At 68.2% G+C, this 59,461-nt stretch overlaps 11 protein-coding genes, 1 long non-coding RNA gene and 4 other non-coding genes across 34 annotated transcripts; 14 read left to right on the top strand and 2 right to left on the bottom strand.

Annotated features, from left to right (window-relative positions):
- The first annotated feature begins 1,490 nt into the window (after positions 1 to 1,490).
- On the top strand, positions 1,491 to 5,746 carry LOC136788633 (galactosylgalactosylxylosylprotein 3-beta-glucuronosyltransferase 3-like). Its single transcript, XM_066987220.1, is given in 10 exon segments — positions 1,491 to 1,596; positions 1,685 to 1,823; positions 2,207 to 2,311; positions 2,313 to 2,535; positions 4,040 to 4,083; positions 4,085 to 4,114; positions 4,116 to 4,273; positions 4,276 to 4,325; positions 5,544 to 5,655; positions 5,711 to 5,746. Coding segments are annotated over 9 exon segments (927 nt in total). The 5' UTR covers positions 1,491 to 1,517; the 3' UTR covers positions 5,643 to 5,655; positions 5,711 to 5,746.
- Positions 5,747 to 5,865: 119 nt separating this feature from the next.
- LOC136788544 (zinc finger protein 541-like) lies at positions 5,866 to 7,610 on the bottom strand. The gene is made up of 8 exons (XM_066987103.1): positions 7,588 to 7,610; positions 7,167 to 7,299; positions 6,979 to 7,080; positions 6,806 to 6,881; positions 6,649 to 6,737; positions 6,481 to 6,558; positions 6,312 to 6,361; positions 5,866 to 6,154 (listed from the first exon to the last, which is right to left on the bottom strand). The coding sequence occupies exons 1-8, from the start codon at positions 7,608 to 7,610 to the stop codon at positions 5,893 to 5,895; spliced, it is 813 nt and encodes a 270-aa protein (XP_066843204.1). The 3' UTR covers positions 5,866 to 5,892.
- Positions 7,611 to 7,694: 84 nt separating this feature from the next.
- LOC136788714 (uncharacterized) lies at positions 7,695 to 8,182 on the bottom strand. Its single transcript, XR_010827343.1, has 3 exons — positions 8,088 to 8,182; positions 7,886 to 7,967; positions 7,695 to 7,801 (listed from the first exon to the last, which is right to left on the bottom strand). It is a non-coding gene; the product is annotated as an uncharacterized lncRNA (long non-coding RNA).
- A 1,365-nt stretch (positions 8,183 to 9,547) lies between these two features.
- Positions 9,548 to 17,102, top strand: LOC136788630 (echinoderm microtubule-associated protein-like 3). Its single transcript, XM_066987216.1, is given in 24 exon segments — positions 9,548 to 9,684; positions 10,120 to 10,276; positions 10,470 to 10,745; positions 11,082 to 11,189; positions 11,501 to 11,529; positions 11,621 to 11,647; positions 11,766 to 11,864; positions 11,867 to 11,888; positions 12,486 to 12,635; positions 12,723 to 12,792; positions 12,910 to 13,020; positions 13,557 to 13,652; positions 13,737 to 13,871; positions 13,985 to 14,114; positions 14,207 to 14,361; positions 14,590 to 14,715; positions 14,813 to 14,944; positions 15,032 to 15,099; positions 15,218 to 15,306; positions 15,422 to 15,519; positions 15,618 to 15,705; positions 15,806 to 15,904; positions 15,990 to 16,120; positions 16,830 to 17,102. Coding segments are annotated over 24 exon segments (2,604 nt in total). The 5' UTR covers positions 9,548 to 9,662; the 3' UTR covers positions 17,016 to 17,102.
- A 730-nt stretch (positions 17,103 to 17,832) lies between these two features.
- Positions 17,833 to 24,668, top strand: LOC136788631 (metastasis-associated protein MTA2-like). The gene is given in 21 exon segments (XM_066987218.1): positions 17,833 to 17,860; positions 18,883 to 18,950; positions 19,072 to 19,165; positions 19,670 to 19,787; positions 19,907 to 19,970; positions 20,098 to 20,191; positions 20,194 to 20,214; positions 20,305 to 20,407; positions 20,551 to 20,650; positions 20,764 to 20,835; positions 20,837 to 20,953; positions 21,064 to 21,138; positions 21,233 to 21,291; positions 21,400 to 21,497; positions 21,721 to 21,839; positions 21,841 to 21,861; positions 21,959 to 22,187; positions 22,285 to 22,374; positions 23,528 to 23,673; positions 24,037 to 24,185; positions 24,288 to 24,668. Coding segments are annotated over 21 exon segments (2,034 nt in total). The 3' UTR covers positions 24,457 to 24,668.
- A 140-nt stretch (positions 24,669 to 24,808) lies between these two features.
- On the top strand, positions 24,809 to 28,122 carry LOC125181583 (speckle targeted PIP5K1A-regulated poly(A) polymerase). The gene is made up of 9 exons (XM_066987217.1): positions 24,809 to 25,061; positions 25,144 to 25,334; positions 25,420 to 25,623; positions 25,800 to 25,914; positions 25,996 to 26,341; positions 26,434 to 26,543; positions 26,627 to 26,749; positions 26,817 to 26,909; positions 26,994 to 28,122. Exons 1-9 carry the CDS (start codon positions 24,911 to 24,913, stop codon positions 28,055 to 28,057), a joined length of 2,397 nt encoding a protein of 798 aa, XP_066843318.1. The 5' UTR covers positions 24,809 to 24,910; the 3' UTR covers positions 28,058 to 28,122.
- Positions 28,123 to 28,576: 454 nt separating this feature from the next.
- LOC136788632 (TAF6-like RNA polymerase II p300/CBP-associated factor-associated factor 65 kDa subunit 6L) lies at positions 28,577 to 31,383 on the top strand. Its single transcript, XM_066987219.1, has 10 exons — positions 28,577 to 28,777; positions 28,879 to 28,965; positions 29,074 to 29,224; positions 29,324 to 29,374; positions 29,470 to 29,564; positions 29,660 to 29,734; positions 29,816 to 30,036; positions 30,130 to 30,262; positions 30,351 to 30,479; positions 30,566 to 31,383. Exons 1-10 carry the CDS (start codon positions 28,631 to 28,633, stop codon positions 31,277 to 31,279), a joined length of 1,803 nt encoding a protein of 600 aa, XP_066843320.1. The 5' UTR covers positions 28,577 to 28,630; the 3' UTR covers positions 31,280 to 31,383.
- Positions 31,384 to 31,521: 138 nt separating this feature from the next.
- Positions 31,522 to 36,806, top strand: LOC106029519 (transmembrane protein 179B-like). Of its 13 annotated transcripts, none has more exons than XR_010827286.1 (13): positions 31,634 to 31,782; positions 32,124 to 32,302; positions 32,374 to 32,508; positions 32,625 to 32,708; positions 34,547 to 34,578; positions 34,926 to 34,968; positions 35,341 to 35,379; positions 35,508 to 35,542; positions 35,636 to 35,751; positions 35,986 to 36,026; positions 36,222 to 36,281; positions 36,473 to 36,507; positions 36,686 to 36,806. XR_010827286.1 is itself a non-coding variant. In XM_066987222.1 (13 exons), exons 1-13 carry the CDS (start codon positions 31,687 to 31,689, stop codon positions 36,714 to 36,716), a joined length of 837 nt encoding a protein of 278 aa, XP_066843323.1. In that variant the 5' UTR covers positions 31,634 to 31,686; the 3' UTR covers positions 36,717 to 36,806. The 13 variants fall into 13 exon arrangements, 7 of the variants coding, with proteins under 7 accessions (XP_066843328.1, XP_066843327.1, XP_066843326.1 ...); XR_010827284.1 differs by having other exon boundaries at positions 35,338 to 35,379; XM_066987222.1 differs by having other exon boundaries at positions 35,725 to 35,751.
- On the top strand, positions 34,715 to 34,789 carry LOC125181586 (small nucleolar RNA SNORD26). Its single transcript, XR_007160461.1, has one exon. It is a non-coding gene; the product is annotated as a small nucleolar RNA SNORD26 (small nucleolar RNA).
- Positions 35,796 to 35,920, top strand: LOC125181588 (small nucleolar RNA SNORD22). Its single transcript, XR_007160463.1, has one exon. It is a non-coding gene; the product is annotated as a small nucleolar RNA SNORD22 (small nucleolar RNA).
- Positions 36,071 to 36,140, top strand: LOC125181587 (small nucleolar RNA SNORD30). Its single transcript, XR_007160462.1, has one exon. It is a non-coding gene; the product is annotated as a small nucleolar RNA SNORD30 (small nucleolar RNA).
- LOC136788872 (small nucleolar RNA SNORD31) lies at positions 36,555 to 36,622 on the top strand. Its single transcript, XR_010827415.1, has one exon. It is a non-coding gene; the product is annotated as a small nucleolar RNA SNORD31 (small nucleolar RNA).
- A 294-nt stretch (positions 36,807 to 37,100) lies between the features above and the next one.
- On the top strand, positions 37,101 to 39,948 carry LOC125181584 (WD repeat-containing protein 74-like). The gene is made up of 11 exons (XM_066987494.1): positions 37,101 to 37,256; positions 37,667 to 37,773; positions 37,861 to 37,982; positions 38,072 to 38,135; positions 38,229 to 38,372; positions 38,470 to 38,571; positions 38,647 to 38,747; positions 38,844 to 38,899; positions 39,313 to 39,455; positions 39,530 to 39,586; positions 39,677 to 39,948. The coding sequence occupies exons 1-11, from the start codon at positions 37,196 to 37,198 to the stop codon at positions 39,827 to 39,829; spliced, it is 1,110 nt and encodes a 369-aa protein (XP_066843595.1). The 5' UTR covers positions 37,101 to 37,195; the 3' UTR covers positions 39,830 to 39,948.
- A 581-nt stretch (positions 39,949 to 40,529) lies between these two features.
- LOC136788707 (syntaxin-5-like) lies at positions 40,530 to 44,955 on the top strand. 4 transcript variants are annotated; one of them, XM_066987361.1, is made up of 11 exons: positions 40,530 to 40,679; positions 40,882 to 41,096; positions 42,906 to 42,976; positions 43,096 to 43,151; positions 43,269 to 43,339; positions 43,430 to 43,546; positions 43,654 to 43,710; positions 43,807 to 43,888; positions 43,981 to 44,081; positions 44,190 to 44,311; positions 44,407 to 44,955. In XM_066987361.1, the coding sequence occupies exons 2-11, from the start codon at positions 40,899 to 40,901 to the stop codon at positions 44,564 to 44,566; spliced, it is 1,035 nt and encodes a 344-aa protein (XP_066843462.1). In that variant the 5' UTR covers positions 40,530 to 40,679; positions 40,882 to 40,898; the 3' UTR covers positions 44,567 to 44,955. The 4 variants fall into 4 exon arrangements, with proteins under 4 accessions (XP_066843462.1, XP_066843461.1, XP_066843459.1 ...); XM_066987360.1 differs by having other exon boundaries at positions 42,903 to 42,976; XM_066987358.1 differs by having other exon boundaries at positions 40,882 to 41,129; positions 42,903 to 42,976.
- Positions 44,956 to 45,047: 92 nt separating this feature from the next.
- LOC106029518 (nuclear RNA export factor 1) lies at positions 45,048 to 50,491 on the top strand. Its single transcript, XM_066987357.1, has 21 exons — positions 45,048 to 45,160; positions 45,326 to 45,521; positions 45,607 to 45,751; positions 46,077 to 46,160; positions 46,282 to 46,386; positions 46,497 to 46,577; positions 46,661 to 46,730; positions 46,842 to 46,930; positions 47,006 to 47,113; positions 47,190 to 47,299; positions 48,579 to 48,615; positions 48,738 to 48,806; positions 48,901 to 48,956; positions 49,042 to 49,149; positions 49,240 to 49,298; positions 49,386 to 49,501; positions 49,577 to 49,619; positions 49,703 to 49,775; positions 49,861 to 50,043; positions 50,137 to 50,197; positions 50,333 to 50,491. Exons 1-21 carry the CDS (start codon positions 45,130 to 45,132, stop codon positions 50,369 to 50,371), a joined length of 1,863 nt encoding a protein of 620 aa, XP_066843458.1. The 5' UTR covers positions 45,048 to 45,129; the 3' UTR covers positions 50,372 to 50,491.
- Positions 50,492 to 50,537: 46 nt separating this feature from the next.
- LOC136788708 (transmembrane protein 223-like) lies at positions 50,538 to 54,110 on the top strand. Of its 4 annotated transcripts, XM_066987365.1 has the most exons (5): positions 50,538 to 50,748; positions 50,803 to 50,838; positions 50,893 to 51,000; positions 52,143 to 52,430; positions 52,534 to 54,110. In XM_066987365.1, exons 1-5 carry the CDS (start codon positions 50,550 to 50,552, stop codon positions 52,749 to 52,751), a joined length of 849 nt encoding a protein of 282 aa, XP_066843466.1. In that variant the 5' UTR covers positions 50,538 to 50,549; the 3' UTR covers positions 52,752 to 54,110. The 4 variants fall into 4 exon arrangements, with proteins under 4 accessions (XP_066843466.1, XP_066843464.1, XP_066843463.1 ...); XM_066987363.1 differs by having other exon boundaries at positions 50,538 to 50,838; XM_066987362.1 differs by having other exon boundaries at positions 50,538 to 51,000.
- Positions 54,111 to 59,461: the final 5,351 nt, after the last annotated feature.

Genomic DNA, 59,461 nt, shown 5'->3' with positions numbered 1-59,461 from the left:
GGGGACCAAGACTGTGAGCCCCCCAAACCCCGAGCCCCCCCAGCCCCACAACTCCCCCCCCCCCCAAAATTCCCCCCCGTGCCCCCAGCAACACCTCCTGCCCCCCCCCTTTTCTTTCCTTGTCCCCTCCTCCTTTTTTTGCCCCCCTCCCCCTTTTTCTGCCCCCCCCCCCTTCTGCCTCCCCCTCCCCCCAGTTGCCGTGGGGGGGCAGCAGGGGTTGGGGGAGCCCTCTTCCCCCCCCCCTCCAGTGCTGGGGGGGGGGAGGGACAAAACCGGGCCCCCACCCCCTCTCCTCTTCTTGAGGGGCGGGGGGGGGGCCGGGGGCGCTGCCCCCGCGCGGATTTTGATAAAACACGAATAAAAAACGGAAAAAAAAAAAAAAAAACGGAAAAAAAAAGAAACGGAAAAAGTGGAGCGGGGGAGGGAACCATTGCGCTGCGGGTGGCGGTGCCGCACGGACCCGTTTGAAGGACGGACCGCGGCCGGAAGTAGCGGTCGGAGTGTAACGGCGCTGGCCGGAAGTGCCGGCCCGGCCCGGCCCGGCCCGGCCCGGCGGAGGCTGCGCGGCCCCGGCCCGGTTCCGGTCCCCAAGGCCCCGGTTCCGGGCCCCGCCCCCGCCGCGGTGAGTTCCGGTAGCCCCGGCCCCGTGGGTTGGCCCCCCCCCGGTCTCCATGGCAACGGCGCCACGTCCGCACGGCCCGTGGGCACCGGGACTGGGAGCACTGGGAGGGACCGGGGGGAACTGGGACGGGTTGGAGGGGACAGGGAGGGACTGGGGGGGACCGGGACATGCTGGGGGTACTGGGAGGGACTGGGATGGACTGGGACGGGCTGGTGCTGGTCGCGCTGGGGCTTTCTGTGGGGTACTGGGTTATACTGGGACGTACTGGGGGGGACTGGGACATACTGGGGGAGACTGGCATGGACTGGGAAGGACTGGGGGGGCTGGGATGTACTCAGGGGAACTTGAAAGGGTTGGGGTGGGACTGGGATGTACTGGGGGGACTGGGATGGATTGGGGGGTACTGGGACATACGGGGGGCTGATGTTGGCTGTACTGGGGCTTTCTGGGGGGAACTGGGATGGATTGGGGTGGACTGTGGCCATAATGGGGGGACTGGGCGGGCTGGGGTGTACTGGGGGGGGACTGGGGGGGACTGGAATGGACTGGGGGCACTGGGCCATACAGCGGAGGCTGGTGCTGGCTGCACTGGGGCTTTCTATGATATACTGGGAGGGGGCTGGGGGGAGCTTGGGCCATACTGGGAGGGGCTGGGACATACTGGGGACATAATGGGAGGGACTGGGACGTACTGGGAGGAACTGGGACGTACTGGGAGGGAACTGGTATGGATGGGGGCTGGTGCTGACCCCGGTGGATCTTTCTGCGCAGCTGGGGGGGACTGGGAGGAACTGGGGGCTGCGGGGCCGGACCCCCACCGCCCTCCCCCCAGGTCCCCCCCCTCACCCCCCCCCCACCCCGTTGCCCCCCCAGGCCCCCCCGCCCCCCCCTGGCCATGCTGAGGCTGAGGCACGTCTTCCTCGTCTACTTCGTGGTGTCGCTGCTGGGGCTGCTCTGCGCCCTGCTGCAGCTCGGTGAGGGGCCGGGGGGGGGGGGGGGCACAGAGCTCTGCTGACCTCCCCCCTCATTTAATTCCCCCCCCCGGTTAATTCCCCCCCCCAGGGCAGCCCTGTGACTGCTCCCGGCTGCTGCGGGGCGCTGAGCAGCGCCTGGCCCAGCTCCAGGCCCAGCTGCGGCGGGGGGCACCGAGCCGGGGGGCGCCGCTGCCGACCATCTACGTGGTGACCCCCACCTACGCCAGGTGAGAGCCCGGGGCGTTTATTTGCCCCCCCCCCCCCGGACATTTTATTCCCCCCCCCCGTTACATTTTCTCCCTCCTCTGGGACGTTTTATCCCCTTCCCGTGCTGTTTCCCCCCCTTTTCTATTTATTTCCCCCCACGATCTTTATTCTCCCCCCCATTATATTCCCCCCTCCCATTATATTTTTACCCCCCGTGCTATTTATTCCCCCCCACGACATTTTATTCCCTTCCCGTGCCGTTCCCCCCCCTTCCTACATATCCCCCCCCTACTCTCCCTATCCCCCCCCTATTATTTTTCTCCCTCCCCCCGTTATTTCCCTGACCCCCCCCGCCGTTTCCTTGCCCCCCCCCCCCAAAATTAACCCCCCCCCCCCCCCGCAGGCCGGTGCAGAAGGCGGAGCTGGTCCGCCTGTCCCAGACCCTCCTGCACGTGCGGGCGCTGCACTGGGTGGTGGTGGAGGACGCGGCCGCCCCCACGGCGCTGGTGGGGGCTGCTGGCGGCCAGCGGGGTGCCCTTCACCCACCTGCACGCCCCCACCCCCCCCGAGCGCCGCCGCCGCCCCGGGGACCCCTCCTGGCTGCGGCCCCGCGGGGTCGAGCAGCGCAACCGGGCCCTGCAGTGGCTGCGGGACACGCGGGCGCCCGGCGAGCGCGCCGTCGTCTACTTCGCCGACGACGACAACACCTACAGCCTGCGGCTCTTCGAGGAGGTGCGGACCCCCCCGGACCCCCTGAGGTTTCTTAGCCCCCCCCCCACCCCAAATTCGCCCAGACACCCCCCCCCCCCCCCACCCCCAAGTCCCCTCTCGCTGCTCAGGTCCCTTTGAGCTGCCCCAAAGGGCCTCAGGAGAACCCTGCTGCCCCCCCGGACCCCCCCCCGGACCCCCCCGAGGTTTCTCAGCCCCCCCCCCCCACCCCAAATTCGCCCAGATACCCCCCACCCCCACCCACCCCCAAGTCCCCTCTCGCTGCTCAGGTCCCTCTGAGCTGCCCCAAACGGCCTCAGGGGAACCCTGCTGCCCCCCCGCAGCCCCGTTTCTGCCCCCCCGCAGCCCCGTTTCTGCCCCCCCCCCCCCCAGCCCCACATTTCCTCTACTTCTCTGTTCCCCCCTCAGCCCCCCCACGTTTTCCCCTGAATTCCACCCCAGAGCTCCTTATTCCCCCCATTCCCCCCCATTTCCCTCCCTTTACCCCCTCCAAGCCCCCCACTCCCCCCTTTACCCCCCCAGCCCCCCGTTTCTGCCCCATTCCCCCCTCCAGCCCCCCCTTCCCCCCCCTTTACCCCCCCAGACCTTTATTTCCCCCTTTACTCCCCCCAGCCCCTTGTTTCCCCCTTTATCCCCCCCCCCCATCCCCTGTTTCCCCCCTTTATCCCCCCCCCCCATCCCCCCAAACTCCCCTTCTACCCCCCAAGTCCCCTGTTTCCCCCCCCAGCCCCCTGTTTCCCCCCTTTATCCCCCCAAATCCCCTTCTTCCCCCCCCTAGCCCCTGTTTCCCCCCAGCCCCTTGTTTCCCCCCTTTATCCCCCCTTTTTCCCCCTTTATCCCCCCAAATCCCCTTCTACCCCCCCAGCCCCCTGTTTCCCCCCTTCTACCCCCAAATCCCCTTCTACCCCCCAAATCCCCTTCTACCCCCCCAAGCCCCGTTTCCCCCCCAGCCCTTTGTTTCCCCCCTTTATCCCCCCAAATCCCCTTCTACCCCCCAGCCCCCCATTTCCCCCCTTTATCCCCCCAAATCCCCTTCTACCCCCCAGCCCCGTTTCCCCCCCCCAGCCCCCTGTTTCCCCCCTTTATCCCCCCTTTTTCCCCCCTTTATCCCCCCAAATCCCCTTCTACCCCCCCCCCCAGCCCCCTGTTCCCCCCCAGCCCCGTTTCCCCCTTTATCCCCCCACATCCCCTTCTACCCCCAAATCTCCTTCTACCCCCCGTCCCCTGTTTCCCCCTTTATCCCCCCTTTTTCCCTCCTTTATCCCCCCAAATCCCCTTCTACCCCCCCAGCCCCCCGTTTCCCCCTTCTACCCCCCCAAGTCCCCTTCTACCCCCCCCAGCCCCCCGTTTCCCCCCCCTTTATCCCCCCCAAGTCCCCTTCTACCCCCCCCAGCCCCCCCTTTTCCCCCTTTATCCCCCCACCTCCCCTTCTAACCCCCCCCAGCCCCCTATTTCCCCCTTCCCCTCTTTTATACCCCCCCTAACCCCCCCGTCCCCCCCCCCCCAGATGCGCAGCACCCGCCGCGTGGCCGTCTGGCCGGTGGGGCTGGTGGGGGCTGCGCTTCGAGCGGCCGCTGGTGGCGGGGGCGCGTGGTGGGCTTCCACACGGCCTGGAAGCCCGAGCGCCCCTTCCCGCTGGACATGGCCGGCTTCGCCGTGGCGCTGCCCCTGCTCCTCGCCCGCCCCGGCGCCCGCTTCGACCCCGCCGCCGAGCGGGGGTACCTGGAGAGCAGCCTCCTGGGGGGCTCGTCACCCCCGCCCAGCTCGAGCCCAAGGCCGACAACTGCACCCAGGTGGGGGCTGGGGGGGGGGGGGCCGGGGAGCCCAGGGGGGGACCTGGGGGAGGGGGGTCCTAAAGGGGTGCAGGACAGAGTAGGGTGGGCCAGAGGTCGCGTAGGGGTGGGGGGGGGGGTCCTGAGCCTCCTGGGGGGTCCTGGGGATCCTGAGCCTCCTGGGGGGGTCCTGGGGAGCCTGAAGGACCTGTAGGGGTGGGGGATCCCGGGGGGGTCCCAAAGGGGTGCAGGCCAGGGTGGGCCAGAGGTCACAAGAGGTCACATAGGGGTGGGGGGGGGTCCTGAGCCTCCTGGGGGGGTCCCGAGCTTCTTGGGGGGGTCCTGGGATCCTGAGCCCCCTGGGGGGTCCTGGGTGGGGGTCCCAAAGGGGGTCCCAAAGGGGTGCAGGACAGGGTAGGCCAGAGGTCACATAGGGGTGGGGGGGGGGTCCTGGGCATCCTGAGCCCCCTGGGGGGTCCTGGGGAGCTCTCTGGGGGGTCCTGGGCATCCTGAGCCTCCTGGGGGGGTCCTGAGCCCCCGGGGGGTCCTGGGGAGCCTGAAGGACCCGTAGGGGTGTGGGGTGGGGGGGCCTGGGGAGCCCGGGGGGTCCTGGGCGGGGGGTCCCAAAGGGGTGCAGGCCAGGGTGGGCCAGAGGTCACATAGGGGTGGGGGGGGGTCCTGGGCATCCTGAGCCCCCCTGGGGGGTCCTGGGGAGCTCCCTGGGGGTCCTGGGCATCCTGAGCCTCCTGGGGGGGGGTCCTGAGCCCCCGGAGGGGTCCTGGGGAGCCTGAAGGACCCGTAGGGGTGGGGGTGGGGGGTCTGGGGAGCCTGGGGGTCCTGGGGGGGGTCCTGGGGGGGTCCCGGGGTGGGTCCCAAAGGGGTGCAGGCCAGGGTGGGCCAGAGGTCACATAGGGGTGGGTGGGTGGGTGGGGGGTCCTGGGGATCCTGGGGGGTCCTGGGCATCCTGAGCCTCCTGGGGGTCCTGGGAGCCTGAAGGACCCGCAGGGGAGTGGGGTGGGGGGTCCTGGGGCACCTGAGCCTCCTGGGGGGGGGAGCCTGGGGTCTCGTAGGGCTGGGGGGGTCCGGGGAGCCTGGGGTCTCCAAGCGGATGCGGGTGGGAGGGTCCCAGGGGTCCCGAACCTCCCGGAGGGGGTCCCGGGGTCCCATAGGGGCACGGGGTGGGGGTCCCGAGCCCCCCCCCCCGCTGGCTGACGGGGGTGTTTCTGTGCCCCCCCCCAGGTGCTGGTGTGGCACACGCGCACGGAGAAGCCCAAACTGCGCCAGGAGGAGCAGCTGCAGCGCCAGGGCCGCGGCTCCGACCCCCGCATCGAGGTGTGAGGGACCCCCCCCCCACTTTGGGGACCCCCCTCCAATTTGGGGACCCCCCTCCAATTTGGGGACCCCCCTCCAATCTGGGGACCCCCCTCGGCAGCTGGGGCCCCGCCAGGGATGCGCCAGATGTGGGGACGCCGCCCCCCCCCCCCAAGGGTCCCTACAAGCGGGGGCGCGTTGGATGCGGGGCCACCCGGCTTTTATTTATGGGGGCTTCAAATTGCCCCCCCCCATCACACGGGGTGCCCCCCCCCATTCACATGGGGCCCCCCAGCGCCCCCGCGGCTCCTCTGCAATAAACTCTTCTCCTCCAGCCTTGTCCGTGTCCAGGGGGGCCCGGCGCACCCGGGACCCCCCCCAGGGCGGGGGGCTCGCGGCGGGGTGGGGGGGGGCTGCAGCAAGCGGCCCCCCAGGGCAGGAGCCCAGGGCGGGGGCAGGAAGGGGGGGCCCCCCCCCAGCCCTCCTGCTGCCGGTGGATCTTCATGTGGGCGTTGCGGCTCTTGATTTTGGGGAAGATCCTGGGGGAAACGGGGCCAGTGAGGGAGACGGGGGGGGTCTGCGCACCCCCCAGACCCCTTTTGGGCCCCCCCAGACCCCTTTTGGGCCCCCCCAGACCCCTTTTGGGCCCCCCAGTCCCTTTTCTGCCCCCCCCTCCCTTTTGGGCCCCCCACGTACTTGCCGCAGAGCTTGCAGGGGAAGCGGGCACCGAGGGCTTCGGGTGGCGCCTGGGAAACAGGGAGGCAGGAGGGGGGTCCCGACCCCGCCCCGGTGCTACGGGGGGGTCCCCAGAGCCCCCCCCCCCCCCCCCGTGGTTGGGGGTCCCCAAACCGCCCCCCCCCCGTACCTGCCTGCGCACCCTCCCCAGCCGCGCTTTGTGCAGGTAGTAGAACTCCACGCACTGCGTCGTCCGCTTGGAGGGTACCTGGGGGGGGGGGGGCAGGCATTTTTGGGGCGCCCCCAGGCAATTGCAGGGTTTTTTTTTTGGGGGGGGGGGGGGGGGGCACAGCCTCACCGCCCGCTGGATGCGCGCGAAGTCCTTCCCGTGCCGCGCCAGCGCCTGGGCGAAGAGGCGCCGCTCGCGGGGGCTCCAGGCGTCGCTGCCTGCGGGGGGGCTCGGTGGGGGTGCTGGGGGGCACAAGCCCGGACCCCCCCCCGAAGCCCCCCCTCACCAGCGTAGTGGTACCCGGCCAACGGGTGCGCCTCAGGCCAGGCCGGTGTCCCCAGCAGCAGCAGCTCCAGGGCTCCCTTGGTTTTTTGGGGGGGCGCAGAGAGATTTGGGGCAAGGTTGGGGGTTTTTTTTTTAGGGGGGCCACCCCCCGACCCCCCCCCCTTCCCACCTTACCGTCAGGCTGCCGCGGGCACGGGCCAGGCAGTGCAGGGCCAGCTCGGTGTTGGTGCCCCCCCGGCACGGCGCTGGAGCAGGCCAGGGCCAGCAGCATCTCCACTGGGGGGGGGGCACAATCAGGATGCTGCCCCTCCCCCCCGAAGACCCCCCCCCCCCCCAAATTTTGGGGTGGGGGGGGGCCTCACCTTGCCGCTGGGTCGCGGGGTCCCCCTCCAGCCCGGGCCAGGGGCTCCAGGCCAGCGTTGCCCCCCGGGGGGTCCGGGCGCAGCCCCCGCCTCCGGCACGGCCGCCTGGAAACCGGAGCCCACGTTGATCTGCCTGGGGGGGGGGCACAAAAAGGAGTCACGGTGCCCCCCCCCCCCCAAAATACCCCCCCCCCAAATCCCCCCCCCCCCATTTCCCCCACTCACGGAGCTTTGAGGCGCAGCGGGTCGGGGGAGCCGGGAGGGCTGTCCCCCCCCCCCGGAGCTCAGCCCCCCAAAAGCCCCGGCCCCAAGCGCCCCGGGTCCAGCATGGGGGGGGGCCGGTACCGGGGGGCCCCCCCGAGACCGAGGCGGCTCCGGTAAGGGGGGGGCGGCCCCTTGGGGGGGGGGGCCCTGGGGGGACCTGGGGGGGGAGAGAGGGGTCATGAGGGCGGCCCGTGGCTCCCCCCCCCCCCATTATCCCCCCCCCCCATTGTGCCCCCCCATTGTGTGCCCCCCCCCCCAGCTGCTCTCACCTCCGGGGGCCGTGCCCCCTGCCCAGGGGGGGCCCAGCTCGCAGCCCCCAACGCCGCCCCCGGCCAGGGGGTGAAGGCGGCGAAGGGGTAGCGGTCGGGGTCCTGTTGGGGGGGGGGGCGTGGGTGAGATTTTTGGGGGGGGGGTTCTGTGGGTGCCCCCCCCCCCCCCAAGGGACCCAGCCTCACCTGGGGGCATCGCGCCCCGTCGGGAGCCCAGGCCGGGGGTCCCACGAGGCTGCCAAAGCCGTCGCCCCCAGTCCCTGCAGGGCTGCAAGAATAGGGTCAGGGTCAGCCCCCCCCCCCCCAAAAAAAAATACCCCCCCTTATTAAAAGACCCCCCCCCTTTTAAAAGACCCCCCCCCTTATTAAAACGCGCCCCCGCACTCACCTGGGCCCTGGAAGGATCCGGGGGCGCAGGAGGGGGGCTGCAGGTCCTGGTAGAGACAGGCGGGGGGGCTCCTCGAGGGGGGCCCCCCCGAAGGGCAGGGGCAGGTAGGGAGGGGGGGCCCACCTCCGCCCCCCCCCCCGCGGGGGTCGCGCCCCCAGGCCTCCCCGGCAGCCGCCCCCCGAAAGCTTGGGCAAAGGGGTCCAGGGGGGGCCCAGGGCCCGGCAGGGGGGCTCGGGGGGGCTCCCAGTGGGGCTGCCCCACGGCGGGGCAGGGGAACGGGGGGCGCGTAGGGGCCCGGCTCCATGGGGCTGTGGGGTGCGTGTGGGGTGCCGGGGGGGTGGGGGGACTTTTGGGGTGGGGGTGGGGGGGGGGGGCGATGGGGGGGGGGGGACCCCCGCCCCGCGCCCCGGTTTCCGGCCCCGCTGCGGGCGGGAAGCAGGTGTCAGCCCCCGGCATCCGGGGTGCTGGGGGGGGGGGGCGGGGGGCGGACCCCCCCCGGGGCGGGGCGCCAAGCATCCCCAAATCCCCCTGCTCCACCCCAAAACCCCCCGCGCCACCCTAAAACCCCGCTGCGCCACGCCCCCCCAAACCCCGTTGCGCCCCCCCACAACCCCCCTGCGCCCTCCCCCGTCGCTGTCCCCAAGGGGCACCCTTGGGTCCCCCTGCATCGTGTGGCCCCCCCCCCAAATGTCGTGTCCCCCCCCCCCCAAATGTCGTGTCCCCCCCCCCCAAATGTTGTCCCCCCATTATGGGGACCCTACCTGCAGCCGGGCCCCGTCCCCCTCCCGCTGAGCACGGGCCCTTCCCGGAGGCTCAGCCCCAGCCCCGCTTGTGCTATGACTGTGCAGGATGCGGCCCCCCCCACCCCCCCCCCCCCCACCCTCCGGGGAGGGTAAAAATGGGTCCTGGCCCCCCCCCCCCCAAAAAAAACACCCCCGGGGGTGCAGCCCCCAGGCCCCCAAAACCCCGCGTGGGGGCAACCCCTGGAGGCCGCAGGCTGCGATCCCAAAGCTGGGGGGGGGGGCAGCCCCTGGGTGCTGGGGTCTGGGGGTTCGGGGGGCACTGAGGGGGGTGAGGGGGGGGATCCCAAAAGCGGGGGTTTATCGGGGGGGGGGGGGGCGGCAGCGCCCCGAGGCGGGCCCCGTTTCGCTTTCGGGATGAATCGGGGCCGCCGGTGCCCTTTGTTGTGGGTTCGGGGTGCCGGGACGCGGCCCCCCCCCCCGAATCATCCCGAAACCTAACGGGGGGGGGGGGGCACCCTGTGCTATCACCACCATTCCCCCCCCCCCCAAAAAAAAAAAAAACACCCCAAAAAGATGAGGGGGGGGGGGGGGCACACGGGGGTCTTCAGCCCCGCGTCGGGGCGGCTCCGGGGGATCCGGGTTTTTGGGGCTGGGGGGGGGGGAAAGTGGGTGTGCCCCCCCCCCCGCTGCCGCCCACGAGGTTTTTTTTGGGGGGGGCAGGATCTGGCCCCGGCGGCGGAGGGGAAATGACTCGGCGCCGCCACGGCGCTTCCTGGGCCGGCGGAGGAGCCGCAGGCCGCGGCCGAGGCCTGGCGTGGGCCCGGCGGCCGCCATGGAGCCCGAGCCGGAGCGTGGTGAGGGGGGGCGGTGGGAAAGGGGGGGGGGCACTCTGTGTGGGGGGGGGCACCAGCACAGGGCCCAGGAAAGGTTTCAACCCCCCCCCGCATAAAATGTGTCAGCCGCCCTCGTTAGCGCTGCTGCTAATGAGCCGCGGGGGCTCGGCTGGGCCTGGGGCCCTAAGGGAGGTGGGAGGGGGGGGCTTCTGGGGGGGGGGCACCTGGGGGAGGGGGCACACCTGAGGGGGGGGGCACTATGGGGGGGGGGGCACTATTGGGGGGGGCACATATTTAGGGAGCACCCAGGTACCTGGGGGGGGGGCACGCTGCGCACCTGGGGTGCTGCCACACCTGGGCCCATAGGATACCACGGTGGGGGGGGGGAGGAAGGAAGCCCCCCCCCCCCAAATTTTGGGTGCTGTCTCACCCCGTGTCCCCGTCCCCCCCCCCCAGGTGACCCGGCCCCCCCGGCCCCCCGGCCCCCTGGAGCCCCGGCTGCGGCGGCTCGAGGAGGAGCTGGCGCTGGTGAAGGCGGCGCTGGGGGACGCGCTGCGGCGCCTCGGCCTCTACGAGCAGCACCTGCCCCGCCTGCTGCGGCACCTGCCCCACGGTGAGACCCCCCCGGGACCCCCCGGCACCCGGGACCCCCCGGTACACAGTACACCCCCAGCACTTGGGTATGACCCCCCCCCCCGCCCCCCGCAGCACCCACGTCCCCTCTGGACCCCCTGGGGGTCTGCAGGGGGCTGCGTTGGGGGGGTCCCAAACTCTGACCCCTTTCCCCCCCCTCCTCGACCCCACAGCCAACGGTGCCATCCCAGAGCCCTTCATGCCGCCGGCCGCCGCCGGGCCCCCCCGGCCCCCCCTTGCCGCCCCCATGGCGTCAGCGTGGGGACGCAGACGGATGAGGGGTCCCCCGTGGCGCCTGGAGGCGGCGGGGACCGGGGGGGACCCCAAGAGCCGCCCCCCCCGGGGTCCCCCCTTGCCCCCCGGCGCCGTCCCCGGCCTCCCCGGAGCCACCGGCCCCCGAATCCCCCGGCAGCCCCCAGCCCGGCCCCCCAGGGTGCCCGCAAAGAGCTGTGAGGATGGGGGGCCGGAGGGGGCTGCGGGGAGGGGGGCTCAGGGCTGCGGGGGGGGGGGGAGGAAGGGCTGGGGGCTGGGGGGGGCATCGGGGCTGGAATTCAGGGGTTGGGAGGGGGGATTTGGGGAGGGGGAGGAAATTGGGGGTTCGACCCCTCGCTGATGGTGTGTCCCCCCCTCCCCTTGCCCCCCTCTGTCCTGTGTCCCCCCGCATCCCTGTGTCACCCGACGTCCCCGTTTCCCCCCCCCGTGTCCCCATTTTCCCCCGTGTCGTCCCGTGTCCCCCCCCCCACCCCCCCCCCCACCCCACGTCCCCCCCCCCCCCCGGACCCCAGCCTGCGCAGGCACAGCTCCTCCTCCGGCAGCTCCAGCCCCCGGCGCCGCCTGAGTAGGAAAGCGGCCTCGTCCGCCAACCTCTTGCTGCCCGTGGGGAGCCCCGAGAGGTGGGGGGCCCCCTGCACCCCGACCCCCCCCTCCACCCTCTCACCCCCCCCCCCGCGCCTTCACATCCCTCCCCACACCCCCATTTCCCCCCTGAGCCCCCCTGCACACCCAGAACCCCGCACTGCGCCCCCCCCGCACCCCTAAACCCGTGCACCTCCCACATCCCCTCCTGCAGCTCCCCCCCCATATCCCCAACCCCCCCCCCCCGCACCTCTAAACTCCCCCCGCACCCCCTCCTCCACCCCACACCTCCACGCCCCCCCCCACCCCCAAACCCCCCCCCCCCGTTGACGCTGCCTCTCCCTCGCAGCCGCCCCAAGGAGCCCGTCATGAGCCCAGGTGGGTGCTGAGGGGGGGGGGGAACAGACACAAAATTTGGGGGTTTTGGGGTTTTTATTTTGGGGCCGTAACCCTCTTTCCCCCCCCCCAGGGTCACGCCGTGCGAACTACAACCTGGGTGAGGCCGGGGGGCATCCATCCGTGCCCCCCCCCCTCCTGCCAGCTGTGGGGCAGGGCTGGGGGACGCGGTGGGGGTGGGCTGGGGGGAGGCTGACCCCCGGCGTCCTGCCCCACAGAGGGGGTGTCGGTGAAGATGTTCCTGCGGGGCCGCCCCATCACCATGTACGTGCCCTCGGGGCTGGGCCCCTACGTGGGGCTGCGCGCCGAGCTGCCCCCGAGCGCCTGCAGCTCGACTGGGTGTATCCTACCTGGGGAGGGGCACCCCGCTGGGGGGTCCCCGACCCCACACAGGGGGTCCCCGACCCTATCCGGGGGTCCCCGACCCTACCCGGGGGTCCCTGTCCGCGTCCCTGTCTCCCTCTGCAGGTCTCCGTCCTCCTCCTCCGGGTCCCCGTGCCTGGCTGGAGGTCCCTGACCCCACCTGGGGACCCCCACCCCGTCCCCATTCCTTTCTGGGGGTCCCTGTCCCCACCCTGTCCTTGTCCCCAACCCCTTCTGGTCGTTCCTGTGCCTCCCTGGCCGTCCCCATCCCCACTCTGCCCATCCCCAACCCCACCTCGTTGTCCCCGGGCCCTTTTGGGGGGGGTCCCCATCCTGTCCCCGTCCCCATCCCGTCCCCGTCCCCATCCCATCTCCGTCCCCATCCCATCTCCGTCCCCATCCCGTCCCCGTCCCCATCCCGTCCTTGTCCCCAACCCCTTCTGCTTGTCCCCATCCCCTTTCGGGGTCCTCCATTCCCTCCCCGTCCCCATCCCGTCCCCACCTGAGGGTCCCCCTCTGGGGGCAGTGTGGGGGGGGGGGTCCCATCCCCGTCGCCCCCCTTAACTCGGCTCCAGCTACGGGTACCGGGGCCGGGACAGCCGCTCCAACCTCCACGTGCTGGCGTCGGGCGAGCTGGTTTACTTCATCGCCTGCGTCGTCGTCCTGCTGCACGTCCCCCACCGCCGCCAGCGCCACTACCTGCGCCACAGCGACTGCGTGCGCTGGTGAAGCCCCGGGCGCGGGGGAGGCGGGGGTCCCCATCCCCTTAATCCCCCCCCCCCACCCCCCCTCACCGCCCCGCTTCCCCACAGCCTGGCCGTGCACCCCGACCGCCTCCGCGTCGCCACGGGGCAGGCGGCCGGCGTCGACAAGGACGGCAAGGTAACGGGGCTGGGGCTACGCGTGTCCCCAGCCCCGGGACCCCGTGCCCGTCCCCGTTTCCTTCTCCCCCCCCCCCACCTTTTTATCCCCCCCACAACCGTGCCCCGGTCCCCGCAGCCGCTGCAGCCCGTGGTGCACATCTGGGACTCGGCCACGCTGCTGACGCTGCAGCAGATCGGCCTCGGCAGCTTCGAGCGCGGCGTGGGCTCCCTCGCCTTCTCCACGGCCGTGAGTGCGCAGCCCCCTGGCCCCCCGTCCTTCTGTCCCCGTCCTTCTGTCCCCCTTTCCCCCGTCCTTCTGTCCCCGTCCTTCTGTCCCCCTGTCCCCTCATCCCCCTGTCTTTCTGTCCCTCAATCCCGCTGCCTCCCAGTCCTTGCCCCTTCGGTCCCCGTACTGCCCCCTTGTCCTTCTGTCCCCCCATCCTCGTCCCCCTGTCCCTCCCACCTCCCTGTCCCTCTGTCCTTCCATTCCCCCGTCCCCCTGTCCCCCCGTCCCTCATCCCCCCATCCTCATCCCCCTGTCCCCCCAGCCCTTCAACCCTTGTCCTCGTCCTCCCTGTCCCTCCATTCCCCCATCCCCCTGTCCCCCTGTCCCTCCGTCCCTCTGTCCCTCCATCCCTCCGTCCCTCCGTCCCCCCATCCTGTCCACCCTCCAGTCCCCCCGTCCCTCCGTCCTCCTGTCCCCCCGTCCTTCCACCCCCAGTCCCCCCGTCCCCCCCCCCCCCCCGTCCCCCCGTCCCCCCGACCCCTCGCGTCGCCCCCCAGGACCAGGGCGCCCACCTCTGCGTGGTGGACGACTCCAACGAGCACATGATGTCGGTGTGGGACTGCGCCCGCGGCACCAAGCTGGCAGAAGTCAAGGTGAGGAGGGGGGCCGGGGGGGGGGAGCCGGGTCAGGACGTCGAGGGGCACCCTCACAGCCCCCCCCCCCCCCAAACCCCGCAGAGCACCAACGAGTCGGTGCTGTCGGTGGAGTTCAACCCGCAGGACAGCGGCAGCATCATCACCAGCGGCAAGTCCCACGTCTACTTTTGGACCTGGAGCGGGGCCGCGCTCACCAAGAAGCAGGGCATTTTTGGGGTGAGGGGGGGCACCCGGGGGGGGCTGGGGGGCTGGGGGGGGGGGGGGCAGGCTCGCATCCCCCCCACCGTCTGCTCCCTTTTGTCCCCTTTTTCTGCCCCCCCCCCCCCCAGAAATACAAGAAGCCCAAATTCATCCAGTGCTTCGTCTTCGACGCCGCCGGCGACGTGCTGACCGGCGACTCCGAGGGCAACATCCTGACCTGGACCCGCGCCGCCGGGCCGGCGGGGAAAGGAGGCAAAGGTTTGGGGTCGGGGAGGACACGGGGGGGGCACGGGGGAGCTGTGGGGGGGGGCTCCACGAGGCTGACCCCCCCCCCCCACGCCCCCCCCCAGCAGAGACGTACCAGATCGGGCAGCAGACGCGGGCGCACGAGGGCAGCGTCTTCGCCCTGTGCCGCCGGCGGGACGGGACGGTGCTGAGCGGCGGCGGCAAGGACCGGCGGGTGCTGAGCTGGAGCCCCGCGCTCGCCCTGCTGCAGGAGGCCGAGGTTGGGGGGGGGGGGCTCGGGACCCTCGGGACCCGGAAACCTGCCCCGGGACCCCGCGACGCGCCCCCCCCCCCCCCCAGACACCGGAGCGGTTCGGGACTGGGAAGGGGGGGCTCGGGGTGACGCCCTCACACCCCCTCCCCGTCCCACCCCGTCCCCTCCTGTCCTCCCCATCCCATCCCGGCCCCTCCTGACCTCCCCGCTGTCCCCCCCCCGTCCCCCCCCCAGCTCCCCGAGCGGTTCGGCGCCGTGCGCACCATCGCCGAGGGGCCGGGCGAGGAGCTGCTGGTGGGGACCACGCGCAACGCGCTGCTGCGGGGCACGCTGGCCGACGGCTTCACCCCCATCGTGCAGGTGGGCCCGGGGGGGGGGGGGCAGGAGCCGGGGGGGGGTCTCCCTCCTTCCGGGAGCTCTCACGGTGACCCCCCCCCGCGTTGTTCCCCCCCCCCAGGGGCACACAGACGAGGTTTGGGGCCTCGCCACCCACCCCTCGCGCTGCCTCTTCCTCACCTGCGGCCACGACCGGCAGCTCTGCCTGTGGGACGGGCACGAGCACGCCCTGGCCTGGAGCCTGGCCTTGGAGGTAAATTTTTGGGGCGGGGGGGGGGTTAAATAGGGGCTGGGGGGGGGGCCACAAAGGGCCCTGATGTCCTGTGTCCCCCCCCCCCAGGACACGGGGCTCTGCGCCGACTTCCACCCCGGGGGCCAGGTGGTGGCCGTGGGGCTGCTGACGGGGCGGTGAGTGACGGGGATTTTTTGGGGGGGGGGGGGGGGAACGGGACGAGGCACGGGGAGCCCCCCCCCGACCCCGTGTGTCCCCCCCCCCGCCCGTGGTGTCCCCCCCCCCCCCCCGCAGGTGGCTGGTGCTGGACACGGAGACGCAGCAGCCGCTGGCCGGGGGCTCGGACGGCAACGAGCAGCTCTCGGTGGTGCGCTTCTCCCCCGGTGAGCCCCGGCCCCATCCCTCGGGGGGGGGGGGGGGGTCACCCTGTGTGCCCCCCCCCCCAGCCCTAAACGCCCCCCCCCCAGCCCTAAAAAACCCCCGTTGGGGTCCCCGCAGACGGCTCCTTCCTGGCCATCGGCTCCCACGACAACGTCATCTACATCTACAGCGTCGCCGAGGGCGGCCGCAAGTACACCCGCTTCGGGCGCTGCACGGTGAGGGGGGGGGGCTTTTTTTTTACGTGGGGGGGGTGGGAAACGGATTCCCCCCCCCACTTTGCTGTCCCCAACGCCCCCTCCTGCCCCCCCCCCAGGGGCACTCCAGCTTCATCACCCACTTGGACTGGTCCAAGGACGGCCACTTCGTCATGTCCAACTCGGGGGACTACGAGATCCTCTACTGTAAGCAGGCAACGGGGTGGGGGGGGGGCAAAAAAATTGGAGGGGGGGCACGGGGGGGGGGGGGTCTCGCTCAACCCTATCCCCCCCCCCCCCCCCGCAGGGGACGTCGCCGGGGGCTGCAAACTCCTCCGGAACCGCTTCGAGAGCCGGGACCGCGAGTGGGCGTCCTACACCTGCGTCCTGGGCTTCCACGTCTTCGGTGAGGGGATTTCGGGGGGGGGGGTCGGGGGATTTTGGGGGGGCAGGGGGGGCTCACCTAGCTGTCTCCCCCCCCCCCCCCCAAGGTGTCTGGCCCGACGGCTCGGACGGCACCGACATCAACTCCCTGTGCCGCTCGCACCACGAGCGCGTGGTGGCCGTGGCCGACGACTTCTGCAAGGTGCACCTCTTCCAGTACCCCTGCGCCCGGCCCAAGGTGGGGGGGGGGGGGGGTGTGAGTGCGCGTGCAACGCGTGTGCAAGGGCGGGGGGGGGGGTGTGTGTGTGCACGTGGAGGGGCGGCGGGGGGGCGGGGAAGGGGTGGGTTTGGGGGCAGGGTGGTGCTGGGGGTGTGCTCGAGACGGGGACGCGCGCGTGCGCCCCAGGGAGCGGGCCGGTTGTGTGGCGCGCGCACACGCGTGTGCCGGGCTGTGCACATGCACCCACATGTGTGTGTGTGCACGCACGCTCATAGACACCTACGCGTGCTCATACGTTTGCGCGCACGCGTATGTAGGCATCCCCCTCTGCGTGTGCACGCTCACGCGCATGCACGCGCTCCTCCGTGTGTGTGCACGCTCCTACATCCACGTGCACGCTCCCACATACGTGTGCATGCTCGTGCATGTGCGTGCATGCTCGTACGTCCCTGCACACGCTCCCACACGTGTGTTCGTGCTCCCGCATCTGTGTGCACGCTCCCACACGCGTGTGCATGCTCCCACGCGCGTGTGCACGCTCCTATGCACGTGTGCATGCTCCCACGCGCGTGTGCACGCTCCTATGCGCGTGTGCATGCTCCCACGCGCACGTGCACGCTTCCACACGTTCTCACATGCGTGTGCACGCTCCCACGTGCTCCTACGTGCACGCGCACGCCCCCGCACACGTGTGCACGCTCCCACACGCCCCCCTCCCGGCCCACAGGCACCGAGCCACGTCTACGGGGGCCACGGCAGCCACGTCACCAACGTGCGCTTCACCCACGACGACGGGCACCTGGTGTCGCTGGGGGGCAAGGACACCAGCGTCTTCCAGTGGCGGGTGCTGGGGGGGCCCCCGGTGCCCGCCCGCTGCCCCGAGCCCCCCGGGGGGGCCGCGGAGCCCCGCTGAGCCGGGCCCGGGGCCGCCCCCGTTACCCCCCGACGCGGGACCAGGGGGGGCCCCGCCCCCCCCCCTCAAATAAAGCCTTGGAGCAGGCGCCCGGCTCCCCGCCTGCTTCCTGCCGCCGTTACCGGGCCCCGCTTCCGGTCCATGCCCGGAAGCGGCCGCCCGTTTCCCGGAAGCGGCGGGAGATGGAACGGCTCCGTGCCGGAAGCGCTCGGGGGGCGGGGGGGGGGGGATCGGTTCCGGAAAGGCCCGAAGGCGGCCCGAAGGTGTTCCGGAGATACCCGAACCGCGGTCCGGAAGCGCTCGGGGCTCCGGCGGAACTTACCGAGCCCCTTCCGGAAGAACCCGAAGGCGAGCCGAGACCGCTCCGGAGGCTCCCGAACTCTTCCCGAGCTCCCTCCGAAGATTTCCGAGGCCTCTCCGAAAGCTCCCGAGGCGGCAGCGGAGCCGTTCCGAAAAGAGCCGAGTGTGTCCGGAAACTCCCGAGGCCGTAGCGAGGCCGTGCCGAAAACAGCCGAGCCTTTCCGAAAGCTCCCGAGGCTGTAGCGAAGCGGTTCCGGAAGCAGCCGAGCGTCTCCGGAAGCTCCCGAGGCCGTAGCGAGGCCGTGCCGAAAACAGCCGAGCCTCTCCGCGAGCTCCCGAAGCCTCTCCGGAAGCAGCCGAGCCTCTCCGGAAACCCCCGAAGGCCTTCCGGAAAGAGCCGAGCGGCTCCGGAGGCGCCCGAAGGGCTCGTGCCGGTGCGGAGGCGGCGGGGGAGCGGGAGGCGATGAAGCGCGGCCGGGGCCCGGCCCGGGGGGTAGCGCGGCCGAGCCGAGCGGCCATGGCGGCCAACATGTACCGCGTCGGCGGTGAGCGGCGGGGCCGGGCCGGGGGGGCGGCGGGGGGGGGGGCCGGGGCCGGGGCCGGGGGGCCGGGGGGAGGGGAGGGGAGCGGGGGGGGAGGGGGAGGGGGAGGGGGAGGGGGCTGGGGGGGGTAAAAAGGGGAGGGGGCAACAGCGGGGGGGGGCAGAAAGGGGAGGGGGGGGCTCTGAGAAAGGGGGGGGACACCCCAAAATGGAGGGGGGGGTCCCCGGGAAGGGGTGTCCCCAAAAAGGGGGGGGGGGGTCCTCGGGGAGGGGGGGGCTCCGTGAAAGGGGGGGGGGGGGAAAACGAGAGGGGGAGGTCCCCAAGAAGGGGGGGGGGGCACGAAGGGGGGGGGACCCGAAAAGGAGAAGGGGGGTCCCTAAGAAGGAGGGGGGGGTCCCAAAAAGGAGGGGGGGGTCCTCAGGGAGGGGAGATCCCCAAAAAGGGGGGCCCCTTATGGGGGGGGGGGGCAAGAGGGAGGGGGGGTCCCAAAAAAGGAGGGGGGGGCAAAAGGGGGGAGCCCCTAAGAAGGAGAGGGGTCCTGGAAAAGGGGGGGGGGCTTAAGAAGGGGAAGAGGGGTCCCCAGGAAGGGGAGGAGGGGTCCCCAAAATGGGGGGGGGTCCCCAAAAACGGATGGGGTCCCAAAAAGGGAGGGAAGGGGGGGGTGGGGGTCCCCCAAAACTGGGGGGGCCTCAAGAAGGGAAAGGGGGGGCCCTAAAAAAGGGGGGGGGTCCCAAAAAGGGGTCGGGGGGGGCCCTGTTTTTTTTTGAGGGGGGGCAAAGGGGATTTGGGGGGGGGGGTGTCCTGGGGGAGGGCACGGCTGGGGGGGGGCACCCAGGAGCTCCCCCCCCCCGTGCCCCCGAGCAGCGAAGGGGCTGCAAAGGGACCCCCCCCCCCCCCCCCTTGTGTGCGAGGGGGGAAAAAAAAAGGGGGGGTGCTTAAAAGGTGGGGGGGGGGTCACTTAGAACAAAGAGGGGGGGGCTCCTCGCGCCCCCCCCCTCACTGCCCCCCCCGTCCCCCCCCCCCAGACTACGTCTACTTCGAGAACTCCTCCAGCAACCCCTACCTCGTCCGCCGCATCGAGGAGCTCAACAAGGCGAGCAGCAGCCCCCCCCCCAGCGCCCCCCCCCCCCCCGTACTTCTTTTTTCGGGGTGGGGGGGGGGTCCCTAAATTAATTTTGTGCGCCCCCCCCCCCCCCTTTTTTCCCCCCCCCCAGACTGCCAACGGCAATGTGGAGGCCAAGGTGGTGTGCCTCTTCCGCCGCCGCGACATCTCCAGCAGCCTCAACAGCTTGGCCGACAGCAACGCCCGTGAGTTTTTTTTTGGGGGGGGGGGGGGTCACGGGGGGGGGGGGGGGAGGCCGTGGTTCTGCCCCCCCCCCCTTTTTTTTTTTTTGCCCCCCCCCTGGGGGCTGGGGGGCGGCGGGGGCAGAGCCCGCCTCGCTGCTCCCCCTGGGGGCTGCTCTTGGCTCCCCGTCCCAGAGCCCTGATGGTGGGGGGGGGGGTGGGGGGGAAATAAAGGGGGGGGGCAGGCGGGGGGGGGTCTCCAACCCTCCTGGGGGGGCTGCCGGGGGATCTGTGTCCCCCCCCCGGGGGTTTTGCTGCGTGAAACGAGCTGGGCTGTGCCCCCCCCCCCCCCCCCCTTTTTTTTTATTCCCCCTCCGGGACCCGGAGGCTGCCAAAATCCGAGGGAGGGGGCACCGGGAGAACAATGCTTTGCCTGGGGGGGGGGGCGGGTTGGTTCTTGGGGGGGGGATTGGGCGTGGGGGGGGGGGGCTCTGACCTCCCCCGTCCCTTTTTTCCCCCCCCCCCGAGGCGAGTTCGAGGAGGAGTCGAAGCAGCCCCCCATGACGGAGCAGCAGCGGCACCAGCTGAAGCACCGCGAGCTCTTCCTCTCCCGCCAGTTCGAGTCGCTGCCGGCCACCCACATACGGTGCGGGGCTGCCGGGGGGGGCTCCCGGGGTGGGGGGGGGCCCTTTGCTCTGCCTGGGGGGTCGTGCCCCCCCCCCACCTTTTTAACTCCTCCTTCTTTTTGTGCCGCTCCCCCCCCAGGGGGAAGTGCAGCGTGACGCTGCTCAACGAGACCGACATCCTGGGCCAGTACCTGGAGAAGGAGGTGAGCCCTTCGCGGTCCCCGGGGCGGGGAGAGGGGGGGGATTAAAACCGTGCCCCCAGCACGCAGCTGAGCTCCCTGCCTTTTTTTTCACCCCCCTCCGCCCCCCCCCACGCCCCCCCCCCCCCAGGACTGTTTTTTCTACTCGCTGGTTTTCGACCCCGTCCAGAAAACCCTCCTGGCCGACCAGGGCGAGATCCGGGTGGGCTGCAAGTACCAAGCGGAGATCCCGACCGGCTGGCCGAAGGTGGGGGGGCTCCACGCCCTGGGGGGGGGCTTCTCTGCCCGCCCGGCCCCCCCCCCAAAAAAAAAACACACCTTCCCGCCCTTCCCCAAGGCGAGTCGGACAACAGGAACCAGCAGAAGATGGAGATGAAGGTGTGGGACCCCGACAACCCCCTGACGGACCGGCAGATCGACCAGTTCCTGGTGGTGGCGCGGTGAGCGGGGCCCCGACGGGGGAAAGGGGGGGGGGCACAGGGAGATGGGGGGGGCACAGGGAGATGGGGGGGGGCACAGGGAGATGGGGGGGCACGGGGGGGGTCCCCGCTGACCCCCCCCCATTTCCCCCACCCCCTTCCAGGGCCGTCGGGACCTTCGCCCGTGCCCTGGACTGCAGCAGCTCCATCCGGCAGCCCAGCCTGCACATGAGCGCGGCCGCGGCCTCGCGGGACATCACGCTGGTGAGGCGCGGGGAGGGGGGGGTCCCACGTTCCCCCCCCCCCCCGGCTCCGGGGGATCCCCTTAAGATTTTGGGGGGCTCCCCGGTGATTTCTCGTGCCCCTTCCCCCCCCAGTTCCACGCCATGGACACGCTGCAGCGCAACGGCTACGACCTGGCCAAGGCCATGTCGACGCTGGTGCCGCAGGGGGGGGCCGGTGCTGTGCCGCGACGAGATGGAGGAGTGGTCGGCCTCCGAGGCCATGCTCTTCGAGGAGGCGCTCGAGAAGTACGGCAAGGACTTCAACGACATCCGGCAGGACTTCGTGAGCCGCGGGAGGGCCCCCCGGGGCGGTTTGGGGGGGCGGATTTAGGGCCGGGAGCTTCCCCCCGCCCCGCTCAGGCACGAAACCCCGCTCCGTTCCTCTCCCCGCAGCTGCCGTGGAAATCCTTGGCCAGCATCGTGCAGTTCTACTACATGTGGAAGACCACCGACCGCTACATCCAGCAGGTGAGGACGTGCCCCCCCCCGCCAGCCTCTGGGGTTTTGGGGGGGCGACTGCACGTCCCCCCCCCCGCGTTTTTAATTCTTTATCTGTTCACAGAAGAGGCTGAAGGCGGCGGAGGCGGACAGCAAACTGAAGCAAGTGTACATCCCCACCTAGTGAGTTGGGGGGGGGGCGGCAGGGGCCTTTCTGAAGGCATGAGGAAGAGGAGAGGCCCCCCCGGCACCCCCTGACCCCCCCCCTTTTCACCTCCCGCCCCCCCCCAGCACGAAGCCGAACCCCAACCAGATCATCTCGGTGGGCTCCAAACCCGGCATGAACGGGGCCGGCTTCCAGAAGGGGCTGACCTGCGAGAGCTGCCACAGTCAGTTTGGGCCTGGGGGGGGGGGGGGATTTCGGGGGGGTCGGAAGGGTTCGGAGGGGGGATTGGAGCGGGTGTTGGGGCTGGGGGGGGCAGCAGGGGGGCTGTGGGGCAGGGCTTGGGGGGCTGGGGGTGGTTTGGGGCCAGCAGCAGAGCTTGAGGGGGGGGGTCCTGCTGCCCGAGGGGGTTTCTTCATGCTTTTTCCCCCCCCCTCCGCCCCCCCCAGCCACCCAGTCGGCCCAGTGGTACGCCTGGGGCCCCCCCAACATGCAGTGCCGCCTCTGCGCCTCGTGCTGGATCTACTGGAAGAAGTACGGGGGGCTGAAGACCCCGACGCAGCTGGAGGGGGGCGGCGCGCAGCGCTTCGGTGAGCCCCGGCGGGGGGTACCCGGTGCTGCGGGGGGATTCCCGCCGCCCCCCCCAACCCCGTTTGACCCCCGTTTGTCGTCCCCCCCCCCCCCCAGGAGCCTCACTCCCGCGGGCACCTGTCTCGCCCCGAGGCGCAGAGCCTCTCGCCCTACACCACGAGCGCCAGCCGGGCCAAGCTGCTGGCCAAGAACCGGCAGACATTCCTGCTGCAGACCACCCGCCTCACCCGCCTGGCGCGCCGCCTCTGCCGCGACGTCCTGCAGCCGCGCCGCGCCGCCCGCCGCCCCTACGCCCCCATCAACGCCAACGCCATCAAGGCCGAGTGTAGGCTTCGGGGGGGGTTGTGGGGTTGTTTTGGGGGCGGGGGGGGGGGGGCCGCCCCGTCTTTGGGGTTCACGCCCCTCCCCGTGCCTCCCCCCAGGCTCCATCCGGCTCCCCAAGGCCGCCAAGGCGCCCCTCAAGATCCACCCGCTGGCGCGGCTGCCCCTCGCCGCCATCGTCAAGGAGCTGGGTGAGCGGCTGGGGGGGGCGTGGGGGCCCCTTTCTGTGCCCCGAGGGGGGTTTGGGGCCCCCTTCTGTGCCCCGAGGGGGGTTTGGGGGTCCCCTTCTGTCCCCCGAGGGATTTTTGGGGGCCCCTTCTGTCCCCTGAGGGGGGTTTGGGGGTCCCCTTCTGTGTCCCGAGGGATTTTTGGGGGCCCCTTCTGTGTCCCGAGGGGGGTTTGGGGGCCCCCTTCTGTCCCCCGAGGGATTTTTGGGGGCCCCTTCTGTCCCCCGAGGGGGGTTTGGGGGCCCCCTTCTGTGTCCCGAGGGATTTTTGGGGGCCCCCTTCTGTGTCCCGAGGGATTTTTGGGGCCCCCTTCTGTGTCCCGAGGGGGGTTTGGGGGCCCCCTTCTGTGTCCCGAGGGGGGTTTGGGGGCCCCCTTCTGTGTCCCGAGGGATTTTTGGGGGCCCCCTTCTGTGTCCCGAGGGGGTTGGGGGGCCCCCTTCTGTGTCCCGAGGGGGGTTTGGGGGTCCCCTTCTGTGCCCTGAGGGATTTTTGGGGCCCCCTTCTGTGCCCCGAGGGGGGTTTGGGGGCCCCCTTCTGTGTCCCGAGGAGGGTTTGGGGGCCCCTTCTGTCCCCCGAGGGGGGTTTGGGGGTCCCCTTCGGTGTCCTGAGGGGTTGGAGGGGTTTGGGGTCCCCTTTCTGTGCCGCAAGGGGGGTTTTTGGGGCCCCCTTCTGTCCCCTGAGGGGTTTGGAGAGGGTTTGGGGCCCTCTTCCGTGTCCTGAGAGATTTTTGGGGGCCCCCTTCTGTGCCCCAAGGAGGCTGGGGGGGCCCCCTTCTGCCCCCCATGGGATTTTTGGGGCCCTCTTCTGCGCTTTTAGGGGGTTAGAGGAGTTTTGGGGCCCCCTTCTGTGCCCCGAGGGGGGGCTTGGGGGGTCCCCTTCTACGCCCCATGGGGTTTGGAGGGGGTTTGGGGGCCCCCTTTTGTGCCCCGAGCGGGATTTGGGGGCCCCCTTTTGTGCCCCGAGGGATTAGGGGCTTGGCCCGGAGGCCCTGGGGACTTACAGAAGGATTTGGGGGGGGCTGTAGGGCAGGGGGCTGGCTGCGTCCTGCGGGGCTGGGACCTTGGGGGGGGTCCGTACCCCCTGACCCCCCCCACCCCCCCTTCCCTTCTCCCCCCAGCGGCGCAGGCCCCCCTGAAGCCGAAGACGCCGCGGGGCACCAAGACCCCCATCAACCGCAACCAGCTGAGCCAGAGCCGGGGGCTGGCGGGGCTCGTGGGCAAGCGGGGCTACGAGGGGGCCGCCGAGGGCCACCGCCCCCCCCGGGTAGGACGAGGGGGGCGGGGCCTGAGGGGGGGCTGAGGGGGGGGCCTGAGGGGGGCGGGGCCTGGGCGTGATTGACAGGGGTGGGGCTACGGGAACCGGGCTGGGGGGCGGGGCTTGGGGTAATTGGCAGGGGGTGGGGCCTGTGGGAAGGGGGTGGGGCATGATGGGGGGTGCTCGGGAGTAGGCGTGGCCTGCGGGTGATTGACACGTGGGGGTGATTGACAGGTCCTGGAGTTGATTGATGTTCTGCAGGTGGGCAGGCCGGGAGAGGGAGGGCGGCTCGCGATTGGCTGAGGCCAAAGCGGGTGGGCGGGGCCTGATGGGAGCTCCCCCCCCCCCCCCCCCCCCCCCCCCTCCCCGCAGGTAGGGGCCTCGGGGGTCCCCTTCTCGGCCAATGGGCGGCCCCTGGCGGGGGGGCTGCGGGCTGGGCCCCCCCCCGCCAGCAAGCGCCAGAAGCTGAACCCCGCCGACGCCCCGAACCCCGTCGTCTTCGTGGCCACCAAGGACACCAGGTAGGGCCGGGGGGGGGTGCGGAGGAGCATGGGGGGGCTCCCCCCCCCCCCAAGACACAAAAACACACTTTCTCACCCCATTTCCCCCCCCCCCGCCCCCAGGGCCCTGCGGAAGGCGCTGACCCACCTGGAGCTGCGCCGTGCCGCCCGCCGCCCCAACCTGCCCCTCAAGGTGAAGCTGGGGCTGCCCCTGCGGCCCGGGGGGGCCCTGGCGCCTCCCGCGCCCCCCCACCCCGCCAGCACCTCGGAGCCGATCGTCCTCGAGGACTGACCCCCCCCCTCCTCCCTCGCCGCGTCCCTTTTGTATTTTTTTTATTTCCATAGAAACCGCGCGGTTTTGGGGCGGGGGGGGGGAACGCTGCCCTCCCCCCCCCTCCTCCTCCCCGCGGGACCCTTTTGTACGTGGAGCGACGCCCCCGGTTTTGTATCTCGGGCTGTCCCGGTTCTGTAGCGACAGGAAATAAACCGACGGCTTTTCTTCAATGCGCCTGCCCCCCCCTTCCCCCCCCCCCCCGTCCCCCCTCACCGTCCTCCCTCGCCGCCGGTACCGGGAGGGGCAGAACCTCCGGGGCGGAACCTTTGTGCTGGGGGGGGAGGGGTCTGGTTTCCGGGGGAGCTGAAGGCGGACGGACCGCTGCAGGGGGGATTCCGGCGGTGCGGACCGGAAGTGCCCTGGAAACCGACCGGAAGTGCCTTTGGGGGAAGCCGCGGGCTGTCTCTCCGCCATGGACGGGGACAGCGGCCCGGGCCCGGAGCCGGTAACGGCGGCGGGGCCCAGCCCGGCCCCGGAGCTGCCCCCGGAGGCGGACCCGGACGTGGAGCCGCTGCCGCGGGGCGGGTTCCGCTGCCGCTTGTGCCAGGTGGCGGCGGCCAACCGTGAGTGAGGGGGCACCGGGGCGGGGGGGGGGGAGGGGCAGCGGACGTACGGGGCCGCACCGGGTTAACGGCACCACGCCAGGGCCGAGCCTGGCCGAGCACCTCCGGGGGAAGAAGCACCAGCGGCTGCGGAGCCTCCGGGCCGAGCGGCGGGCGCAGGAGCAGCGGAGCCTCTTCGTCAGCGGCTTCGCCCGGGGCACGGCGGCCGAGGAGCTCGCCACCTACTTCGGGGCCTTTGGGGAGGTGGCAGCCGTGGTGATGGACAAGGAGAAGGTACCGGGAACCGGAGGGGACACCGGGAACCGGGAGGGAGCCCCGGGGGGGGCTGACGCTTCTCCCCCCCCCCCCCCCCGTGCAGGGCGCCTACGCCATCGTGGAGCTGCGGGAGGCGGCGAGCCGGGAGCGGGCGTTGGCGCAGCCCCAGCACGCCTTGGCCGGTCGGAGCCTCCGCGTCCGGCCCCGGGAGCAAAAAGATTTCGCCCGCCCTTCGCCGGGACGCGGCGCCCGCCGGGAGCCCCTCGGTGCTGGGCAGCTGGAGCAGGCATTGTGCCAGGCCGCAGATGTGAGCGGGGCCGGGGGCGCTCGGGATCCTTCGTGGGAGGTCCCCGCAGGGGATTTGGGGTCCCTCAAGGAGCGAGGGGGGTCCCTTGGGGAACGGGGAGGGATGTCCGAGGGCCAGCGGGGTTTTTTGGGGCGTGCGGGGTCTCTGCGGGCTGGTGACGAGGCTTTTCCCCGCAGGTGGATGCCCAGATGGAGCAGCTGGTGGGGCTGCTGGAGCTGAGCGAGGGCGAGCGTCGCCTGCGGCACCTCCTGGTCACGCTCTTCCAGGAGGTTTTCTCCGAATTCTTCCCCGGTGAGTCCCCGTTTCCTGCCCGGCGTGCGAGCGCGTGGTGCGGCCGTCGTGCGACCACAGGCACCGTCTCCTCCTGCCCAGGCTGCGCCGTGCTGCCCTTCGGCTCCTCCGTCAACGGCTTCGACGCCCACGGCTGCGACCTGGACCTGCTCCTCGACTTGGAGCCCACCAAATCCCTCCAGACGTCAGCGCGGGGAGCCCCCGGGGCCGGATCCTCCGGCGATCCCGGGGCAGAGGAATCCATCCTGAGCGACATCGACCTGGCGTCGGCCTCGCCGCCGGAGGTGCTGGAGCTGGTGGCGGCCGTGCTGCGCCGCTGCGTGCCAGGCGTGCGCCGCGTCCGGGCCGTCCCCACCGCCCGCCGCCCCGTCGTTAAGTTCAGCCACAAGCAGTCGGGTTTGGCGGGTGACATCTCCATCGACAACAGGTTTTGGGGGCGCGCGGGGGTGGCGGAGGCTCCGTCGTTCCCCTCCCGGGGACGCGCCTGGCCCCCATTTTGTGACACCCCCGTCCCCACAGGCTGGCGCTGCACAACACGCAGTTCCTGCGGCTCTGTGGCGAGGCGGACAAGCGCGTGCGGCCGCTGGTCTACGCGGTGCGGCTGTGGGCCAAGCAGCAGGGCCTGGCGGGTGAGCGTGGCCGGGGGCTCAGCAGGGACTTTGGCAGGCGGGGGGCGCGCGTGGGGCCGCTCTGACGCTGTCCCCCCCCTCAGGAAACCCTGCCGGGGGCGGCCCCCTCCTCACCAACTACGCGCTGACGCTGCTGGTGCTGTTCTTCCTGCAGACGCGCAGCCCCCTGGTGCTGCCCACGGTCGCTCGGCTGCGTGAGCTGGCAGGTAAGGCTCTCCATCTGTCCGTCTGTCCGTCCGGCAGGGCTGTTTTTTTAGGACTGCTTTGATTTAGGGGACGAGGACCGCGTCGTGGTGGCCGGCTGGGACTGCAGCTTCCCCCGGGATGCGGCGTTGCTGGAACCCAGCGCCAACAGCGAGAGCCCCAGTGAGCTTTCGGGAACGGGGCCGGGGGAAGGCGGTGGGGCTGAGGACCCAGGCGCTGCCCTCACTGCTTGCCTCCCTCCCCCAGGCTCGCTGCTGGCCGAATTCTTCCGCGTCTTCGGGGACTTCGACTTCTCAGGGCAAGTGGTGTCGCTGCGGGAGGGCCGGGCGCTGCCCCTGCCGGAGGCTGGTGAGCCCTTCAAGCTGGGGTCCCTCAACCTGCAGGACCCTTTCGAGCTGAGCCACAACGTGGCGGCCAACGTCAACGAGAAGACGGCGTCGCGCTTGGGGCGCTGCTGCCGCGCCGCCGCCAAGTACTGCCGCAGCCTGCAGTACTGCCGCAAGTCCACCAAGGGCCGGGGCTGGGGCCTGGCGCGGCTCTTCCAGCCGGGCGCCGTGGAGCCGGGGGCAGGCGCCGGTTCTTTCCTCATCTCCATCCCTCTGGCTGCCACCCGTCCCCCCGAGCAGCTCTGCGAGGAGCCCGGCGGCTGCGGGTTCAAGGAGATCTGCGCCGCCATCGCCTTCGTGCTGCGCGACGTTCTCCAGTGCGGCTGCGCCCCGGGGAAGCCGCAGAAGCAGGTGGGAGGCTCTGGAGCCGAGCAAAGCCTCCCCGAGGACCCCGCGCTGGGTGAGGAGCCACCCGGCGATGCCGCGGGACTGGAGGAGGAACCCCTGCAGCCACCGGTGGGCTCCAAGCGGCCCCAGCCTGAGGGGACGGACAGCGCTGCGCTGCCCGGCGCCAAGAGGCCGCGGGTGAACGGCCCTGAGGAGGAGGAGGAGGTGGCGGTGAGCTGGAGCTGCACAGTCTGGCACCGCGTGTGGACGGGCCGCCGCCGGCTGCGCCGGCAGCTGCTGCACGGGGCCAGCCCCGAGGAGCCCGACGGGGACCCGCTGGAGCTGGAGCAGAAGGTGTCGGAGGCCATCGTGCAGCACGAGGGAGCCGCGCGGCCGCCCGAGCCGCTGCTCCGCTTCGAGGCCAGCGCCCGGCTGGCGGGAGGGACGCAGCGGGAGCCGCGGGTGCTGCTTCGCCTGGCCCCGAGCCCGGCCCCGGGGCCGCTCTTCAGGGACTTCTTCCATTTCCTGCAGGCCTTCCTGCCCTCTGCCCTGCGGCGGCACCTGGGCTGGGGGCCGGGCGCAGCCCCCCAGAGTTGAGGGGCGCGGATTTCTTAGGTTGTTTTTTTTACGCTTTGTACAATAAAGGCCCGCTTTGGAGCAGCGCTGGTGGTGAAGCGAGAGCGTGTGAGGGGGATCTGGGCAGCTCCGGTAATATTTTAATGACGTCACCAGCACCGAAGCGAGCCCCCAGTAACAGCAGGGACACCGGGAGGGCTTATATTTCCCCGGCACGGGCTCATCGCGTACCCCCACTGCTGCACTCACGACGAGGCCGCCCGGCCTGTCCAGCCCATGCCTTCCCCGTGTTCTCCGCCGCTTGCACCGTGTCCCAACGCCTCCGTTTCCCGGTCTCCCTCCGTTCCCGCCCCGCCGAGCCCCGTTTCCCTGGCGGCGGGGCTCCCGGCAGCCCCTTTCGAGAAGGGCGCGCGTCCTTAATTAACATAACCCCGCCCCCTTTCCCCCGGCCGCCGCCGTCTATTTGCATATCCCGCCCCATTGGCTCGCCCGCCTCCGGACGCCCCCGCCCCCTTGGGGGCCCGCCCGCGGCTCTCATTTGCATAGCCCCGCCCCGCGGTGGGCGGGGCCAGGCGGGGCGGGCGCGCCGGCGCCATGGCGGAGCGGGAGGAGCGGCGCTTCGTGGAGCTGCCCCGGGAGTCGGTGCGGCTGATGGCGGAGAGCGCCGGCGTGGAGCTCAGCGACGAGGTGGCGGCGCTGCTGGCCGAGGACGTCTGCTACCGGCTGCGGGAGGCCACGCAGGTACGGCCGGGCCCTTCCCCTGCCGCTGGAACCGGTGTCGGTGCTGGCACCGTTACCGGAGCCGGTACCGGGCGCGCTGACAGATCGCCCCCCCCCTGCAGAACAGCTCGCAGTTCATGAAGCACACGAGGCGGCGCAAGCTCACCGTGGAGGATTTCAACCGGGCGCTGCGCTGGAGCAACGTGGAGGTGTGGGTGCTGCGGGTCCCGCTCGGCCTCCCGGGGGGGGGGGGTCCCGTTACCGGGCCCGTTACCGGAGGGGGGATCTCGTTGCCCCACCACCGCCTGTCCCCGCAGGCCGTGTGTGGCTACGGCTCCCAGGACGCGCTGCCTTTCCGGGCCATCAAGGAGGGCGAGCTGTACTTCCAGGAGGACCGGGAGGTCAACCTGGTGGAGCTGGCCCTGGCCACCAACATCCCCAAGGGCTGCGCCGAGACGGCTGTGCGAGGTGAGGGCCCCCCCCCCCGGTGCCCCTCCCGGTGCTCCCCCTGGCTCCGCTGCCTGGCGTGGGCTGAGCGCTCGGGGCCGCCGCCACGCTCCTTTGCAGTGCACGTGTCCTACCTGGATGGCAAAGGCAACCTGGAGCCGCAGGGAGCCGGTAAGGAGCAGGGGGGAGGCGGGGGGGCTCGTGGCCCCCCACGGCACCGGGGGGCGGATGGGCCCCCCCCCCCCCGTGACGCCGTTCCCCGGCAGTGCCCAGCGCCGTCTCCACGCTGACCGACGACTTGCTCAAGTACTACCAGCACGTCACACGGGCTGTGCTGGGGGATGACCCCCAGCTAATGAAGGTGAGCTTTGAGGGGGGGGGGGGGGGGGATAGGGGGTCTCCAGAGGGTGCCCCCCACCCGCCGGGAGCAGGGCTGACCCCTCGGCTTCCTTGCAGGTGGCCCTGCAGGACCTCCAGAGCAACTCCAAGATCGCTGCCCTTCTGCCCTACTTTGTCTACGTGGTCAGCGGGGTGAGCGCGTCGGGACAGGATTCTTATTTAGGGGGGGGTGCAGCTGCACGCTGAGCCCCCCCCGCCCCCCCCATCCCCCAGGTGAAGTCGGTGAGCCACGACCTGGAGCAGCTGAACCGGCTGCTGCACATCGCCCGCAGCCTGATCCAGAACCCCTACCTCTGCCTGGGCTCCTACGTCCGCAGCCTCATCAGCAGCGTCATGTACTGCACCCTGGAGCCCCTGGCCGCCTCCATCAACCCCCTCAACGACCACTGGACGCTGCGCGACTACGCCGCCATGCTGCTCAGCCGCATTTTCTGGTGAGGGGGGTGCCCTCGCCGGGTCCCCCAGGGGGCTGGCGCCGTCCCCAGGGGCGACTGGGGACTGGAGCGGGTCCGCCCTGTCACCCGCAGGACCCACGGCGATCTGGTGAGCGGCCTCTACCACCAGATTCTCCTCTCCCTCCAGAAAGTGCTGGCCGACCCCGTGCGCCCTCTCTGCTCCCACTACGGCGCCGTGGTGGGGCTGCACGCCCTGGGCTGGAAGGTGAGCGGGGTCCGGGGGGGGGCGCGGCACTGCCCCTCCATGGCCCCTGCCCCTCGAACGCACCCCCCGACTGCCCCTGTCCCTGCAGGCAGTGGAGCGTGTCCTCTACCCGCACCTCTCCACCTACTGGGCCAACCTGCAGGCCGTGCTGGATGATTACTCGGTCTCCAACGCCCAGGTGAAGGCGGACGGGCACAAAGTTTACGGTGCCATCTTGGTGAGTGGCCCGGGGGCACTCGGGAACCGCCCTTCGGTGACAGGGGGGTTCCCCCCTCGTGCACGCGGCGCTGCTTCCCTCCCCAGGTGGCTGTCGAGCGGCTGCTGAAGATGAAGGCCCAGCAGGCGGCCGGCCAGCAGCCGGAGGGCTCCCCGCGGCACAGCCCCAGGCCGGACCCCCCGGCCGAGGCGGGTTTGGGCCTGGGCCGGCCCCTGCTGCAGCTGGGGGGCGGCGGTGGCCCCTCGGCGGCCCTCACGCCGCCAGCCCTCTCTTTGCACGACATGTACCGCGAGCTCTACGACTTCTTCGGCGACAGCCTGGCTGCCCGCTTCGGCACGGGGCTGCGGCCCCCCGCCCCACTGCCACCGCCCCCCGGCACCCCCGAGAAGGAGCCGCTGGCGTTTGGGGGCGAGGGGGCGGCCCGAAAGATGCCGCAGCTGACGGCCAGCGCCGCCGCCAGCCCGCCTGAGGAGGAGAGCCCCCGGCCGGCGCTGCACCGCTCCACCAGCCTGCCCCGTGCCCGCGGCGCGGCACGGCAGCCCGGCCACCGGCCAGGGGCCCGCGACGTCTTCCAGAAATGCCGTTTCGCCCCCCGCGGTGCCCCCCGCTTCAGCTTCGTCATTGCGGGGCGCCAGGCGGGTCGGCGCTGCCGGGGCCGCCTCTTCCAGACCAGCTTCCCCCAGCACCACGGGCCGGGCCACGTCTCCCGCTACGCCCAGAAGCTGCCCATGATCGGCCGCACCGCCCGGCCAGCGCGGCGCTGGGCTCGCGCCGAGTACTCCCTCCATCTCCTCCTCTGAGACGAGCCCGCGGTGGGTGCCCTGGGCGCTGCGGGGATGCTGCAGGACGCGGCCGGTCGCTGTGGTGCCAGCCGGGCAGTTAATAAAGCAGCGGGTGCTCTTCAGCGTGGAGGGTTTGTGGCCTTGGTGGGGTGATGGGGTGCTGCCGCCCCCTGTCCCGGTGAAATCGGTCGCTCTTTGGTGTCCCGTGGCCGGACGCTGCTCCGTCGCCCACCCCACGTGTGCATTTACCCCATCGCTGCGCTGCGGACGGGCGGGTGGGTGTTCTGCCTTCACCCCTGGGCGAAGTCCCGCAAACAGGCTGGGAGCTGCCGGAGCCCCGCGGCACTGGGGAGCCGCCAAAGCCCGGCCCCGTGCCGGCAGAGCAGGGGTGGGGCGGAGGAGGCAGGGCTGAGCGGGCTGGGAAGATGGCGGTGTCTGTCCCGTGGCTGCTGGGGCTGGCCCTCCATGGGGCCGTGTTCCTCTGCGGCATCGTCTGCGCTTCGGCTCTCACCGTGGCGCAGGTACCGGGGGGGGGTGGGACGGGGCTCAATGCCCCCTGGGGAGCCGTGGGGCTGCCGTGGGGGGGGCTCTGTCCCTGCCCCGTCTCAGCCGGGTCCCGTAGGGAGCTGTTTGTGGTTGCAGTGCAGGGGCGTGGGGGGAAGCTGGGACGTGTGGGGATGCTGAGCACCCCCAGCCCTTCCTGTTCCTTCCATATGTCACACAAGTATGAGACCGAACGGGCGGTTTGGGCTTCCTTCCTTCCTCCCCCTCCTCCTCCTCCTCGCTGCTCTGTGCCGCTGGGTCCCCGCAGCCCCCAGGGTCACCGCGAGGCACCCCCCCCCCAACGCCCTCCCATCCGCAGGGAGAGTTCGGGGGCCAGTGCCTACTCTACGGCGCCGTGAGCTGGAACGGGACTGCGCTGGTGCCCAGGTCCTTCAGCCGCGTCTCCCTCTGCTACTTCGTCTCGGCTGTCTCCGTCGTGGTAGCCCTGTGCTGCTTCGCGGTGCTCCTCTACAGCTGCTGCGCAGATGAGCCTCATCGGTGAGCGGGGCGTGGGGCTGGGGCACCCCACAGTGTCCCTGCCCCGCTGACGCTGCTCCCCCCTCCTGCAGGAGCCGTGCGTGCCGCACCTTCACCCTGGTCGTGGCTACTGTCATCCTCCTCTTCCTCCTCGTCTCAGCCTGCATCCTCCGCGCAGGAATGGACGTTCTCTGTGCCTCCATCGTGCACACCAAGCAGCTGGCCAGGTAGGGGCAGCTCTGCCCGGGGAAACCCCTGCAGGATCGGGCTGGGGGTGGTGTTGCAGCTCCCCCTGTGCGTCCCCCCCCCCCCCCTTTCTCATGCCTGCTCTCGATTCCTGCAGCTGTCAGGAGGCTGAGCACAAGCCATGGGTGTCCTACAGCCCAAGCCGCTTCTACAGCAACCTCTACAGTGCGCAGGTGAGCAGGTACGATGGGGTGGGCAGCCACCGAAGCCCTCCCTGCCGCGGGAAGCCAAGGAGTCAGTGTGGGGGGGGCATGTTGCGCATCTCCCCCCCCGTGCCTCATCCCACAGGCATCAGCCTGGGTCAACGTGTTCCTCTGGTGCCTGCTGACGGCCTGGCTGGTCATCCAGCAGCGGAGGGAAGCCCCCATCCCGCTGCTGCGCCGCCAGGACCCCGAGTGGAGTGCTGAGACAGAAGCCATCCTAGGGGGGCATCCGAGATGGAGCTGAAGGAAGGGTCAGCGCGCCTGGCGCACGACGAGCAGGGTGGGAGGAGGCACGGGTGGCGTCGGCCCAGACACCTCATTAGCCCTGCAGGCGGCCATGAGGCCGGCGGTACAAAAGGACGCAGCCTTCCGCCCCGTGCTGGCGTAGGGGCGTTGTGTGGCACGAAGCCCACAGCCCTCAGTCACGGGGCTCTTTTGGGCACCGAGCTTCGTTATTAAAGACGAAGGTTTTCAGCGGAGGAGCGTGTGCGTGCGTGCAGCAGGGCGGTTGTGCGCCGCGGGGGCGGCGGTGCCGTCACAGGCCGGAGCACTGCGGCTGCTGCCGCACGGGGCTGCTCCGCGGGGCAGGGACGGAGGGTCTGGTTTGGGCGGCGAGCAGGGGCAATTGTAACAACCAGAAAAGGGGAAAATGAGGCAGGAGCCCTCTCACCACGCATGGCTGAACAGACCGACCACAAAAGAACCACCGGGTCCCCCCCCTCCGCACGCCGTATGACGTAACTACGTCACTACTATCCTTTAACCAGCCCCTGTTAAAAGGAGCAAACCCCTCTACTTTTTCCCAGCAGAACGCCATCACGACCCCCACACATCGACATCACGGTGGAATTTCACTATCCCCTTTATCTCTCTCTCCTCTTTTTTCCCACCGCATCGCTCCACTTTTTTGAGTTTTTAGTGCGTTTTCCAGACAAAGTTTCGAAATCTTAGCAGCGAAGCTCTCCCGGCAGCCCATTCGGCTGAGTACGCTCTTCATTAGCATATCCCCGCCCCTCCCCCCTCCCCACCGCTGCCCCGCCCCGCTTCCCATGAGCCTCCTGTCCATCTCTGCGCGCTGATTGGATTTCTTCCTCCTGCTATTTGCATGAGCACCGCCCCCTTGCCTCTCCGCCCCTCCCACCGGCCTGATTTACATACACCATGGCAACGCCCACCTCATTGGTCAGAGTCCCGCCCAGGCGGCCCCTCCCACCGCCTCTCCCCCTCAGCGCTGTGCGCATGCGCTGTCCCTTTCCCGCCCTTTTCCCAGGGCCGGGGGGCCGCAGTGCGCAGGCTCGATCTCTTGGCGCGCGCTCCCAGCATGACCCGCGGCCTATTTAAGCGCGCGAGGGGGGTCACGACGGCCATTTTGTTGGCGGCGGCGGCGGAGCGGGAGGGGGTTGAGGTGGGCGCTCCGATTTTATTTCCGCCGGGGTGGCTCGGGGCATTTTCTTCAGGAGCTGGACGGTTTCTGATACCGCGTCCTTAATTTACGTACCCGTGGGCAGCTTCTGGCTCGCTGGGCAGCGAGAGCTCCGCCCGGGGGCCGCCATTTCGTGGCGCCGCGCGGGCAGGCCCCGTTACCGGCGGCGGGCACGAGGCAGGGCCGCGGCGCGGGGCCCGCTCTGTGATGAACTCGTTCACAGACCTGAGCTGACCGCGGTGTGAAGGCTTAGAGCACCTCTGAGGAGAGCGGGCGCGCCCTGCCCTGGCTCCTTACCCTGGGGGGAGGCCGTGGTATTCCCCGCTCTTTGCTAAAAGCCTTTTGTTTGTCTTCATTGTTCCTAATACCGCGTTTTTTTCTCTTTTTTTAAAGGTTCAGCCGTCCATATGGCTTTGCTGAAAGAGGTGAGTTTGTCTGCCTTTAACGCTGAGCCTGAATGCTTTGTTCTGTTAAAAAGACCGCGAATTAAACGTGTGCTCGCTGCTCAGCGGCGCTGTGTTAGAGCACGGCTGTGCTCCGCTTTGTGGTGGGGGCGAAGTGCTGCAAAGATGAGATTCCTGAACTCTCTCTTTCTGATGGTGAAGTGGAGAAGCTTTTCACAAGGTTCTGAGTGGCACTGGTGTGTCCCGGCGCGTGTCTTTGTTGCACCGTGGACGTGAAACGTTCTTCATGTGCCCTTGGATGGGGGCGTTTGATGTCTTACTCCTGTTGTGCATGCAGTACGGCTTAGTGTCCCTTTTATTTTTTTAAGGTGTGGAATTCATCAGCCATGTGCGCACGTGGTCCCGTTTCAGGTGAGCTATGTTTGCTTTGTTTTTTTTTTTTTAAGAGATTTTTCAAGGGTAGGGGTGTGGAATTTTTCCCTTGGGAGGGCAGAGGCAGTGTAGCTTCAGCCCGAGGCAGAGGAGCAGATCCAGCCTGCTCTGGGGGAGTTTTCTCTGCCCCTTTGTTGGGCCACGTGGGTGCCCCTGGGGTCTGGGTGCTGGTGGGCAGCCAGGGATCGCTGCTCCTGCCCTGTTCGGTGACGAACCACAGGACAAGCATATGGCTGAGTGTCCCTGATGCCAGATCAGTGCTGAGAACTGTGGGGCAGGAGGGGCCCTGTGGGGAAGGGGCTGCGTGGGGCTGTGCAGAACTGTTGCTAATTAATTTACCTATTCCAGCAGCACCTCTCGTGCCTCCAGAAGCGGGATCTCCTCCTGCAGGTGCGTACAGGCGATAGGCTGTGCCTCACCTCAGGCATTTGAATTGTCAGGAATTCAGTGGAATTCCAGTTCCAGCGGTGGCAGCATCCCTCCTGCCGGCTGCCTCACGGCTGCTTTCCTTCCCGCAGGCTGAGCTCTCGGGAGCGGGGACGCCCCGGCCCAGGTAAGCGTGTGCCTCCCCTGCTGCGCGCGGGCCTGGCTGGTGCCAGTCCGAAGGGATGACACGCTGAGCTGGACGACACGAGTCTCATGGCAGATCCGAGTTACCAAAGCCCTGATCGGACGGCAGCGGGCAGCCCGGGCTGCGCTGCTGCCTTCAGCGCTGACCCCTCCTTCCCTCCACAGCCGCCTGGCCCGGACTGAGGGCCAATGGTGAGTTTCCAGCTCTTTTTTTATGATCAAATTCTGCTCTTTGTCCCCGATGAGGAAAACCTCACGCGTCTTACTGCCCGTCTGGCGCCAGAACCTGCAAAGGTTGAACCCACTGGTGCCGGCGGCCGGAGAGGAGGACGGCTCGTTCTGTGGGAACGGTCTGAGGGGATGCGGGGCTGGGGTGCTGGGGGTGGCCGTGGTGTGGTGCTGAGCTAACGGGGGCGTTTCTTCCAGGATTGGAGCTGAGCTGGACCTGCCCTGGTGCTGCTGTGCAGGTGAGGGGCCGGGGGGGTGCAGGGACCCCGCAGCCCGTCCCTGCTGCCGTGATGAATTCCTCAGGAATCTCGTTCGGCTGAACGCTGCTGTTGAGGACTCGGACTCTGATCCCTGCTGGGACGGGCACCGGGGGGGGGAGCGCTGGGTGTCTGGGCCAGGGGGTGACCCCGACTCGTCCCTTTTTGTGCCCGCAGGGTGACAGCAGGGGGCTGAGGAGCCCCCAGATGCGGTGCGGGGGGAGCTCGGGGGTTGAGGTGAGTGTTTGGGGGGTGCTGCTGTGGGGCTGGGATTGCTCCCCACGGTTTTAATGATGAGCCCACCTAGCTCACTTTGAACCCCCCCCTGAAAAAAATCCTACAAATACCTGAAAAACTGCGGGGCTGTCACAGCCCCGGGGGTCCTGCGGGGCTGGTGAGACCCTGACCCCCCCCCCCTGCTTTTCCAGGCCCCCCACCCGAGGATCTCCAAGGCTGTGTCCTGGTGAGTGGGGTTCTAGGGGGGACACAGGATGCTTGGGGGTGGGTCCTGCTGCCGAGGATGAGACGATACCGCCCCAGGCTGATCCCCCTGATTGAGTGGTTCCCCCTGAGGCAGTTTTGGGGGGATTTTGGGGAATTCTGGGTGTGCTTCCACGCTGCTCACTGCATCCTCCCCCCAGCTCCAGGACATGGCCACCCCTCAGCCTGTGAAGAAGACGACGGCGCCCTGAAGCTTGCTTGGTGCTGATGGTTTCTGAAATAATCAATAAAGACAAATAACTTTTGAGCAAAAACCCCGAATCTGTTGAATTTTGAGTCTGTTTAAATTCATGGTGGGGGGTGGGGGGTGTTGCTGGCCCCACCCGCGGCCCTGCTTGGAATCTGGGGGATTTCGTCCCCTTGTGGTGGCCACGGGGAGGGGGGGTTGGGGTGGGCAGGGGCATGGGAGGGGGGGGACACCGGGGGTGGGGGGCACCGGTGCTACGGGGACCCGCTGTGGGCCCGCCCGAGGGGCGGAACGTTTGTGCGCGGCTCGGGGGGGGAGGGGGAGCGCGTTCAGTGCTGCGCTTCCTGCTGGTGCGCAGCGCTCAGGGGTCCGGTGCTGGGGGCGGAACCTTAACGTCCCCGGAACCAAAGAGCGCGGGCGGCGGTTCCGCGGGGCAGCGGAGCCGGGGACGGACCGCGGCAGGATGGCGGCCCCCGCGCGGTGGAGCCACGTGTGGGTGGGGGCCGAGACCGGAGCGCTTAAAGGTGGTGGGGGGGGGAACCGGGGGGGGCTCCGGGGTTGGGGTGAGGAGATGGAGGGGGGGGGGAGTCCCCCAGTACCGGGGGGGGCTCCACGGGGGCGTCCCCGGGACCGGAGGGGCTCCGGGATGGGGGAGAGGAGCAGGGGGGCCCTGGGGGGAGTCCCCAGTACCGGGGGGGCTCCGGGATGGGGGTGAGGAACAGGGGGGTCGTGGGGGGAGTCCCCAGTACCGGGGGGGCGTCCCCAGTACCGGGGGGGCTCCATGGGGGCGTCCCCGGGACCGGAGGGGCTCCGGGATGGGGGAGAGGAACAGGGGGGTCGTGGGGGGAGTCCCCGGGACCGGGGGACGCTCCGGGAAGGGGTCCCCGGTACCGGGGGGCCCCTTTAACACCGCCCCCCCCCGCTCCCCCCCCAGGCGTGAACCTGCAGAAGAAGCAGGCCACCAACTACACCGGCGGCGGGGCGCTGAGCCGCGGGGAGGGCGTCTGCGCCCTTTGCTGGGGGGACGCCGCCGAGACCGAGGTGAGCGGGGGGGTGTCCCGGAGGGGTCCCGGGGGGGGTCGGGTGGGGTCGGCGGCACTCCCACGGCCCTGCGGTTCCCTCTCCCAGGTCCTGGTGGGGTGCCTGGACCGCTCGGTGAAGCTGTTCAGCACTGAGAAGGGGAAGTTCACCGAGACCCGGCTGTGCCCCGGCGGGGACGGCGCCTTCTGTGGCCTGGCGGTTCATGGCAGGTAGGGGGTCACGGTGAGGGGGGGGGGGGGGGTGTCCCAAAGCCCCCCCCCCCCCTCGAACCCCCTTTGTGATAACAGCACTTCCTCAGCACCCTGATCACCTGCGTCGAGTCGGGGCTCCTCAAGGTGTGGCGTGACGACGCGGCCGAGAATGTGAGTGTTTCGGGGCGCGAGGGCGGGGAGCGCCGTGCTCGGGGTGTGTCCCCCCCCCCCCCCCCCCCCATGGTGACCCCCCCCCCGTGCCAGCTGGAGCTGCAGGCGGGCGCGGGGCTGTGCCGCATGCGCCAGGATCCGGCCCGGCCTCACCGCGTGGGCACCGGCGGGAAGGAGAACGCCCTCAAAGTCTGGGACCTGCATCGCCCGGAGGAGCCCGTCTTCCGTGCCAAGAACGTGGGTGGCCCCCCACGCGACCCCCCCCCCCCCACCCCGCCGTGTCCCTTCTGCGCCCTGTTTTGTCTCACCCCCCCGCCCCGTTTCCCCGCCGCAGGTCAGGAACGACTGGCTCGACCTCCGCGTCCCCGTCTGGGACCGCGACCTCCAATTCCTGCCAGGATCCGACAAGGTGGTTACGTGCACTGCGCACCGCCAGGTGGGACCCTGGGGCTTTGAGGGGGGGGGGACACGGGGGGGCACTGGCTGTGCCATCACCGCCTGGCGTCCCCAGGTGCGGCTCTACGACCCCAGCACCCCACAGCGGCGTCCGGTGCTGGAGACCACCTTCAGCGAGTCCCCGCTTACCGCGCTCTCCCTCGCACCTGGAGCCACGTGAGTGTGGCCTGGGGCTGGGGGGGGGGGCTGGGGGCGCTTGGGGTGTCCCCGGGGTGAAGGAGCCGAATTCTTCCTTCCTTTTACTCCCCCCAGCTCCGTCGTGGTGGGCAGCGCTCGTGGGGAGGTGGCTGTCATTGATCTGCGCCAAGGTGAGCTTCAGGCATTTCGGGGGGGAAGGCAGTGGAGCTGCCCCCCCCCCCCCCGGCCGCTCCTTTTAAGAAAAAAATGTGTGTTTTTGGAGCAAAATGGGGTTTTGCAGCAGAAAATTTTACTTGCATATTTGAAAGTGATCGTGCGGGCAGAGCAGCGGGGAGGATGTTAAGCAGATAAGGGGATGGTCCTCCTGTCCCAAAATAAGGAGGATAGCTGAGAAAAATGGGATGAAATCAGTAAAAACAAAAATTACAGGTCCTGTAGTCATGAGAGAAATAAAAAAAAAGAAGGAAAAGGGGAAATTAATGGTTGGTCAAATAAAATTGGACATAAATGGTACAGTAATAACTACGAGTTTGTGACCCTCGATGATTTTCTCAGCTCCCCCTCAGCTGTTTTTGTCCCCCAGGGCGGGTGCTGAAGTGCCTGAAGGGCTTCGCGGGCAGCGTGCGGGGGCTGCAGTGCCACCCGTCCCTCCCCCTCGTGGCCTCCTGCGGCCTCGACCGTTTCCTTCGCGTCCATGACCTGGACGACAAGCAGCTGCGCCACAAGGTGAGGTGGGGGCTCCCCGGGACCCCGCTGTCCAACCCCCCCCGGCCCCCTTCCGAGCCGTGTCGTCCCTCCAGGTCTATCTGAAATCCCGCCTGAACTGCCTGCTGCTGAGCAGCCACCAGGACTGGGAGGTGAGAGCCTTTGGGGCTGCTTTTGGGGTGCGGGTTTGCTTTTTTCCTGCTCATACAATTCCTGTTCCCCCCCCCCCGACCCCCTGGCAGGCCCAGGAAGCGCCGGCCGCGCCAGCTGAAGTGAAGGAGGAAGAGGAGGGCGACGCGCTCTGGGATTCGATGGAGACCGTCCCCACGCAGCCGCCGGACCCCGAGGCCGGCCGGGGCAAACGTGCCAAGAAGCGGAAGAGCTCTGGGCCGTGACCCCCCCAAAACCTGACCCCAAACGGGACTGTGCCCCCTCGCTGAGGGGCGAGGAGGGGCTGCCCCCGCCTCGGCTGTGGGTTTGCTGCTGTGCAGCACATAAAGACGCGCTCGCCGCACGGCTTCGCTCCCGTCTTGTCGTTTTTTTGGGGGGGGTTTGAGCCATTTTGGGGGGCGCTGTTCTGCCTGGGGGGGGTGGCTTCAACCCCAACGAGGCCCCCAGATGAGGCTGTGGGAGCTGAAGTGCCCTTGGAGGGGGGGTGTGGGGCGGTGAAGCAGCTGGGGGAGGGCTCGGGGGGGGCCTTTGGGGGGCTCGGGGGGGGCCTTTGGGGGGCTCTGAGGGGTCTTTGGGGGGGTTTGGGGAGCTCAGAGGTGTCTTTGGGGGGTTTCAGAAGGCTTGGGGGGGGGTTGGGGAGGTTTTTGGGGCTTTGGGGTCTCGGAGGGGGCTTTGGAGGGGTTTAGGGGGGGTCTCGGAGGGGGCTTGGGGGGGGGCTGGGGGACCTTTGGGTGGGTTTGGGGGGCTTTGGGGGACTCAGAGGGGTCTTTGAGGGGGTTTTGGGGGGCTCTGGAGGGTGTGGGGGGGGGCTTTGAGGGGTTTGGGGGCGTTTTGGGGGGGTTTGGGGTGCCGGGGGGGGTTTGGGGTGCCGGGGGGGGTCGTTCCGCGGCTCCTCCCCGCCGCCAGGGGGCGCTGCCGCTTCCGGGCCTCCTCGGGAGGGGCGGGGCGGGGCTCGGAGGCGCGCCGCGTGACGTCACGGGAAGGGGGGAGGCCCGCGGCGAGACGTGGCAGTGACGTCAGCGCGTCGCCGGGGGGCCGCGGAGCCGAGCGGCGCCGAACCGAGCGCGAGGCCCGGTGAGCGCGGGAGGGGGCGGGGCTTCCGCTTGGCCCCGCCCCCTGCCCCCCCCTCCCGCTCCCCCCTCCCCTCCGGGCCCGAGCTGGGGGGGGGGAGGAGGATTTTGGGGTCTCCCTGGGCTTTTTGGGTGGAATCCCCGGGATTTTGGGTACCTCCCGGTATTGGGGGGGGGGTCCCGGGCCGGTGCTGACCCCCCCGCAGCCGCAGGTGATGCCCCGATGAACGCGCGGCGCCGCCACGGCTCGAGGAACACGGAGCAGGGCGTTTACCTGGGGCCCCCCCAGACGCAGGCCGTGCCCCCCCCGCCGCCGCCGCTCCGGGCCGCCCCCTCCCCCCCCCCAGGCGCCGACGTCATGTCGTGTCGCGACAGGACCCAGGAGTTTCTGTCCGCCTGCAAGTCGCTGCAGGGCCGGCAGGTGGAGATGGGGGGTGCTGGGGGGGACTGGGAGGTACTGGGAGCTGCTGGGAGTACTGGTGGGGGTGCTGGGGGGGGACTGGGAGGTGCTGGGAGTGCTGGTGGGGGTGCTGGGGGGGGACTGGGAGGTGCTGGGAGTACTGGTGGGGGTGCTGGGGGGGACTGGGAGGTGCTGGGAGTGCTGGTGGGGGTGCTGGGGGGGACTGGGAGGTGCTGGGAATACTGGTGGGGGTGCTGGGGGGGACTGGGAGGTGCTGGGAGTACCGGTGGGGGTGCTGGGGGGGACTGGGAGGTGCTGGGAATACTGGTGGGGGTGCTGGGGGGGACTGGGAGGTGCTGGGAGTGCCGGTGGGGGTGCTGGGGGGGACTGGGAGGTGCTGGGAGTACTGGTGGGGGTGCTGGGGGGGGACTGGAAGGTGCTGGGAGTGCTGGTGGGGGTGCTGGGGGGGACTGGGAGGTACTGGGAGTGATGGTGGGGGTGCTGGGAGTACTGGTGGGGGTGCTGGGGGGGACTGGGAGGTGCTGGGAGTACTGGTGGGGGTGCTGGGGGGGACTGGGAGGTGCTGGGAATACTGCTGGGGGTGCTGGGGGGGACTGGGAGGTGCTGGGAGTACTGGTGGGGGTGCTGGGGGGGACTGGGAGGTGCTGGGAGTACCGGTGGGGGTGCTGGGGGGGACTGGGAGGTGCTGGGAGTGCTGGTGGGGGTGGTGGTGGGGACTGGGAGGTGCTGGGAGTGCTGGTGGGGGTGGTGGTGGGGACTGGGAGGTGCTGGGAATACTGGTGGGGGCGCTGGGGGGGACTGGGAGGTGCTGGGAGTACTGGTGGGGGGGCTGGGGGGGACTGGGAGGTGCTGGGAGTACTGGTGGGGGTGCTGGGGGGACTGGGAGGTGCTGGGAGTACTGGTGGGGGTGCTGGGGGGGACTGGGAGGTGCTGGGAGTGCTGGTGGGGGTGCTGGGGGGGACTGGGAGGTGCTGGGAGTGCCGGTGGGGGTGCTGGGGGGGACTGGGAGGTGCTGGGAGTGCCGGTGGGGGTGCTGGGGGGGACTGGGAGGTACTGGGAGGTGCTGGGAGTACTGGTGGGAGTGCTGGGGGGGGACTGGGAAGTGCTGGGAGTACCGGTGGGGGTGCTGGGGGGGGACTGGAAGGTGCTGGGAGTGCTGGTGGGGGTGCTGGGGGGGACTGGGAGGTGCTGGGAAGACTGGTGGGGGTGCTGGGGGGGGACCAGGAGGTGCTGGGAATACTGGTGGGGGTGCTGGGGGGGACTGGGAGGTGCTGGGAGTGCTGGTGGGGGTGCTGGGGGGGACTGGGAGGTGCTGGGAGTGCTGGTGGGGGTGCTGGGGGGGACTGGGAGGTGCTGGGAGTACCGGTGGGGGTGCTGGGGGGGACTGGGAGGTGCTGGGAGTACCGGTGGGGGTGCTGGGGGGGACTGGGAGGTGCTGGGAATACTGGTGGGGGTGCTGGGGGGGACTGGGAGGTGCTGGGAGTACCGGTGGGGGTGCTGGGGGGGACTGGGAGGTGCTGGGAGTACCGGTGGGGGTGCTGGGGGGGACTGGGAGGTGCTGGGAATACTGGTGGGGGTGCTGGGGGGACTGGGAGGTGCTGGGAGTGCTGGTGGGGGTGCTGGGAGTACTGGGCTGGTGGTGGTGGGGACTGGGGAGTGCTTGGAGCCCTGGGGGGCTGCTGGTGGGGACTGGGGGGTGCTGGGGGGGACCGGGGGGTGCTGGGAGGTGCTGGGGGGCGCTGAAGGGTGCAGGGGGTACTGGGGGGGTGCTCTCAGCGCCCTGACCCCCCCCGTGCCCCCCCCCAGCAGAACGGGCTGCAGCCCAGCAGAGCGGCCGCAGGAGCCGCCCGGCAGCGCAGCGAGTTCAGCCTCATGGCCAAGTGAGTGGGGCCCCCCGCTTGGGGGTTTTTTTTTGGGGGGGGACGGGGGGGACACGAAGGGTGCCCCGGCTGCGATGTAACCCCTTGTCCCCCCTCCTTTTTACGCCCCCCCCCCCCAGGCGCATCGGGAAGGATCTCAGCAACACCTTCGCCAAGCTGGAGAAGCTGACCATCTGTGAGTGTGTGGGGGCTGCCCCTGAGTGTGTGGGGGGGCTCAGATTTTGGGAGGGGGGGGGGAACGAGGGTCCTGAGCCCGGCTCTGTGTCCCCCCCCCCCCCCCCCACGCTGGCAGTGGCCAAGAGGAAATCCCTCTTTGACGACAAGGCGGTGGAGATCGAGGAGCTCACCTACATCATCAAGCAGGTACGGGGGGGGGGGGGTGCGCCGTGGGGCTGGGGGGGGGGGGGGCTGTATTTTTTTGACCCCCCCCCACCCCGTCGTCCCCTCTCGCAGGACATCAACAGCCTGAACAAGCAGATCGCGCAGCTGCAGGACGTGGTGCGGGCGCGGGGCAGCCAGAGCGGGCGCCACGTCCAGACGCACTCCAACACCGTCGTCGTGTCCCTGCAGGTGGGACGGGGCCGGAGCTTGGGCGGGGGGGGGGGGGGGGCAGGACGCGCGCAAACAGCCCCCCCCCCACGCAGCAGCGGCTGATCTCCCCCCTTTTCCCTTCCCAGTCCAAGCTGGCCTCCATGTCCAACGACTTCAAATCGGTGCTGGAGGTGCGGACGGAGGTGAGCGTTGGCCGCCGCCCCCCCCGTCCCGGTGCCCCCTCGCCGCGCCATTTTCCACCACCGCCGTTTTCCGCCCCCATTTCACCCCCCCCCCAGAACCTGAAGCAGCAGCGAAGCCGCCGCGAGCACTTCTCCCGTGCCCCCGTCTCCGCCTTGCCCCTGGCCGCTGGCAATTTGGGTGAGCGTTGGGATTGAGGGGGGGTGGTTTGTTTTTTTTTTTGGGGGGAGGGGGGGGTTGTCCCCTCTGCTCAGGCCCTGCTGCGCCCGCAGGCGGCTCGGCAATGCTGCAGGACGAGCCACAGCGCGCCGGGGACGTCGCCATTGAGATGGACGCGCGGACGAGCCAGCAGCTGCAGCTGATCGATGAGCAGGTAGGGGGTGGGAGCCCGAGGGGGGCCCCGAAAGCCTTTGGGGTGCCGGTGTTGGGGGCGGGAGCCCGACGGCGCCTGCCCCGCTCCACCTCCCCTCTCGCCCCGCAGGATTCGTACATCCAGAGCCGGGCGGACACGATGCAGAACATCGAGTCCACCATCGTGGAGCTGGGCTCCATCTTCCAGCAGCTGGCGCACATGGTGAAGGAGCAGGAGGAGACGATCCAGAGGTACCGCTGCCCTGCTTCCCCCCCCCCCCCGACCTTGTCCGTGTGTCCGTCCGCCCCCTGAGCGTGTGTGTCCCCCCCCCACCCCCGCCCCGCAGGATCGACGCCAGCGTGGAGGACGCGCAGCTGAACGTGGAGGCAGCGCACGGGGAGATCCTCAAGTACTTCCAGTCGGTCACCTCCAACCGCTGGCTGATGGTCAAGATCTTCCTCATCCTCATCGTCTTCTTCATCGTCTTCGTCGTCTTCCTGGCCTGAGCATCCCCCGCTCTGGCCCCCCCCTTTGTCCCTCCGGCCGGGACAGACGGACACGGCCGTGCTGTGACCGCGGGGCTCTGATGGACAGCGGGGGACGGGGTTAGGGATACGCCGGGGACTGGCGGTGCCGGTGGCGGACCTCGGGCAGCCTCGGAGCCCCCCCCGCCCCCCGGGGAGCAGCGCGCCGGGCCCCCCCGCTTCGCCACGGCTCCCGCAGCCTACGCCGAGGCCGGTCCCGGGGGGCCGCCTGGTCATGGTGGCTGTGACCTCCTGCGGTCTGCCGGCCCGCAGCCCCCTGCCAGGGGCCGCTGCGGGCCTCGTTAAGGCCGTGGGGACCCCCTGAGGCCCGCGGAGGCGGGCCGGGGGCTGCATTAAAATGACGGGACCTCCTCTCGCTTCTTCTTCCCGGGCCGGGATTCGAACCCGCGGCGCTGCGCGCGGCCTCCGGGGCGCCAGGGGGCGCTAGAGGGAGATCGGGGGGGGGGGGGGGAGGCCGGAAGTGACGTCAGGAGGGGGCGCGGCGTGCGGCGGCGGTGCCGCGGTCGGTACCGGGAGCGGCGGAGATGGCGGAGGAGGGCAAGGGGGGGTACAGCGGTGAGTGGGGGCGGCGCTGGGGGCGGCGGGGCCGGGGGCGGCGGGGAACCGGGCCCGGGACCCGGCGGGGCCTGGCGGGGGGCCGCGCGGCCGCAGGCCCCGCCGGTAAGCGGGGCCCCGCGGGTGCTGCCCGGTGCTGACGGGCGGCGCTGCCCCCGGGGGCAGAGCACGATGACCGCGTGGGCGGCAGAGGCTTCTCGGGCCGCAGGAAGAAAGGCCGGGGCCCGTTCCGGGGGAAGATGTACAGCGAGGTGAACCACCGCTCCCGCAACCGGGGCGGCCCCGGGCTCCGGGCGCGGCTGGACGAGGACGACGGCGACGTCCCCATGAGCGAGGCCCACGACGGGCCCCGGAACCGATAGTGAGTGCGTGGGCGGGCGGCCCCGGGGGGGGGAGGTCGGCCGGGCCGGCTTCCCCTCGTTCTCCTCCCCCTTCTCGCCTTCCAGCTTGCCCTACGGGCCCAGGCCCAACCGCACGGCCAACATCCACATCACGGTGCGGCGCGACCTCCCCGCCCCGGAGCGCGGCGGCGGCGGCGGCAGCGGCGGCGGGAGCCGAGACGGCGGCCGTAGGAACTGGTTCAAGATCACCGTGAGTGGGGCGGGAGCTGTGGGGAGGGGGCGTCACGGCCGCCGGCAACCCCTGGTTTGGGGGGCTGCAGCTACCCTCAGGACGTTCGTGGTGCTGGGAACGGGGGGGGGGCAGCTCCCCTCTTCCTGCGCTGTGGCGGCGTGGCTGTTGTCACCTTCGTCCCCCTGGGGCAGATGCAGAAGGCGGCTGTGTCCTGCCGGGATGCACCATGCCTGACCCAGGCGCGGCGTCGGTGACTCCCCGTGCCCCCTAAAGCAGCCGCGCGCCGTTGCCGCCCTCGCTTGCATCCTGATTGCGCAGTAGCGCTGCCCGAATTTCCTCCTAGATCCCGTATGGGAAGAAGTATGACAAGACGTGGCTGCTGAGCTCCATCCAGAACCTCTGCAGCGTTCCCTTCACTCCTGTTGAGGTGAGCGGGGGGTCTGCCTTTGCTTTCGCTTCCTGTTGCGGGCGGCTCCGAGGGTGGAAGTGGGTCTGGCAGACCCTCCAGGGGTTGGCTGCACGCTGAGCCCGCTGCCCTCCTTTCTAAGTTCCACTACGACCACAACCGAGCCCAGTTCTACGTGGAGGATGCCACCACTGCCAGCGCGCTTAAGCAGGTCTCTCGCAAGATCACGGACAGGGACAACTACAAGGTGCGTGCCTCAATCTGCGCGGGAGCAGCTCTGCAGGGCGGCCGTTCTCGTTCCACGTAGCCGCGTTTCCCACCAGGACGCCGTCTCATAGACCGCTCTGTATTCGTTAGGTGGTGATAATTATCAACTCGTCGGCTCCGCCTCAGTCCCTGCAGAACGAACTGAAGCCGGAGGAGATTGAGCAGCTGAAGGTGAGCGGAGCGGGCGCTGGGCTGGGGCAGGGGAATGGGGCGGGGGCCGCCTGCTTGCCCTCACTTCTCTTGCGCTGTTGCAGCTCTGCATGAGTAAAAGGTACGACGGCTCACAGCGGGCATTGGACCTCAAGAGCCTCCGTGTCGATCCCGGTGAGCGCTGCTCCCCACCCAGGGGACGTGGAGAGCAGGACGGGACTGTGGCAGGGGGTGCTTTACGCCCTTTGCGTCTCCCTTTTCCTCTCTCTCTCCCACCCCGCCCAGACTTGGTGTCGCAGAGCATCGACGTGGTGCTGAACCAGCGGAGCTGCATGCTGGTTGTGCTGCGCATCATCGAGGAAAACATCCCCGAGGTGAGAACGGGGGAGGCTTCTCCTGAGGGAGCGTTACCTGTGGGGCTGCCCCGACGCTTGTCTCTGTTCTTGCAGCTGCAGTCTCTGAACCTGAGCAGCAACAAGCTCTACCGCCTCGACGACCTGTCCGAGCTGGCGCAGAAAGCCGCCGGCCTCAAAATCCTCGACCTTTCTCGCAACGAGGTGGGTGCCGCCCCTGACCCTCTGCGCACGCCACCTCTTCGCGCCCTCACGGCCCCTCTTCCCTCCCCCGCTGCAGCTGAAGTCGGAACGGGAGCTGGACAAAGTGAAGGGGCTCAAGCTGGAAGAGCTTTGGCTGGACGGCAACCCGCTGTGCGACACTTTCCGGGACCAGTCTACTTACGTCAGGTCAGTGTTAGCCTTGGGGCGGCCCTAGGGGCCCATGGGCCGCCCCTGCTCTGCGGGGGGCAGAACGGCAGGATGAAGAGAGGCCGCCCCCCCCCAGTGCCTTCCGCTTGCCGGTGCCCAGACCCGCCCCCTCAAGGCTTCCCGACAGCCCCTGGTCGTGGCGCAGGGCCGTGAAGGGCTGTTGCTTGCCCGCCGCAGGACGGCGCAGCGTTTGTTTCAGCTGGTCGGAGACTTGCTTCCTCCCTGCTCCCTCCTCCTCCCTCTTCTCCTCCCCCGTCCTCGTCTCCAGGGCATGCAGCCTCTTCTCTGGAGCGCCCCGCTGCCCACCCGCTGCTCCCACCCCTCTGCCGTGCAGACGGGGCTCTCGATGCTCCTCCACCCTTCCGTGGGACTTTCGGGGGCCGTGGGACGTGGCCCGGGGCGTGGCGTTGCTGCCCCTGTCCCCCCCCCCGGTGGAGCTGCCGCCCCCCGCGCCCGCGCTTGGCCCTCGATGATGGCTGGCTAGCCAGAGACGGGTAAGATTCCTCACGGGAGGAACAACCTAAGACAGGCACAGCCGTGCAGTGGCCAAACGCTGCCGCCCCGCTGCGGCCAGTGCGGGGAGGCCGTCCCGGGCCTGGCGCAGGCCCCCAGTCCGCTGCGGGCAGAGCCCCCCCGCCCCGGGTGCACCGGCGCTGGCCCCCGGTGCTGGCAGGGGCCTTGGCTCTGGATGCGGCCGTGCCCGTAGCCTGGCACGTTCTTGGGTCTGGGAGGGAGCGGCACAAAGGAGAAGAGGCTCTGCCCAGGGCTGCCTGCCCCTCTGTCCCCTCACCCGCTTCATCCTCTTCTGCTGAATTGGGGTCACCCTGCCGAGGGGCCCCCCCCCAGCTGTAAACAGGCGGCTCGTGCCCGTGGCCGTGCCACGACCAGTGGGATCTTGTCTCCCCTCCCTTTTCCCCTCCTCTCTGGGCGCCCGCACTCAGGTGAGTACGAGCCAGGTAAGTCCTGAGCTGGCTGGGGGGGCCCGGGGTTCCTCGTCAGCCCAAGACCCCTCCGGGGACAGGGGCAGTCCCCTGGTATGGCACCCCCAGGAAGAGGGGGAGCGACAGCGGGGAGAGGGGAGGCAGCCGCGTGGGGCGGCCCCGTTGTGTGCCCCATGGCTCCGGGGAGGGCGGCCGGGTAGGGCAGGTGAGGGGGGGGGGGAGTGTTTTTTTTTTTGGGAGGGTGGGCGGCCTTTCCTGCTGCCCCTGGCCCCAGCGGGCAGCCCGGCCGCCACGCTGACTGCTCTCCCTCTCGGCAGCTCCGTCAGAGAGCGCTTCCCGAAGCTGCTGCGCCTGGTGAGTGCGTGAGGGAGGGGGCTGACCCCTGCCGAAGCTTTGGTGGGGGAAGGACACTCAGTCCTCCTGGGGCAGGCAGGAGGGAGCCGGCCCCCTCACCCCCTTCTCTGCCTCTCCCCTAGGACGGCCACGAGCTCCCGCCACCCATCGCCTTCGACGTGGAGGCACCCACGACGCTGCCCCCATGCAAGGTGGGGCCGTGGTGGGGGCCCCTACAGCCCCGGTTAGGCCTGGGGGGGCCCCGCTGTCCCGCAAGGGGGGACTGCTGCTCCGTTCTCTTTCCAGGGCAGCTACTTCGGCTCCGATGACCTGAAGGCGCTGGTGCTGCGGTTCTTGCAGCAGTAAGCGTGGGCCGGGCCCTGAGGCAGGCGGGGGGCGGTGTTGTGTGTGCTCCCCCCCCGCCCATCCCTGTCCTCCCCCCCGTAGGTACTACTCCATCTACGACTCGAGTGACAGGCAGGGGCTGCTCGATGCCTACCACGATGGCGCCTGCTGCTCGCTCAGCATCCCCTTCGGGCCCCAAAACCCCCCGAGGTATGTCCCCCTGAGCCCCCCCCCGATGCGGGACGGGGCAGCTGCACTGCATCTCGTCGTCCTGTCCCTCACGGCCGCTTGTCCCCGCAGGAACAGCCTGAACGAGTACTTCAAGGACAGCAGGAATGTGAAGAAGCTGAAGGACCCCAGTAAGCCCCTGCCGCGCCCCCCCACCCTGCGCTGGACCACCCCAGGCCCACGTGGAGGGGGGGCTCAGCGCTCTTCTCGCCCCCCAGCCATGCGCTTCAAGCTGCTCAAGCACACGCGCCTCAATGTGGTGGCCTTCCTCAACGAGCTCCCCAAGACCCAGCACGACGTCAACTCCTTCGTGGTGGATGTCTGCGCCCAGACGGTGAGCGGGGGCCACGGCGCTTGCGGCCGCCCCTGAGCTGGGCTCTGCCTCACTCGCCACCCTCTTCTCTTGCAGAACACGCTGCTGTGCTTTGCCGTCCACGGGATCTTCAAGGAAGGTGAGGCCGGGCTGCGTCCCCTCCTCGCTGTAAAGCCTTTTCCCCTGTGCCCCGGCCTCCACCATCTCCTTTACTCTCCGCAGTGGACGGCAAATCCCGAGACTCGGTGCGTGCCTTCACCCGCATGTTCATCGCTGTGCCGGCTGGCAACACCGGGTAAGGGGTGAGGGAAGAGAGGCTGGTGGCACGCCCCTGGCCTCCTGCCCCGTGCTTATTCCCCCCCCACTTCCCTCCTTCTCAGCCTCTGCATAGTCAACGACGAGCTCTTTGTCCGCAACGCCACCACAGAGGAGATCCGCAAGGCCTTTGTCATGCCGGCACCCACCCCTTCCTCCAGCCCCGTCCCCACGCTCTCTGCGGAGCAGCAGGAGATGCTGGCAGCCTTTTCCATGCAGTCAGGCATGAACCTCGAGTGGTCCCAGAAGTGAGTGTGCCCCCCCCTGTGTCCCCTCAGAGGCAGCCTGGCCTCCCGCACCCCGCATCCCTCCTAAGTCCCCCCCCTCTCCTTCCACCCCAGGTGCCTGCAGGACAATGACTGGGACTACGGCCGGGCTGGGCAGGTCTTCACTCAGCTGAAGGTGGGCTTGGGGAGCAGGTGCCCCCCTGCTAGGACCCCCAGGGGGTGGGGGGAGCATGCCTATGGTCCCCCCCCCAGGACCCCTCTTGCAGGGCCTGCGCGGACCCCTGCTGAGCCCCTCTCCTTCTCTTTGCAGCTGGAAGGCAAAATCCCCGAGGTGGCGTTTCTCAAGTGAGCGGTGCCCCCTCGGCTCCTGCTGTTTTGTTCGCGGTGTTTTATTCCTCCCCCCCCCCCTCTCCCCCCGTTCTTCTCTCCGTTTTTGTAAATAAATAAATAAATTCGTTTCAACGCCGGAGCCTCGGTGCGCAGCTGGCGGCCGGAAGCGTTGGCGCGGCCGCCCCGGAAGGGGTGGCATGGCGGCGGCGGCGGCGGCGGCGGCACGGGCAGCGGCTCTGGAGCTGGAGGCGGCGGTGCCCAGGGACGTGACGCTCTTCCGCCACGAGCGCGGTCCCTTCTTCCGCCTGGTCGGGCTCTTCTGCGTGGGGCAGGGGTGCTTCTGGGCTGGCTTGGCCCACTTCGCCTTCACGGCACTGCGCCCTGCGCCCGCTCCCGGTCCCGCTCCCGGTCCCGCTCCCGGTCCCGCTCCCGGTCCCGCTCCCGGTCCTGCTCCCGGTCCTGCTCCCGGTCCTGCTCCCGGTCCCGATCCCGGTCCCGATCCCGGTCCTGCTCCCGGTCCTGCTCCCGGTCCTGGTCCTGCTCCCGGTCCCGATCCCGGTCCCGATCCCGGTCCCGGTGCCGATGACCCCCTCCGGCCCCGGGACCACAAGTGGCGCCTCGGCTTCACCGCTTCCTGCCTCACCCTCGGTACTGGCTGGACCTGGACCCGGGCTGGTGGCGGGTGGTGGGGGCGTGGGGGGCTTGGGGGGAGGGAGAGGGGGGAGCTGGGGGGGAGGAGGGAGGGGGGGGGGCTGGGGGGGAGGAGGGAGGGGTGGGGGGTAGAGGGGGGAGAGGGAGAAGGGGGGGCTGGGGGGAGGGAGAAGGGGGGAGGGGGTGAGGGCTGGGGGGGAGGGGGAAGGGGGGCACAAGGGGCTGGGGGTGGCTCGGAGCAAGGTGGGGAGGGCTGGGGGAGAGGGGGAAGGGGGGCACAAGGGGCTGGGGGGGAGGGGGAAGGGGGGCACAAGGGGCTGGGGGGGAGGGGGAAGGGGGGCACAAGGGGCTGGGGGGGAGGGGGAAGGGGGGCACAAGGGGCTGGGGGGGGCTGGGGGGGAGGGGGAAGGGGGGCACAAGGGGCTGGGGGGGAGGGGGAAGGGGGGCACAAGGGGCTGGGGGGGGCTGGGGGGGAGGGGGAAGGGGGGCACAGGGGGCTGGGGGGGAGGGGGAAGGGGGGCACAGGGGGCTGGGGGGGAGGGGGAAGGGGGGCACAGGGGGCTGGGGGGGAGGGGGAAGGGGGGCACAGGGGGCTGGGGGGGGCTGGGGGGGAGGGGGAAGGGGGGCACAGGGGGCTGGGGGGGGCTGGGAGGGAGGGGGAAGGGGGGCACAAGGGGCTGGGGGGGACTGGGGGGAGGGGGAAGGGGGGCACAAGGGGCTGGGGGGGGCTGGGGGGGAGGGGGGGGGGCTGGCGGGGAGGGGGAAGGGGGGCACAAGGGGCTGGGGGTGACTTGGAGCAAGGTGGGGGGGGGCTGTGGGACCCGACTGGGGGGAAGGGGGGCACAAGGGGCTGGGGGGGAGGGGGAAGGGGGGCACAAGGGGCTGGGGGTGGCTCTGAGCAAGGTGGGGGGGGGCTGGGGGGAGGGGGAAGGGGGGCACAGGGGGCTGGGGGTGGCTCGGAGCAAGGTGGGGGGGCGCTGTGGGACCCGACTGGGGGGAAGGAAGGGGTGCAGGGGTTCTGCTCAGACGAGGTGGGCAGCATGGGGCTGGCTGGGGTCTTGGGAGGTTTGGGGGGTGGGGGGGTGGGGTGGGGGTCTCGAGAGGCTGCGCTGACACCCCCCCCCCCCCTGCTCCCCCAGGCTCGCTGATCGTGGCAGCGGGCTGCGTGTTCCCGCTGCGCGCCGTGCGGCAGGTGACGCTGCTGCGGGGGGGGGCGGCCGTGGCCATCAGCACCCACGGGCCGCTGGGGCTGGGCCGCGGGCCCTCCTTCACCGTGCCGCTGCGCCACGTCTCGTGCCGAGCCCACCGCTCCGAGGTGCCTGCCATGATCCCCCTCAAGGTGAAGGGGCGCCCCTTCTTCTTCCTGCTGGACAAGCGGGGCCAGCTCTACAACGCCCGGCTCTTTGACATCACTGTCGGTGCTTACCGTAAGCTGTAGGAAGCAGCGGGCTCCCGGTGTCCTCTTGTTCGCTCTGTCCTCGCCCAATAAACCCTGAGCCGCCTATTTGTTCTGCTGTCTGCTTTGTGTAGGGGCACGAGGGGCTGGCTGGCATGGGCCACCTGGAGAACCCTGCCCCGCAGCACCTCCATCGCTTACCTCCTCACCGCCTCAGGTTCTTCCGGGGCATCGCTGCGGCTGCAGTGCTGCTTCTGCGACTCCTCAGGGCCACCGTGGAGCTGCAGGCAGTGCTGGCAGACAGGGGGGCCACCTGTGGTCCCTCTGGCCTCCACCATGGTGCAGGGCCTGAGGCTGTTGGCAAGAGGAACGCTTGGCGCCTGCGTCACCTCCACACCCATTGCGGCGGCCATCCTCGCCCTTGTCCGCCTCCATGCTCGTGCTCCCCTGAGCCAGGTCTCTGCCTGCAGCCACAATAGGGAGCTGAAGCCGCGGGAAGGGTGGTCTCTGTACCCCTTGCACCTCTGAAGGCCTCCTTGGCCCTACAGAATTGATCTGCGCTGTGCTGGATGTGCTGATCCTCTGCCAGAGCACAGCTTTTATGGACATGCCCCTTTGCGTGCCAGCAGAGCTGTGCTGGGTTAACCAGCCTCCTCACCGCTGGCTGAGGTACAAACATTCAGAGTAATACAGGATGTTATTAACAGATGGTAGACAAATCTAATTAGAAGTACGGACAGGTGTTAATAGGTAATTAGTAATAGCTAATGAAGTATGGCTAGGCATAAATACATTATTTTGCAAAGATCCTACTAGAGGAAGGTTTAATAGCTGCTATAGATAGATAATTCTGTGATTAGATTCTAATAGGTCATTGTATTAATTGCTAACAGACGCTAATAATTAATAACATCTTAATAAGTAATCCTAATATTAGATTGCAATGTAATTTTATATACATAATATATATATAATTATATCTTGTGTATATAGTTATAGATCCTCCACAGGTATACCAGAGCCACCCAGTGCCCTCTAGGTGCCCCTGAAAGCCTCCTGGTGACCCCCCCCCCAGTTTCCTCTAGGATGCCATAGCGGCCTCCCAGGGAAGAGCAAGGCATTCTAGGGTGCCCTACGAACCTCCTCTTGCACCCTAGAGGCAAAATAAGACACTTCCTGGAATCTAGTGGCATCCTGAGGCCTTGCAGGGCTCTCTCGGGCACACTGCAGGCCTCCTGTGGTCCTCTCCCACACTCTAGATCCGCCGCAGGTCTACAAGGGCCACTCAGTGCCCGCTAGCTCCCCTGGAAAGCCTCCCATTGACCTCCAGTGTCTGCTAGGATGCCCTAGAGGCCTCTCAGGGCACTCCAGGGTGCCCTACAAGCCTCCTCTTGCAAGCTAGAGGCAAAATAAGGACTCTTCCTGGAATCTCATGGCCCCCAGCGGCCTCAAGGGTTAGGGTTAGTGATGGCTTAGGGGTTAGGGTTACAGTTACGGTTAGCTCTACAGCGTCAGCTCCACAGTTAGCTAAGGACGTTTAGGGTTAGGTGTTGTCCTGGTTTCAGTTAGGACAGAGTTAACTTTCCTCCTAGTAGCTGGTAGGGTGCTATGTTTTGGATTAGGATGGGAAAAGCGCTGATAACATGCTGATGTTTTAATTGTTGCAGAGCAGTGCTTACACCAAGCCAAGGACTTTTCAGCTTCTCGCGCTGTCCTGTGTTTTTTCGGGTCTAACTCGGGTTCAGCTTCTTGTTGCGGTTAGGGTTATGTTTAGGGTTGTTAGGAAAGAGTGAAGACGCAGAGTCCTGTTTTTCGGGTCTAACTCGGGTTCAGCTTCTTGTTGCGGTTAGGGTTATGTTTAGGGTTGTTAGGAAAGAGTGAAGACGCAGAGTCCTGTTGAGTGTGGGGTTGCGTAAAGGCTCCCCCAGGGAGTTCAGGTGTACCCAAAGGCTTCCGCTGAGAGCACTTTTGATGGCAGAAAGTGGCACCGTACGTGTTTTTTCGGGTCTAACTCGGGTTCAGCTTCTTGTTGCGGTTAGGGTTATGTTTAGGGTTGTTAGGAAAGAGTGAAGACGCAGAGTCCTGTTGAGTGTGGGGTTGCGTAAAGGCTCCCCCAGGGAGTTCAGGTGTACCCAAAGGCTTCCGCTGAGAGCACTTTTTGATGGCAGAAAGTGGCACCGTACGTGTTTTTTCGGGTCTAACTCGGGTTCAGCTTCTTGTTGCGGTTAGGGTTATGTTTAGGGTTGTTAGGAAAGAGTGAAGACGCAGAGTCCTGTTGAGTGTGGGGTTGCGTAAAGGCTCCCCCAGGGAGTTCAGGTGTACCCAAAGGCTTCCGCTGAGAGCACTTTTTGATGGCAGAAAGTGGCACCGTACGTGTTTTTTCGGGTCTAACTCGGGTTCAGCTTCTTGTTGCGGTTAGGGTTATGTTTAGGGTTGTTAGGAAAGAGTGAAGACGCAGAGTCCTGTTGAGTGTGGGGTTGCGTAAAGGCTCCCCCAGGGAGTTCAGGTGTACCCAAAGGCTTCCGCTGAGAGCACTTTTTGATGGCAGAAAGTGGCACCGTACGTGTTTTTTCGGGTCTAACTCGGGTTCAGCTTCTTGTTGCGGTTAGGGTTATGTTTAGGGTTGTTAGGAAAGAGTGAAGACGCAGAGTCCTGTTGAGTGTGGGGTTGCGTAAAGGCTCCCCCAGGGAGTTCAGGTGTACCCAAAGGCTTCCGCTGAGAGCACTTTTTGATGGCAGAAAGTGGCACCGTACGTGTTTTTTCGGGTCTAACTCGGGTTCAGCTTCTTGTTGCGGTTAGGGTTATGTTTAGGGTTGTTAGGAAAGAGTGAAGACGCAGAGTCCTGTTGAGTGTGGGGTTGCGTAAAGGCTCCCCCAGGGAGTTCAGGTGTACCCAAAGGCTTCCGCTGAGAGCACTTTTTGATGGCAGAAAGTGGCACCGTACGTGTTTTTTCGGGTCTAACTCGGGTTCAGCTTCTTGTTGCGGTTAGGGTTATGTTTAGGGTTGTTAGGAAAGAGTGAAGACGCAGAGTCCTGTTGAGTGTGGGGTTGCGTAAAGGCTCCCCCAGGGAGTTCAGGTGTACCCAAAGGCTTCCGCTGAGAGCACTTTTTGATGGCAGAAAGTGGCACCGTACGTGTTTTTTCGGGTCTAACTCGGGTTCAGCTTCTTGTTGCGGTTAGGGTTATGTTTAGGGTTGTTAGGAAAGAGTGAAGACGCAGAGTCCTGTTGAGTGTGGGGTTGCGTAAAGGCTCCCCCAGGGAGTTCAGGTGTACCCAAAGGCTTCCGCTGAGAGCACTTTTTGATGGCAGAAAGTGGCACCGTACGTGTTTTTTCGGGTCTAACTCGGGTTCAGCTTCTTGTTGCGGTTAGGGTTATGTTTAGGGTTGTTAGGAAAGAGTGAAGACGCAGAGTCCTGTTGAGTGTGGGGTTGCGTAAAGGCTCCCCCAGGGAGTTCAGGTGTACCCAAAGGCTTCCGCTGAGAGCACTTTTTGATGGCAGAAAGTGGCACCGTACGTGTTTTTTCGGGTCTAACTCGGGTTCAGCTTCTTGTTGCGGTTAGGGTTATGTTTAGGGTTGTTAGGAAAGAGTGAAGACGCAGAGTCCTGTTGAGTGTGGGGTTGCGTAAAGGCTCCCCCAGGGAGTTCAGGTGTACCCAAAGGCTTCCGCTGAGAGCACTTTTTGATGGCAGAAAGTGGCACCGTACGTGTTTTTTCGGGTCTAACTCGGGTTCAGCTTCTTGTTGCGGTTAGGGTTATGTTTAGGGTTGTTAGGAAAGAGTGAAGACGCAGAGTCCTGTTGAGTGTGGGGTTGCGTAAAGGCTCCCCCAGGGAGTTCAGGTGTACCCAAAGGCTTCCGCTGAGAGCACTTTTTGATGGCAGAAAGTGGCACCGTACGTGTTTTTTCGGGTCTAACTCGGGTTCAGCTTCTTGTTGCGGTTAGGGTTATGTTTAGGGTTGTTAGGAAAGAGTGAAGACGCAGAGTCCTGTTGAGTGTGGGGTTGCGTAAAGGCTCCCCCAGGGAGTTCAGGTGTACCCAAAGGCTTCCGCTGAGAGCACTTTTTGATGGCAGAAAGTGGCACCGTACGTGTTTTTTCGGGTCTAACTCGGGTTCAGCTTCTTGTTGCGGTTAGGGTTATGTTTAGGGTTGTTAGGAAAGAGTGAAGACGCAGAGTCCTGTTGAGTGTGGGGTTGCGTAAAGGCTCCCCCAGGGAGTTCAGGTGTACCCAAAGGCTTCCGCTGAGAGCACTTTTTGATGGCAGAAAGTGGCACCGTACGTGTTTTTTCGGGTCTAACTCGGGTTCAGCTTCTTGTTGCGGTTAGGGTTATGTTTAGGGTTGTTAGGAAAGAGTGAAGACGCAGAGTCCTGTTGAGTGTGGGGTTGCGTAAAGGCTCCCCCAGGGAGTTCAGGTGTACCCAAAGGCTTCCGCTGAGAGCACTTTTTGATGGCAGAAAGTGGCACCGTACGTGTTTTTTCGGGTCTAACTCGGGTTCAGCTTCTTGTTGCGGTTAGGGTTATGTTTAGGGTTGTTAGGAAAGAGTGAAGACGCAGAGTCCTGTTGAGTGTGGGGTTGCGTAAAGGCTCCCCCAGGGAGTTCAGGTGTACCCAAAGGCTTCCGCTGAGAGCACTTTTTGATGGCAGAAAGTGGCACCGTACGTGTTTTTTCGGGTCTAACTCGGGTTCAGCTTCTTGTTGCGGTTAGGGTTATGTTTAGGGTTGTTAGGAAAGAGTGAAGACGCAGAGTCCTGTTGAGTGTGGGGTTGCGTAAAGGCTCCCCCAGGGAGTTCAGGTGTACCCAAAGGCTTCCGCTGAGAGCACTTTTTGATGGCAGAAAGTGGCACCGTACGTGTTTTTTCGGGTCTAACTCGGGTTCAGCTTCTTGTTGCGGTTAGGGTTATGTTTAGGGTTGTTAGGAAAGAGTGAAGACGCAGAGTCCTGTTGAGTGTGGGGTTGCGTAAAGGCTCCCCCAGGGAGTTCAGGTGTACCCAAAGGCTTCCGCTGAGAGCACTTTTTGATGGCAGAAAGTGGCACCGTACGTGTTTTTTCGGGTCTAACTCGGGTTCAGCTTCTTGTTGCGGTTAGGGTTATGTTTAGGGTTGTTAGGAAAGAGTGAAGACGCAGAGTCCTGTTGAGTGTGGGGTTGCGTAAAGGCTCCCCCAGGGAGTTCAGGTGTACCCAAAGGCTTCCGCTGAGAGCACTTTTTGATGGCAGAAAGTGGCACCGTACGTGTTTTTTCGGGTCTAACTCGGGTTCAGCTTCTTGTTGCGGTTAGGGTTATGTTTAGGGTTGTTAGGAAAGAGTGAAGACGCAGAGTCCTGTTGAGTGTGGGGTTGCGTAAAGGCTCCCCCAGGGAGTTCAGGTGTACCCAAAGGCTTCCGCTGAGAGCACTTTTTGATGGCAGAAAGTGGCACCGTACGTGTTTTTTCGGGTCTAACTCGGGTTCAGCTTCTTGTTGCGGTTAGGGTTATGTTTAGGGTTGTTAGGAAAGAGTGAAGACGCAGAGTCCTGTTGAGTGTGGGGTTGCGTAAAGGCTCCCCCAGGGAGTTCAGGTGTACCCAAAGGCTTCCGCTGAGAGCACTTTTTGATGGCAGAAAGTGGCACCGTACGTGTTTTTTCGGGTCTAACTCGGGTTCAGCTTCTTGTTGCGGTTAGGGTTATGTTTAGGGTTGTTAGGAAAGAGTGAAGACGCAGAGTCCTGTTGAGTGTGGGTTGCGTAAAGGCTCCCCCAGGGAGTTCAGGTGTACCCAAAGGCTTCCGCTGAGAGCACTTTTTGATGGCAGAAAGTGGCACCGTACGTGTTTTTTCGGGTCTAACTCGGGTTCAGCTTCTTGTTGCGGTTAGGGTTATGTTTAGGGTTGTTAGGAAAGAGTGAAGACGCAGAGTCCTGTTGAGTGTGGGGTTGCGTAAAGGCTCCCCCAGGGAGTTCAGGTGTACCCAAAGGCTTCCGCTGAGAGCACTTTTTGATGGCAGAAAGTGGCACCGTACGTGTTTTTTCGGGTCTAACTCGGGTTCAGCTTCTTGTTGCGGTTAGGGTTATGTTTAGGGTTGTTAGGAAAGAGTGAAGACGCAGAGTCCTGTTGAGTGTGGGGTTGCGTAAAGGCTCCCCCAGGGAGTTCAGGTGTACCCAAAGGCTTCCGCTGAGAGCACTTTTTGATGGCAGAAAGTGGCACCGTACGTGTTTTTTCGGGTCTAACTCGGGTTCAGCTTCTTGTTGCGGTTAGGGTTATGTTTAGGGTTGTTAGGAAAGAGTGAAGACGCAGAGTCCTGTTGAGTGTGGGGTTGCGTAAAGGCTCCCCCAGGGAGTTCAGGTGTACCCAAAGGCTTCCGCTGAGAGCACTTTTTGATGGCAGAAAGTGGCACCGTACGTGTTTTTTCGGGTCTAACTCGGGTTCAGCTTCTTGTTGCGGTTAGGGTTATGTTTAGGGTTGTTAGGAAAGAGTGAAGACGCAGAGTCCTGTTGAGTGTGGGGTTGCGTAAAGGCTCCCCCAGGGAGTTCAGGTGTACCCAAAGGCTTCCGCTGAGAGCACTTTTTGATGGCAGAAAGTGGCACCGTACGTGTTTTTTCGGGTCTAACTCGGGTTCAGCTTCTTGTTGCGGTTAGGGTTATGTTTAGGGTTGTTAGGAAAGAGTGAAGACGCAGAGTCCTGTTGAGTGTGGGGTTGCGTAAAGGCTCCCCCAGGGAGTTCAGGTGTACCCAAAGGCTTCCGCTGAGAGCACTTTTTGATGGCAGAAAGTGGCACCGTACGTGTTTTTTCGGGTCTAACTCGGGTTCAGCTTCTTGTTGCGGTTAGGGTTATGTTTAGGGTTGTTAGGAAAGAGTGAAGACGCAGAGTCCTGTTGAGTGTGGGGTTGCGTAAAGGCTCCCCCAGGGAGTTCAGGTGTACCCAAAGGCTTCCGCTGAGAGCACTTTTTGATGGCAGAAAGTGGCACCGTACGTGTCGGGTCTAACTCAGCTTCTTGTTTTTTGTCTAACTCGGTTAGGGTTATGTTTAGGGTTGTTAGGAAAGAGTGAAGACGCAGAGTCCTGTTGAGTGTGGGGTTGCGTAAAGGCTCCCCCAGGGAGTT

Source organism: Anser cygnoides, chromosome W, assembly GCF_040182565.1.
Source record: "Anser cygnoides isolate HZ-2024a breed goose chromosome W, Taihu_goose_T2T_genome, whole genome shotgun sequence".
Classification (NCBI taxonomy): domain Eukaryota; kingdom Metazoa; phylum Chordata; class Aves; order Anseriformes; family Anatidae; genus Anser; species Anser cygnoides.
This window is presented reverse-complemented; position numbering and strand designations above follow the sequence as displayed.

Coding starts and splice junctions, on each gene's coding strand:
- LOC136788632 (XM_066987219.1), top strand. CDS start 28,631: ATGGCGGAGCGGGAGGAGCGGCGCTTCGTGGAGCTGCCCCGGGAGTCG. Junction 28,778..28,878: donor GGCTGCGGGAGGCCACGCAG/GTACGGCCGGGC, acceptor CCCCCCCTGCAG/AACAGCTCGCAGTTCATGAA. Junction 30,037..30,129: donor CTGCTCAGCCGCATTTTCTG/GTGAGGGGGGTG, acceptor TGTCACCCGCAG/GACCCACGGCGATCTGGTGA.
- LOC136788544 (XM_066987103.1), bottom strand. CDS start 7,610: ATGACCCCTCTCTCCCCCCCCAG. Junction 6,882..6,978: donor GTGCCCGCGGCAGCCTGACG/GTAAGGTGGGAA, acceptor CAAAAAACCAAG/GGAGCCCTGGAGCTGCTGCT. Junction 6,738..6,805: donor GGCCGGGTACCACTACGCTG/GTGAGGGGGGGC, acceptor GCCCCCCCGCAG/GCAGCGACGCCTGGAGCCCC.
- LOC136788707 (XM_066987358.1), top strand. CDS start 40,899: ATGAACGCGCGGCGCCGCCACGGCTCGAGGAACACGGAGCAGGGCGTT. Junction 43,711..43,806: donor TGCTGGAGGTGCGGACGGAG/GTGAGCGTTGGC, acceptor CCCCCCCCCCAG/AACCTGAAGCAGCAGCGAAG. Junction 44,082..44,189: donor TGCAGCTGATCGATGAGCAG/GTAGGGGGTGGG, acceptor CTCGCCCCGCAG/GATTCGTACATCCAGAGCCG.
- LOC125181583 (XM_066987217.1), top strand. CDS start 24,911: ATGGACGGGGACAGCGGCCCGGGCCCGGAGCCGGTAACGGCGGCGGGG. Junction 25,335..25,419: donor TGGTGATGGACAAGGAGAAG/GTACCGGGAACC, acceptor CCCCCCGTGCAG/GGCGCCTACGCCATCGTGGA. Junction 25,624..25,799: donor CATTGTGCCAGGCCGCAGAT/GTGAGCGGGGCC, acceptor TTTTCCCCGCAG/GTGGATGCCCAGATGGAGCA.
- LOC125181584 (XM_066987494.1), top strand. CDS start 37,196: ATGGCGGCCCCCGCGCGGTGGAGCCACGTGTGGGTGGGGGCCGAGACC. Junction 38,748..38,843: donor TCCCTCGCACCTGGAGCCAC/GTGAGTGTGGCC, acceptor TACTCCCCCCAG/CTCCGTCGTGGTGGGCAGCG. Junction 39,587..39,676: donor GCAGCCACCAGGACTGGGAG/GTGAGAGCCTTT, acceptor ACCCCCTGGCAG/GCCCAGGAAGCGCCGGCCGC.
- LOC136788708 (XM_066987362.1), top strand. CDS start 50,550: ATGGCGGCGGCGGCGGCGGCGGCGGCACGGGCAGCGGCTCTGGAGCTG. Junction 51,001..52,142: donor CGCTTCCTGCCTCACCCTCG/GTACTGGCTGGA, acceptor CTGCTCCCCCAG/GCTCGCTGATCGTGGCAGCG. Junction 52,431..52,533: donor CATCACTGTCGGTGCTTACC/GTAAGCTGTAGG, acceptor TGCTTTGTGTAG/GGGCACGAGGGGCTGGCTGG.
- LOC106029519 (XM_066987221.1), top strand. CDS start 31,687: ATGGCGGTGTCTGTCCCGTGGCTGCTGGGGCTGGCCCTCCATGGGGCC. Junction 32,709..34,546: donor TACAGTGCGCAGGTGAGCAG/GTACGATGGGGT, acceptor CTTTTTTTAAAG/GTTCAGCCGTCCATATGGCT. Junction 36,508..36,685: donor ATCTCCAAGGCTGTGTCCTG/GTGAGTGGGGTT, acceptor TCCTCCCCCCAG/CTCCAGGACATGGCCACCCC.
- LOC106029518 (XM_066987357.1), top strand. CDS start 45,130: ATGGCGGAGGAGGGCAAGGGGGGGTACAGCG. Junction 46,161..46,281: donor TTCCCTTCACTCCTGTTGAG/GTGAGCGGGGGG, acceptor CTCCTTTCTAAG/TTCCACTACGACCACAACCG. Junction 50,198..50,332: donor AGGTCTTCACTCAGCTGAAG/GTGGGCTTGGGG, acceptor TTCTCTTTGCAG/CTGGAAGGCAAAATCCCCGA.